This window comes from Vulpes vulpes, chromosome 2 (assembly GCF_048418805.1).
Source record: "Vulpes vulpes isolate BD-2025 chromosome 2, VulVul3, whole genome shotgun sequence".
NCBI classification, from domain to species: domain Eukaryota; kingdom Metazoa; phylum Chordata; class Mammalia; order Carnivora; family Canidae; genus Vulpes; species Vulpes vulpes.
In genome coordinates this window covers 25893738-25962213 of record NC_132781.1, presented here as the reverse complement: position 1 = coordinate 25962213, position 68476 = coordinate 25893738, and the positions used below count along the sequence as shown (strand labels likewise).

The 68476-nt window shown below is 54.0% G+C and overlaps 3 protein-coding genes across 21 annotated transcripts in view; 1 reads left to right on the top strand and 2 right to left on the bottom strand.

The window, feature by feature from the left end:
- The window catches only part of SAMD14 (sterile alpha motif domain containing 14), a 15951-nt gene extending 9554 nt beyond the window's left edge, over positions 1-6397 (top strand). Inside the window, exons 3-10 of one of the 2 annotated variants that reach the window (XM_025995865.2) lie at positions 172-333; positions 840-1128; positions 1827-1914; positions 2013-2087; positions 2194-2353; positions 3465-3584; positions 3669-3824; positions 4675-6397. In XM_025995865.2, coding sequence (XP_025851650.2) covers positions 172-333; positions 840-1128; positions 1827-1914; positions 2013-2087; positions 2194-2353; positions 3465-3584; positions 3669-3824; positions 4675-4830 — 1206 coding nt within the window. In that variant the 3' untranslated portion in view covers positions 4831-6397. Of the gene's footprint in view, positions 1-171; positions 339-839; positions 1129-1826; positions 1915-2012; positions 2088-2193; positions 2354-3464; positions 3585-3668; positions 3825-4674 lie in introns of both variants that reach the window. The other variant, XM_025995864.2, reaches the window with a different exon arrangement.
- A 266-nt stretch (positions 6398-6663) lies between these two features.
- PDK2 (pyruvate dehydrogenase kinase 2) lies at positions 6664-23475 on the bottom strand. 15 transcript variants are annotated; one of them, XM_072747457.1, is made up of 12 exons: positions 21894-22005; positions 20909-20964; positions 20198-20339; positions 13215-13286; positions 12654-12838; positions 12052-12141; positions 11786-11863; positions 9378-9457; positions 9195-9293; positions 8956-9063; positions 8276-8389; positions 6664-7715 (listed from the first exon to the last, which is right to left on the bottom strand). In XM_072747457.1, exons 3-12 carry the CDS (start codon positions 20263-20265, stop codon positions 7575-7577), a joined length of 1035 nt encoding a protein of 344 aa, XP_072603558.1. In that variant the 5' UTR covers positions 20266-20339; positions 20909-20964; positions 21894-22005; the 3' UTR covers positions 6664-7574. The 15 variants fall into 15 exon arrangements, with proteins under 15 accessions (XP_072603558.1, XP_072603557.1, XP_072603553.1 ...); XM_072747456.1 differs by having other exon boundaries at positions 21914-21985; XM_072747452.1 differs by having other exon boundaries at positions 12052-12162; positions 21894-21972.
- Positions 23476-27109: 3634 nt separating this feature from the next.
- On the bottom strand, positions 27110-57910 carry ITGA3 (integrin subunit alpha 3). 4 transcript variants are annotated; one of them, XM_025995863.2, is made up of 27 exons: positions 57057-57228; positions 56416-56672; positions 48739-48866; positions 48335-48414; positions 45891-46140; positions 44261-44347; positions 43732-43939; positions 43059-43255; positions 41319-41407; positions 41055-41191; positions 40816-40902; positions 39709-39776; positions 39500-39636; positions 38739-38888; positions 38531-38628; positions 38084-38231; positions 37813-37881; positions 36889-36968; positions 36701-36778; positions 35857-35959; positions 35530-35712; positions 35226-35348; positions 34549-34662; positions 33463-33561; positions 29707-29832; positions 29205-29348; positions 27110-28484 (listed from the first exon to the last, which is right to left on the bottom strand). In XM_025995863.2, the coding sequence occupies exons 2-26, from the start codon at positions 56619-56621 to the stop codon at positions 29238-29240; spliced, it is 3156 nt and encodes a 1051-aa protein (XP_025851648.2). In that variant the 5' UTR covers positions 56622-56672; positions 57057-57228; the 3' UTR covers positions 27110-28484; positions 29205-29237. The 4 variants fall into 4 exon arrangements, with proteins under 4 accessions (XP_025851648.2, XP_072603547.1, XP_072603546.1 ...); XM_072747446.1 differs by lacking the exons at positions 56416-56672; positions 57057-57228 and adding an exon at positions 57635-57910; XM_072747445.1 differs by lacking the exons at positions 29205-29348; positions 56416-56672; positions 57057-57228 and adding an exon at positions 57635-57905.
- Positions 57911-68476: the final 10566 nt, after the last annotated feature.

The following is a 68476-nucleotide window of genomic DNA, read 5'->3' as shown; positions in this document are numbered from 1 at the left end:
TCTGGGGGACTGTGAGCGGCCTCGTTCTCCATTTCACTTGTACCCCTGGCCCCCAGCACTCAGAAACATCTGTCGAATGTCTGGGGTGTGAGTGCTGGCGGCTGCCTGAGCTCGGCCTCTGCACTTGCTGTACTCACGGTCTGATCTCTGCCCCCTTCACCTGGTTCCCAGACCTGGACTTGGCTGTGCCAGAGACCGTCAGACTGGACAGCAGTTTACACAAGGCCCGAGCCCAACTCCTGGCCAAGGGCCGGAGACACCGGCCCTCCCGCTCCAGGCTTCGGGACAGTGCCAGCTCTGCAGAGGACGGCGAAGGCTCCGATGGGCCCGGAGGCAAGGTGGGGGCAACCCACGCAATCACACCTACCCTACTCACCCTCTTGCCCCCAGACAATCCCTCCAAACCCTTTTCCAGGGAAACCACACTCCCAGGCTTCTGACATAGTAATGCCAACAAGGACCACCTGCATTCACTTCTGGCTCGTGTCAAACTTTTAAGGAAGGTATTATCATTCCCATCTTACATGTGGGGAAACTGAGGATGCGAGAGGTTCAGTAACAAGTCCACACAGTTAGGAAATGAGGGAAGTGGGATTAAAGCCCAGCCTCCGTGACTGAAGGCCCTCCGCCCCGTCTCCCGCCTCTCACTGCCCAGCCACCCTTGGGCCCCGGGCAGGAGGGCAGGAGGAGAACCCTCCCTTCCAGGTCCCCGAAGGACCCGAGCCCTGGTGGCTCCTCGCGCCGGAGGCTCCCTCGCAGTTTGCGGGGTGAAACCAGCTCCCAGCCCCTCGGGGAAGCGGGAAGGAGGGTTGGCAGTGAGCGGCCGCCCCCTCCGCCAGGTGACCGACGGCTGCGGGAGCCCCCTGCACCGGCTGCGCTCGCCTCTGCACTCGGGCCCCGGGTCTCCGGCCGGGGGCTCCTTCTGCCTGGAGCCTCCGGGCTTGCGGCGCAGCCTGGGCGAGGACGAGCCCCCGCCGTCGCCGCTCACACGCTACCGGCCCCTGCACAACGCCGCCTCGCACGAGGGCCTGGCCGCCGCCTCCTGCTCGCCCCCGCGCTCCGCGCCCTCCTCCGACAGCTCGCCCAGCTTCGTGCGCCGCCACCCGCGAGCGGAGCCGCACAGCGAAGGTGAGCGGCGGGCGGCGTGGCGCCCCCTGCTGGCGAGCGCCGGGACTGCAGCGACCCCTGCAGGACCCAGTGGGGCGGGGCGCGAGGGGCGACGGGCGGGGAGGGGGACCCACAGCGGGATGAAAGGACCTAGTTGGGAGCATCCTGTAAGGCTTCTCTGAGGAAGTGACGTGTGAGCCAAGATCGGAAGCCAAGATCGGAAGGCTGGTTAAAATGGTCAGGATAAGATGAACAGTGAATTGTAGCGGTCCCTACTTTTTCATGGTTTGTGTAAGGCTTTCATAACTATTCGTGAAATAGGCAGGTGTTGGGACGCCTGGGTGGCTCAGTGGTGGAGTGCCTGCCTTTGGCTCAGGTCGTGACCCCGGGGTCCTGGGGTTGAGTGCTACAATGGGCTCCCCACGGGGAGCCTGCTTCTCCCTCTGCCTATGTCTCTGCCTCTCTCTGTGTGTCTCTCGTGAATAAATAAATAAAATCTTAAAAAAAAAAGAAAAGAATAGAAAAAGGAGGTGTTACTGTAGGTCAGGTGTTATCCCTATATGTGAGACAAAGGAAAGCTCAGAGAGGTAGAGTGATTGGTCCAACAGCCAGTTAAGGGCACCAGAGCCAACTTGCATGATTCTAAGTCAGAAGTTTCTACCACCTAACACGGCAGCTGAAAGAGGCAGGGCCATTTCCTTCCCTCTCTTCTCCAAAAGATGACAGCCGGGATGCCAGCCCACCAGAGCCTGCCAGCCCCACCATCGGCCTGGATAAGAAGACTCGCCGAAAGTTCCTGGACCTGGGGTGAGTAGAGGAGGTGCAGAAGCAAAGGCTCGGAGCTTTGGGGTGCAGGGTAGCCCAGTGAGCAGCACTGCCCCACTCCCCCCTGCCCTCCCTTACAGGGTCACCTTACGCCGAGCATCCACTAGCAAGAGCCGGAAGGACAAGGGCAGCAACCGTTTATCCATGGGCAGCAGGTGAGTGGTCCCCACCACGCCTCACCCACAGCTTCTGCGCATAGTTCCCTGTGAGCCCGGGCCTCCCCCTCGGTGCCCACACCCATGCAGGGTGCTCTCTCTACAGGGAGTCAGTGGAGGGGTCCGGCAGGTCAGGGGGCTCCCCGTTCCTGCCCTTTTCCTGGTTCACAGACAGCGGCAAGGGCTCGGCATCCTCTGGCAGCACCACCTCCCCCACGTGCTCCCCAAAACACGAGGGCTTCAGCCCTAAGAAGTCAGCTTCTCAGGTGAGTCCATGGCCTTCCTGCCCCTGTACTGGCCCCAGACTCAGGTGATGTGAGGGCACACTTCCCCCTGGCTCGGGCTGGGATCCAGGCCTCTATCCATGGAGTCATTCAGTGATTCGTTAGTTCATCCATTCTCTGAGCTCATTCATTCACTGCTCACTCACTCGTACTCTGAGTAGCTCCATGGACTCCTTCATTCCATTCAACTCACATCACTGATCATGAGGTATTACCCACCCAGCCCAAGGCCACCTCCATTCCTGCTGGCTCTTCTGCCTGGCTCCCGATGTCCTGTCATAGGAGTGGGGCTACCTTGTGGTGGGGTGGGGCTTGGAGGAAATTGGGATGAAGGGGACCCATACTAGGGTGCTCAGCTAGTGCTCAGGAAGCTTGCAGCCCTGTGAGAGAAGTGAGACGGGGATCAGAGGCAGTCCTGAGGGTCTGCTCCTGCTCCTGCTGCACTCTACCGTGGACAAGGCTCCTACTGCGTGCTTCTGCTTTACACACAAAGCGCAGGCGCACGTACCCCAGTTGTAGAGATGAATGAATGAAGGCCGGAGAGAAGGAACTTGCTGTGTGGGTTAGTTGCCAGGCTCCATGCCTGTTCTGTGGTTGCTCCTTATGTGCTGCTGGGGCTGAGGAGATCAGAAAGCTGGGAATTCAGGGGAGAAAGAATTCTTGACTTGAGACTTCCTTATTTCCTCTCTTCCTCTCTCTTGCTTCCCTTGTGCTGGACCCTGGGATAATATGGTGGATAGGCTAGGGCTCATAGAGCTTCTGATCTCTACCCAGGCACTTATAAGCCAGGGTGCTACAGGCTATAATGGGGAGACACAAAGGGGGGACCCCTGACCTAGCATGGGGGAATCCTGGCCAGTTGCCTGCAGGAAGTGACACCTAGTCCATCCCTGCCAACTCCCTGCCTCTGTTCTAGCCCCATGTCCTCCTAGGAGCCTTACATCCTGATACCTCCCATGAGTCACTGAGCAACTGCTGGTACCCAGTCCCCAACTTCAGCCCCATTCAAAGGGGAGTGGTGGGTTGGGTGGGGGGGACTCCCTTGGGCTTAGAGGGTGAGCTCTCTTCAGCGGCACGTACCCCTCCTTTCTAGGAATCCACCCTGAGCGATGACTCCACACCCCCTAGCAGCAGCCCCAAGATCCCAAGTGGTCCCCGGCAGGAGACCAAGTGTTCCTACCCCTACCACACACTGTCCCAGTCTTCAGATGAGGTAAGTAAGCCCTGACCTCTGGGTGTTGGGTGTGCAGGCTGCAGGCCATGTCCTCCCCCTCACTGTCCTTGGTCTGTACCCCAGTTCCTGGATGAACCTCTCCCCACTGTCCACCACTGGACCAGCCAGCAGGTGGGCCAGTGGCTGCACAGCCTCAACCTGGAGCAGTATGCCGCAGAGTTTGCTGCGCGGCAGGTGGACGGGCCCCAGCTCCTGCAGCTGGATGGGAGCAAACTGAAGGTGGGTCAGAGGGGGAGAGCCGTGAGCCAGCCTGAGCCTGAACCACCTTCCAGGACTGTGGTCCCCCCACCCTGATCTCTTCACTTCCTTTAAGGCCGCTGCCCTGACCTCTGACCTCTGGGCAAGGTCCTTGGCCTAACTTTTCTACTCTAGCATGGGTCCCCATCTGACTTGAAAGTTGAGCCTGGTTCTTCAGTTTGACCTTCAAGCCCCAGCCCGGGTTAACATTGACCTCTAGGATGGTTCTATCACCTGACTCTTAATTCTGAGTCTCCTGCTGTTACAAGAAACCAGGTCCCTCCCTGATCACCTTGCCTGATTCTCAGGTTTAGAGGCTGCTGGTAGTCAGGGGAGACCAGGAGTAGGGGCCCTGGATCTCTGTGCTGGGAGGCTCCTGGCCCGATCCCCACCCTCCACTACATTGCTTAGGCAAGAGGTGGTGAGGAGAGTCCCCCAGGAAGTCTCTGGAGCGGGGAGGGGCCTCAGCCACTGACTAGCAGTGTGACCTTGGGCAAGTCACTGTCTATCTGTGGGACCTCAGGGGATGGGCAGGATGGTGCCAAGGCTGAAATCTTGAGTAAAGAACAGGGGCTGAGGATAACCAGGGTGGGGCCAGGGGGCATAAGGTCTGGTACCCTTCGTCAGCATCTTTCCCAAATGCTCCCATTCAGAATTCTTGCCCTGAGGGTTCTGATCCACAGGCCAATCTGGGAGGTGGAGGCCACATTTCCGGGAGGACTTGGCAGAGCGCCAGGCAGCATCCACCTGGGCACAGAGAACCCAGGGCTTGGGTTGGCCAGGGCCTGAGTGATTCTGGGGCTCTTGCCCTCACCCTGGAATTCCTCCCCAGAGCCTGGGGCTCAGCAACTCGCATGACCGGGCGCTAGTGAAGCGGAAGGTGAAGGAGCTGGCGGCCGCCGCTGAGAAGGAGCGCAAGGCCCAGGAGAAGGCTGCACGGCAGCGTGAGAAGCTCCGGCGCAGGGAGCAGGAGGCCAAGAAGAGCTAGGGGAGGGCGGGGGGCAGGCACTAGCACCCAGGCGCTGGTGGCCGCCGGGCTCGGTGGGCAAAGGCCTCAGCGGGGAGGCAGGGCCTGGGCACCAAGCTTGGGCTAGCCGGGCCCCACTCAGGGGGGACATGCCCTCTCTCACCCTGTCGCTCTGTCTGGGCCCAGATCCCCCAGAAAGGGAGACCCCAGGAGAGGCCCAGTAATAAATCCAGTTTTAAGGACTTGTTTGGCACAGAGTTCCTAGGGGAACTGGCAGGTGATGGGCAGAGGATGGAGAGGCCAGGGCTGAAGCAAGTCCGGGAACCCTGAGGCACCTGGGTCAGTCTGACCCTCTACCCTCAGGCCACCGCGGCGCTGGCCGGCAAGGAGTAGGACACCTGCCTGCCTGCCTTCCAGAGGTCCTGAGATGGGGCAGGGTCCCAGGGCCTAGAGAGATAGGAAGCCTCTCAGCAAGGGTGGGTGGATGGAGTGGATTCTCTCTGGCTCTCCAAGGTGGCTGCGTGCTGAGAGAGCACTCTTGTGCTCCCAAGGGAAGCTGGCAGGCACCACGGCAACTTGCACTCAGGGTAGACTCTGGCCTGCACTCAGCAGGAGAGCAGAGAGGGCGGCATGGTCATCCCATGAAATCTTTGCCAGGACTTGAGGAGCAGGAAGGGCGGATTAAAACCACCTCCTTCCCCTTCCCTGTCCTGTGGGTCCCAATGGTGAGATGACATCCATACAGGTCCGCCCCTCCTGGGATCCACCCAAGGCCTGGTCTTTGACCTGCATTCTAACACAGGACCCACTTCTGTTCACCCTCAGAGGACAGTTGAGAGCCCTCTCTGGGGACAGAGCAAACTCGGTAGCTGGGGGTGACAGAGGACACCCCCGCCAATACCTAGGTGGCACTGAATGGGTGAATTCTCACCCCCTGCCTGGTAGAGGGGCAAAATCTGGGAATTCCCCTGGAATTTCCTGGAAGGAAATTCCCCCATCGGCTCTGGTCCCTGTTGGGGCCTCAGTGGGTTCCAGAACTGACAGACAGTGCAGGTGTGGTTCCCTGGGCCACAAGGAAGGGTGAGGGCCCCTGGGTGGGGACGCATCTATCCCAGGAGCCCAGGGATGACATCTATCCTTATGAGGAGGGAGTGTTCAGGTGCAGACTGGCCAGCCAGCTGGCCTAGCTTCTGGAGGATGGGCCAGTTATCAGTGTGGCTGGGGGCCCTCTACTTAGAAGTCCCCCTCCCCCTCCACCTGTCTGGAGTGGTGGACAGGACCCAATGCATGCCAACCTCCCTCATTCCCACTCAGGGGCTGTGGCTTCAAGGCCATCCCTGCTGTGATCAGGGCCCTGTCCCTGGGACTTGGTCCTTTACTCCCCTCTGCTGTGTGGGGAGAAGAGAGCTTCAGAGGAAACTGAGATAATGGGGCACCAGCACCATCTGGGCCTGCTGGAGGAGCTGGTGAGGAGGCTAGAAGGCACCCGGGCCTTTGAAACTATCAGGAGCTATATGGGTGCCCACCTGCATGTGAAGGGGGGGCAGTACTCAACTTATTTCAATAAACACTTATGATGTGCCAGTGACCTCTGTCTGCCCCAGCCGGGGGTGGGGGTGGGGTGGGGAGGCTGTGCTGTGCCCTAAGTACAGAGAGGTGACATGTCTGTCACCAGGGGCTGTACTGTCAGGTGTTCTGAATGGACAGCTCTGCCCAATGGAGTGCGTGTGGTGCACTGAGTCATGCCTGGGGCTGGGCGTCCCAAGTGAGTCACACGGTAGTCACAGGGATTGTGGTCTGCGTGTGCCTGGCCTCTGGATCTCCCTGCCCACCAGGAAAGCAGCCAGGCCACAGTCTCATTCAATCTCCTCTTTACTGTGGATGTCATGGTCATCATCACAGCCACGTGGAGGGGCACACAACTTTAACCCCTGTGTACCGAGGGGAAGGGTGGGGGCCTTTGGGGCTATAAAACTAGCTATGTACACAGAGCATTCCAGGAGAAAGCCACCCCAAGCACGTGCATGTGCAGGCACGGTGGGGGTGGGGGTCTGGAGCCCAGGTGGGACTGTGTTGGTGTGGGGCGGGCAGGTGGGCATTGTGCATGTGAGGACGTGCCAGGGAACGGCTTGGGAGACAGCTGGTCTCTGGGTCCTCCCAGGTTCCTCCACTTTAAGAGATTGGGGTGAGAATGGGCTCCTCCTAACCTTGACCTTCAAGCTTTGGGTGGAGGGAGAAGCTGCAGGACCAGGTACGCACCCAGGGGCCCAAGGGTGCAGCCCCTTTCTCTACCCAGGAATAGCCAGCCCCTTCCTAACGCTGATGCTGGACCAGGTCTGGGGTGCCTGCACGGGCTGGGGCAGGGGGTAAGGCCAGCAGGGTGTCCACTTGGAAGGCCCAGGCTGTGGAGGGCCGGGAAGGAGACCCAGGACCCCTGGCAGAAAAGTGGCAGCTCTGGTCTCAGGAGGAGGACTGCCATGGAAACACAGGTCTGGGATACCCCATCGGGTTGGAGACGTCCCCCCATCTGTAGGCCTCGCCCACAGAGACTGAACACCAGGGAGACCACCTAGGGGTCTCCATGGAGACAGAGATTGGCACTTAGGGGCCGCCACAGACTGGTTACCGCAGCGCTTTCCACAGAGACAGAAGCTGGTCATCAAGGAGAGCCCTCCCCCCACCTGGGGGGGCGGGGAGGGTCACCATGGTGGCCGGTTCCAGAGGCAACAGTCCATCCTCTCCAGTGCAGGGGGCTGGGGCGGCCCCTAGCTGATGCGGTACGTGGACGTGTTCTTCGGCTCTGTGCTGGGCACACACCAGTCACCGGCCTCCTGGATGGTCTGGTAGTGGCGCCAGGCTGACTTGTTGTAGACGGGCAGGCGTTCCACTGAATCCGTGGACAGGGCCTAGAGAGCACCAGGGTCAGCCTGTCCTGCTGCCCAGGGCCTTACCCACTTCTTGGTCAAACCTTTGCCCAGGGTGAGTTGTGGTGGTATCTGACCAGTCAGCCCAGCTTGGTGCCAGCCACTGGCTGAGACAACCAGCCCCGGCCCAGAAGGACCCATGGGGGGACCCGTCCTTTCCGTGTCTTGCTCCTGCACCTTCAGGAAAGCTACCCACTCACGAGGTCAGGGAGTTAGATGGAAGGTGGGCCGTGACCTTGAACAGGGTCACCAAGTTGGGGCCTCAGTCTCGCCCTGAGCTGAATGATAGGTTCTCTATGGCATCCCCCCTCCTTCTGGGTCTAAGGAGTCCAAGGCCCCCAGAACAGGGGGCTCAGCCATGGGCCACAGACTTCCTTAAACTGCCTGCCAAGTTGGGAAATGTCTACAGGTTGGGGAACAGTAGCTTTGCTCTGATTCTCCGTCTGGAGTCAGGAGAGGAGTGGAGGGCTGGAGAAGAAACCTAACAGCAGACTAACCTGCCAGCACCTCCTGCAAGCCAGGCCCTGCACCAGGACACTCACCTTGAGATAGATGACGGCGTCGGTCCCAAAGCCCTCCATGGAGAAGAGCTGCAGGTCTCCCTGGAAGTACTTGGCATAGAGGCGGGAAATGGGGAGCCCATACCCAAAGCCAGCCTACAGGGTGCGGGAGGGGGCAGGAAGGGAGCGTCATGAGGAGGCTGGTGCTGAGCCTTCTAAAGCAAAGGGACCAGTGTGCTGAGCTGGGGTCCGACCAGGGGAGTTCTAGAATCTTCCAGGGGTGAGGGAAACCAGTCAGATGGAGCCAGAAAGGCTGAACAGTCTCAGCTGGGGGGTGGCAGGAAGCGGGGATGGCATAGGAGCTCAGCCCTGGGAGCCAGTGGGTCTGGAAGGGTCCTGGGGCTTATGGGTCTCAAGTTCCCAAGCCCGGCCCCACCTGCTCTGCTGGGAATGAGAGAGGTGCTCATGAGTGGCATCTGTAGGCACTAGGGGGAGAGAGAGAGCTGAGGAAAGGTGACAGACCCACAGGTGTGTGTGTGGGGGTGGCAGATGCAAGGGGCCTGGACCAGAATAGGTGATTGGACACCACATACGGTCACACAAGAACGAAGACCATGGAAGGTGAGGAGGTGAGAGGGGAGGGCGGTGACGGTTTGATATGAAGAGCTGAGAAGACATGCATCCTATAGGAGGTGGGGGGCACTGGAGGAAAGCCATCTCACCAGTGGGGTCCCTCCAGTGCCTGGCTGGGGGGTGGGTGCTGTGGAGTACATGTAGCTGAAGAGTCGCTCAATCTTCCTCAGGGGGACTCCCCCACCTCGGTCACTCATCTGTGAGAGACAGACATGGCCTCAGTGCTCATGCCCCCTACCCTCTGACACCCCAGGGTCTTCTCTGAGCCCATCTCCTGGCAAGTCCCCACCCCACTGCTCTCTGGCTCCTGAATCAAAGGGTGACATACTTTGATGGACAGATCTTCCTCACCCAAGGCCACCATGACCTTGATAGGTGGGAGGACAAGGCTGGACTCGTGGCTTTCCACAGTTGCGCGCATGGCATTCTGTGGAGGGAAAGGCAGAAGAGACGAGTGAGGGTAGCCTGGCCCTAACCACCCCCCAACACCGCCGAGAACCATTCCCCTTACCTTGAAGAGTTCAAAAAGCATGTGGTAGAGGTGAGAGGGGACATAGACCATGTGAATTGGCTGTTTGGAGTTGGATGCTGCTGTGGAAGTCAAGACCAAGGATTAGGAAGTTGTCAAGAGGTCACCATTCAGCATTCATTGACTCAGCACCTAGCACCTAGCACTCAACCACCCATTTATCCTCCAACCATCTGCTGGGCCATTCATCTGGCATTTGTTCATCTAGCTATCCATGCATTCAGTGTCCGTTCAACCATCTATCCATACAGTATCCATCCATTATACAATGTCCGTCCATCCATCCGTTCATCCATCCATCCAACCACTATATCCATTCAACATCCACTAAGTCTTCTATCTACCCATCCAGGGTCCATTCAACCATCCAACTGTCCCTCAACTATGTATCTGTTCAAACATCTATCCTTCCCATCGACCCATTGATTCACAGAGTACAGATCCAGCCTTCCATCCATCCACTGTTTACCTAGCCCCTTCATCCATTCAAAAGGCACCTATCCAGCCTATATGCAGCCTACTAGCATTCACCTGGACACCAGAATCCCCTGGAGAGCTTTTTAAGACAGTGGGGAGAGGGGAGGGGTGCTGCACATGATCCCGACACCAGCACTCTGCCTCTCAAGGATCACTCTAGCCTGGAGAGCTTCTTGGTGTTAGGGCCTGCATGTCATTTCCTGTTGCCTAGCACAGGGCTTTGTAGCGGGAGCTCAATAACTGCAACGGATTAATGAGTGAAGGAATCTCAGGGCCTATACTGGGAGTGGTGCATGAAGAGGACTAAAATTCCGCCCTACCCTCTCAGAAATTAGTGTCTAGACAAATGCACAACTGACTTTTATGTTGCGTGTTGTACCCAGAGCGCATGCCAGGCTCCACGCTTGACCCTAGGGATACTGAGGTAAAGTGGCCTGTCTCTGCCCCCAAGTAATTTAGACAGTGCATTACAGAGGCACACCCCAGGAAGCTGGGTGCTCAACTGTGTTTTCTGGGAAATCTGGGAAGGCTTTTTGGAGGACATGGACTTGAACTGGGCCTTAAGGACGTGGGCATTGTGACTTCCAGGCATGAATCACCTCAGGTTTCTGGCGCACAGGCTGGGGATAGCAGAGCAGCAGGTAGGGGGAAGGGAAGGGTAAAGAAACTTTCAGATTCCTGATCCTCCTCTCCCCTATGCCCCTGGCTTATCAGTAGGTCCTGACCTCTCTACCTCCAAGATATTTATCAAATCTACCCCCTTCTTTCCATCACTGCTGACTGCCCCTCCCCTGGATTCCTCCAGTAATCTCCTAACTGGCCTTCCTGAGGTCTCGCCCACCCCCTCCAACCTCTAAATATTTTTATTTTTTATTTTTTTATTTTCTTTTTTTTCCTCTAAATATTTTTAGAACGTAAGTCAGACCCTGGCATCACTGGGCTTAGAATCCTTCAATGGGCTTCCTGCTGCACACAAAATCCCAGCTCCTGTCTGTGGCCCATGGGCCCTGCATGCCTCGGCCCCTGTCTCCAACCCCTCCCCACCCATCTCCCAGACCCCTCACCAGGTCCTGCTGGTCCCTGACCACCCAGCCCACCCAAAGTAGGACCGCCGCAGCCATCCTCTCCTATCCATTCTTCCCCTCCTCTTTTGTAATAGATACCCCCTTCCCCAAACTTCCAACAGGCACGTGGCCGCCCAGCTAGAGACTGAATGCCCAGCCTCCCTGGCAGCTAGGCATGGCCAGGTGACAGGGGAGTGACTGTCCCACCCCTGGGCCCTGCCTTCTACATCTTCTTCCCCTTCTCCAGCTGTATCTGAGACAGGAGGGTGGGTAGCCAGCTTTGACTATTCCACCCTAGGGGCTGGAAAGAGGGAGGCTTCTCTTTTCATTAAGCCACTGTTATCTGGATTCTGAAAAGGCAGCCAAACAAATATAAATAATAATATATAATAATCAATAAATATTATAATAATTATAATCATTAATATTAATAAATAATTAATAATATATATAATAATATAATAAACCCTATCGAATACATGCCCCATCCCTGTCATGTGACCTTGTCTTGTTTCCTCCCTGTCACTTGTCACCTTCTGAAATCAATTTGTTTATTATTTGTTCACTGGCTAACTGAAGCATTCCCCAACCTCCCTGGCATCAGGAATGTAACCTCCATGAGAATAGGAACCTTCCCTTGTGTGTTTACTGCTTAATAAATACTTAGCAAATAAGTTAGTAATAATACTGCTAATAATAAGTCAATAATAGCTCTGCTTCTGTCCCATCCAATCCTTTTCCTGACTCCTCATCTCACCTTCCTCTCTGAAGCCCCTTAGACAGACAGACAGACACACACACACACACACACACACACACACACACACACACACAGCCTTGCTCACTTACTATTGATCTCCTGGATCTCCAAGTCAGGAGAGGCCATGTAATACTTGTCACACAGGAGCTTGGCCATATCATAAGCATCTGAGAAAAGAGAAGGACATTTAGGGAATGGGGCTGTCCACCCAGCAGCAGTCCTCTTGGTACTGGCACGGGGCATCACCAATATTAAACCCAAGTGGACGAGTGGGGAATGGCTCATCCTCTGGCCAGGCAGCTTGGAGGAAGTCTCTGGAGCTCATCCGTGGGCCAGCATGGTGGGGACGGCTTACCTTTCACCACCTCAGAGACATTGCAATTGGGGTCAATGCTGCCGATGTGTTTGGGGTGGGCTGGGTTGGTGCTGCCGTCAAAAATCAGGGCTGTGGGGGGAAGGAAGGGTGCTGTTGGTGGGGCTCATCCCCTGCCCTCAGAGCTCTCCAACTCCACCTCTCTTCCCACCACTAGGGCCCCTCCATCCCAGACTCGGGCCATGTCTGGGCTGTTTGCAGACCTGAAGTGTTCCTCTCAGAGGGCCTCGTCCCCCACACAGCCCACATTCCATTTCTACTTCCTTTTGCTCCACCATTTAAAAATAATTTTACCATCCTGCCTCTGAAATTATGTGAGCATGAGGAACTTGTATAATTTTCAATTGGTTGTAATTTCTCAACAATCACAGTGAATACTCCGGATGAGGAAACTCAAAACAACAAACTATTTCTGAATACAACAGAGTTCTGACGAATACCACATTGAACACTTGGTAAGAGGCGACAGAATGTCGCATTCTGTAAGCGTTTACACCAATACACCTCAACCCTGCTGCCTGCTTCCTCCCCCCGTGGAACCAGGGATGCCCTTTCAGGTCCGGAGCCCCCTCAGCCCCGCTCACTGTGCTGGTTGATGAGCATGCGGATGGAAATGCGGCTGAGGTAGAAGCGGTCCAGAAAGTACTGGATGTTCTGATTGGAGACTGGGTCGTCGCCATAGGTGTCCTTGTACTCCAGCACGCCCTGTGCCATGGTGGGCACCACGTCATTGTGGCGGTTCCGGATGGTGACCAGGGCATCAGTGAACCTGCAGGACATGGCAGCTGTTGGGCCCAGGTGGGGCGCCCTCAGATGCATCCCCACTTCTGACCTCCTCCACGGGTATTCATTCACTCCACCCTTCCCAATCTGACGGACACAAGTGCGCTCCCCACTGTTTCCAGAGCCCACCCTGAGTCTCCCACTGCCAACCCAACAGCTGGGAGCTCTGCAGGAGCAGGAGCTTGGAACTCTCAATCAGACTCAGGGACATCAAGGCCAAGGGCTAACTTCCTCCTCAGACTAGATATCCTTGAGGCTAGGGACCATTTCTTTCATCTTCCTGGCATTTCTGCCTCTGGGCTGTGACCCAGTGCCCCTTGTCTGCACCTGCCCTTCTGCCCCCAACTGGGGCCCTCACTCACTGGCTCAGGGTACGATGGTCCTCGGGGTCCTTGTCCAGGAACTCCATGATGTCCAGGAGACTCTGGACATACCTGTGCGCAGGGGAGAAGGGGACATCACCTCAGCTCCAGGCCAAGCTCGGCCCTCTTCCCACCTGACTCAGCCACCCCCGCACCTGCCCTGCCCCTACCCTGGGCAGCAGCACACAGAGCTGCCCTGCTTGACAGGCTACGCCACACTTTTTCTCAATTCATTTCATCTGTATGCAAGTCTCCCTGACAACACAGTGAGTTATGTAAGAACATCGCTCATTTGCTGGTCCCCCTCATGGCACCTTTGCTTTGGAATCTAAAAATAGCAGCCTTAGGAGGGCACTGGAGATTATCCCATCCCCAGGGGCTCGTGGATTACTGACCAAGAGTTCACAGTAGGAGAAGCTGGGGCAAGTCACTTAACCTCCATGAACCCCTTCATGGAAACAGATCCTAATATTTGTCCTGTAAGGTTACTGTTGCATCCCATGGGGCACGGCTGGCAGAGTGGCTGGCCTAGGGCCTGTCACAGATGAGGGGCTCAGTAGCCTGACACTCTGGGCTGGGTACCAGGGGCTGTGCAATCTGCCCAGGGAACTGGATTTTAAATGGCAGGTGGGAAGGACACAGGACTGGGGCAGACATGCCCATCTCTCCACGGGTGGGGCTGGAGCCCACGGAGAACCAGGACAGCTCCTGCCACTCCAAGGCCCAGCAGGAGTGTGTGGCCCTCCTCTGCATGCCCCACCTGCAGGCCTGGTTGGCAGGCTGATTTCCCCAGAACCTGGGTAACCAGTGGAGTGGTGCTGGGAAACTCTAAACTTGGGGCAGCAGGGGGGCCAGCCTGTCCAAGGGGGTCAGGCTCACCTGTGGCAGCAAGACAGTACCAACTTAGAGCCACTGTCCCCCTGTCCCTATAAGCCAGGACCCCCACGGTTTCCCTGCTAACATGCCCAGGTCCACAGGTTGTTCTCCTGGGGAAGGCCAAAAAGCTGAGCCTGTCTCTGGTAGAAACACTTCAAGCCAGCAGGAAGGAGGGGGTGCCAAGAGCCCTGGGGCAGAGGGCTCTGTGGCCTAACAGTCTCTTTAGAAAAGGCCCCTCCAGGGCAGGAGCATCCCTGTGTCAAGGTGCTTTGACCTTGACAGGTAAGAAGGACAGCGATTAGCCCCATATTACAGGCCCCTCAAGGGAAGCCCAGAGCAGTCCTACATGTGGCTGGGAGGGGGAGTACTGAAGACTCAATCCTCCAGCACTCCTGCTGCCACGAAGCACTGGGTCTGCTCAGAATGCTCATCTCCATGTCCCTCAGGGTCCCTCTGCCCAAAATACCTCCCCCACGAACCGCTGCTCTTCCCTCTCTCGCTTCGGACATTAGAGGAGAGGGTGGGAGTGCTGGCTGGGGTGCTGGTTCTGCTGAGTCCCACTCAGGGGCTGTGTGGCCTGGGTAGGTCATGGAGCCTCTCTGGGCCTGAGTTTCCTCCTCAGGAAAGTAGAGGGTTTCGTACCTACCACTATCACTGCCCTTCAGTGAGGGTCAAAGGTGATAATTAGCACATTGCCCAGCATGCAGTGCGCACTCTCTAGACGTATGTCCTTGTTATGAATGGTGGTTTGAACATCGGTCCCAGTTGAGCGCATCCTCTGAGCCCCCATGAGACATCTGACACCCTCCCTCCTCTGGTCGTACTGAGCATTGGTTCTGAGTCTCGTTTTAATCAAGCTCTGGACAGCCACCATGCTCTGGATGGCAGGAATGGGGTGTCCCAGGCCTGGTGCTCCCTGCCAGCCCTCCCCACTTAGCCGAAGAGACCAGCTTCCCACCCCCCCCCCCCACCCCATCCCTGTAGCCCCAGCAGATAATCAGAGAAGCACTCCAAAGGCCTTGACTCAGGATCCCTGGAGAGGAATAACAGTCAGGCTTAAGTCACTCTTAGGGAGTGACTGCTAGTGCCTGCCTGTGCCCAGGGTCTACACAGGGTCTCCCATCCCCCAGCAGGCTTGAGGAGCCTGCAGTATTTCCCTTTTGTGTAGACAAGGAAACCAGCCCAGAGAAAGCAGGTGACATGGCCCAGGCCACACAGTAAAGGGCTGCGCCGGTATTCAAACCCATGTCTATCTGACTCCCAGTCCACATCACATGGCCAACTGCTCACTCACCATCTACACTGGTCCTAACGGTGCTGCGCCCAATGTGATGGCTGTCGCCAGCCTTGGACAGGGCTCAGCTCTGTGCTTGCCTGCTCCCCTAATACCCAGTGAGGTGGGTGTTCCTGCTGGCCCATTCTACAGATAAGGCAGTTACTGTACAGAGCTGGGCTTCTCGCCCACAGGCCGTGCGCCTCCAAATCCCTGCCCACCACACCCACGCCCAGGATTAAGCTTTAGGCCCATGATTCTGGGAAGGAGAGGGGGTTTGGGGAGAAAACCTGCAAGTGTGTAAGGCTGGGGAAGATAGAGCAAGGGGAAGAAGCCAAATGGAGAGTGGGGCCCAGAACCCCTTCCAAAGATGGGGGGTGGGGGTGGAGGGGGAGGCAGGGAAGGAAGGGGTAGGAGCTAGGAGGCCCTGCCTGCTGGGCCAGGAGGTGAAGGGGTGGGCAGAGTTCCAACGCAGGGGTAAGGCCAGTGCTGTAGCTATGGCACCACCACTCCAAGGCTGCCTAATGGACCCTAGGGAACAGCAGTGGGGCCTGGTCACACGGCCAGTGAAGTAGAGTAGGGTGCCAAGATGGACTGGCAACAGGTCCATGGGTATGGGGAGAGCAGCCAGCCTCAGGCCCTGGTCTCCTGGACTATGAAGCAGGGTTAGTTTAGAACCCCTGCCTGTGTCCCTCAGGCCATTCCTTCTGGAGAGTGGTCCCAGCTCTGCTCTTGGGAGGGAGAGAAGACAGGAAGGATCTTCCCAGAGGACGCTGACCCTGGCCTGAAGCCTGCGGAGGCTTGGCACCCCTGATGTTATCTGCAGGCAAAATCTGGTCCTAAAGGGAGAGATACTGGGGAAGGAGTGACATTGGCTCGTCGGCTGCCCACTGCAGCAAGGGACAGAAAAAGAACTGGGCTTGGACTTGGGAGGCCTGAAATGGCAGTGCAGTGAGAGATGTGGGGTTTACTTCCCCCCTCGGCCGGACAGAGCAGGCCCAGCAGGCAGTGGGGGCCCAACTGCCCCCGGCATAGGCTGCCCTCGGGAATGCCTGGGCCTGCTGACCTCAGCAGCAAATCAGACCACACAGGACTCCTGCCTTCTAGGGCTTTCTAGTCTGCCCAGAGCCCTGGATTTGGGAGGCAGGGGGTGGAAAGTGTAGAGAGGTGAAGGGGGTGTGTGCTTGGTAGTGTGTGTGTGTCTGTGTGTGTGTGTACCTTGCACTACTGTCCACAGCTATTGGGAATAAAGAGTATGAACAAGGCAATGGCCATCTGAGGGGAGGTGACAGATCTGTCCTGCACCTGGAAGCTGCTCTTTGGAGGGGTGCTGAGTGCAGGCTCTGAGCCAGGCAGACTTGGGTCCTGTGGCCAAGAGGCCACTGAACTGCTCAGGTCTCTGGCTCTAAAATGGGGTTCAAAGCACATCCTCAGTGTCAACGCTGATTATGGAAGGAGAGGCCAAGGGGTTTGGTGAAGATTTGACTCCAGCCCTGGTCCTGTGCCTGGTGTGGCTCGAGCCCTGGGTGCCTAGAGCCTCTACCATGGTGGTGGTTCTCTTCAAAGTCTATGGTTCCCACAGGGTGGGGATGTGGGTCCCCCACAGGCTGCATTTGGGGTCCACACTCCTCACCAACAGGAAGTGCTAGCTATACTGCCTCCTGCCCCTTTCCCTACAACCCCTGAAAGGCTCTTAGTGAGAGGAGTGACTCACTGTCATCTGATTCTACTCTGCAGCTCTCACTTAACACCTCCCCACACACGCTTTCTGGAAACACGCTCCTACCGGCTCCAGGCCCTCCTCAGGCTGGCTGTTTACCCTGCTCTATGCTCCAGCATCCCTAGCCGGCAAGCACGTTCCAGTAAGGTGAACCCTACTGTCTTGAGCACTTGCTGGGGGAGCCTGGCAACCTCTGATCCAGGTCACTGCCCCAGAACACAGCACTACTCCTCTCCCCTCACAAACGCAGCCATCAGATCACACAGCCTAGGCTGGAGTCCCAGCTTGCCCACCTGCTGCCTGAGTGATCTCAGACACATATTCTAACTTCTCTGAACCTCAGTCTGTTCATCTATGAAATGGAGGTAATGACAAGGCTTACGTCAGAAGGCTGTCGGGACAGCAATTGATTTAATACAGGGACATGGCAAGAAGAGTTCCTGGAGGATGGCAGGCCCTCCAGGTCTGTTTGCTTTCTCCATTGCCATCGCTGTGATGACCACATTGTCTAAGAGAACCTTGGCCACAGTCACAGATCTGTGGCCTGGAGGCACTGCCATCCGCTTGTATTGACAGTTCCATGCACTAACTGTGGTGTTTGCCCTTAGAAACAGAATGGAGCCCCATTTTACAGGTGAGGAAGCCAAGGCTCAGGGAGGCCAGAGGGTTTGCTAAGGATTAAGTGTCCAGCAAGCAGCAAAGTTGAGCCTCAAAGTCAAGCGTGTGGACACTGCCACCAATGGCCAGGGCTTCCTACTATCTTCCAGTCACTTCCAAAACAGGCTCCCTCCACACCAGGTCTGTCTGGTTGAAAAAATTTATCAGGCTTACTTAAAACCAGGAATGCTCAACTTGTCCACAGTGAGTCTTGCCTAGAGCCTCTCTGCAGCTGAGGAAAAACTCCATTAGCCATCAGCACATCTTATCGCTACTACTGCAAATAGCATTTGTACCAGACTTTTCCATTTTCCAAAGGGGAGCATTTGCTACTTACTCATCAGACTCTGAGGGTAGTGGCCCTCTTGCCGGGCTCCTTGGTGCGGTGTCCCCCCTCCTCTCGTGCAAACCCTACCCACCTGTACCACCTCTACATCCAAGCTGGCAATGGGCTCTCCTGGAAGAGGTCTGCACTCTCTCACAGGCGGCCACCTTGTCCCCATCAGAAAGTCCCTCCTCCTCTCAGACCTCACTCTCTTGCTGCAGCCCACGATGCCCATTCTCTGGAAACAACTTCAGCAGGCTTTGGTCAGTGCATCAGGACACTCCAGCAATTCCACGGCCTGTTCTCCACTAAGCTGAATCCACTGGGAAGTGTTTTCTCTTGTGTAACTTCACTCCATCCTGCTGTTGCTGGACATTTCCTCCCTCGAAGCTTGGAAATAATGACCAGCACAATCCCACACACATATAACTGATTTCCAGGAATGGCCTCTGCAGGGGCCTGGGGGTTCATGGGCAGTTAGGCAGCTCCCTGATCCCCCACACCCCAACACACATCCCCTGGCTCTCCTAGGAACACAGCGTCCAGGGAGGGGCCTGAGAGGGCCTGTCCTGGAGTCAGGGGCCTGCTGGAGAGGCAGCCAGGCCAGTCAGCCAAGCAGAGCTGGAGGAGGAGTGGGCAAACAGATGGCACCTTCTGTCTCCTCCCCGTGACTTCCCTACCACCCTGCAGTGGGAAATGCTGGTTGGCTCAGATGTCCTGGACCTCTGAGGGCCAGGGCCCAGCGGGGGGTGACCTGGTTGAGCTACAGGAATGCCAGGCCCTGCCCGTTCACAGCTCGCACCGAAATCGCTACAGGCACAGAGTGATGTTGTGGAGGCCCTCACTGGGCCCTGACCTGCCTCCACACCCTGGCACAAGCAGTTCCAAGGCCTGGAATGCCCATCCCTTCCTTCTAGGTCTAGGCTCACTCAGGCACCCTGTAAGGCCCAGAGACATACCACCTCCTGCATGCATCCATTTCAACTTCCCTACAACTCTCAGATTCAACTAACATTCACTGTGTGCCTACTATGTACCTGGCCTCCCGCACAAAACACTTTTCTTACCGTGTCTCATTAAGTCCGAGTAAGTCCTGCATATGCATATTCATGCATAGAAACAACACTGGAAGGGCACCAATAAAATCTTACCAAACTCTAAGTGTTTGGTTATGGGGTGGAAGGCAGTGGTTGGCATTCTCTTCTGTTTTTCTATGTTTTCCAAGTATCAAAGAGGACATGTTACACTTCCACAATGAGGAGGAAAAGAACCCCAATTTTGTTACTTTTAAATACTAGTTTGACTCTTAAGTAAAAGTAGCTCTTTAGCAGCTGACTGCTCCTACCACAATCCACCATCCTGGGCTCTCCGTTTACCCACCCTTCTGCTCCCCACAAGATCACAGGCTCCCCGAGGGTAGCCACTGCTACTGCTTTACTGTTCCCAGCGTGGAGCTGGGCTCATGGCAGGTGTAGGCCCCTGCTCCTGAATCCATAGGGAACCATAGCTATACCACACCATTGCCAGAAGAACTAGCAAAGGGTTTCTGCACAGGTGCCACCAAAGGCCAACCAGATTAACCATTTGCATGCCAGTCACACAGCAAACTCCTCTTTGTTCTTCATGTGACCAGCCGTTGGTTAATGTCATCTAGTTACCTAACCTGGGACAGAGTTCTAGAGTGACCTTTACAGAGGATTTTCTGCTGCTACTGCTGTGATTTTTGGTCTTTGCCCCTCCAAAGTTCTCGGGGGCAGGTACTGTGCCATCTTTGTGTCTGTTTTCCAACATGACTGGTAGCTTGGATCATATAATTTGAAAATTCATTTCTCCCTGTTTCTGTTTGTCTACAATGTTGCCTTGTTTTGGTTGGGATCCTGGGTTTCTGGAGAAAGAAGACTGGTAAGTATAGGGCTAGCCCACAGGCATGGAGGCTAGGAACTTTATCTCAGTCCCTGCTCTGGTTTAGCATTCCACTTGACCTTGGGCAACTCTTCAGCCTTTTAGAGCCCCTGTGCCTCCCCTCTGTGCCCATCTCCCTCAAGGCTGCCAGGAGCACAGAGATTCTGGGAGCCTAGCGGCATCTAGCAGTGGAATGAAAGGAAGTGCAGGGACCTGGCCAGGGGTCTCACCAGCTTTGGACCAGCTGCACCGAGGGTGTGCTCAGCACTCGGTCGGGAAGCAGGTTGATCTCCTTCATGATGTTGGCCAGGCGCACAGGCAGCTCCTGCCTGAGGAAGGTGAATGAGGTTTTCTCACAGGCATTGCTGGACCCTGGAGGGAGAGAGAGAAGTGAGCCAACAGAGCTGCAAACCACTGGAGCCAGAGGTCATCTCAGGGATCAGGACAATTAAATCTTTCATTTCCTAAGGGTTCAGAGAAGTGATCAGGGCACAGAGCCAGGCAGCTCTCCTAATCCCCTGCAGTGCTCCCACCTCCACACCACCCTGCCTAACCAGGCCTGGCCTTGTGTCCCCTCCCCTACCCCCTGCTGGCCTTCAACTGCAGGGGACAGGGCCACTTCCAGGCCTACCTGGAACCACCTCTGGCCTCAGTTACCTCACTTCTTCACTTTCTGTCTCTCTTAGCAAATACTTGCTTTGTGGAGTGGAAGGGGAGAGGTGGATCCGGGTGGTCAGAGGAGCCTGGGAAAACCATCCTTTCCCAGGTCTGGGCCTGGCTAAGGGATGCTATGTCTCGACCACAGCAGCTACAGGGGCCCAGTGCCATTTCTGGCCCAGTCCATCTTCACCCAGGCTGGTCTTGATGACCACTGTAGAGTTGTCCTTACGTTAATGCTCATGTGTGAGTCACACAGGGCCCAAGAATGAGAACCCAAGTACCTTGGTCCTTGGTCTGGCTTCAAGATGAAGATGGGGTGGTAGACTGAGGCCATGGCCTACAGTCAGAAGACCTAGATGCTAGTCTAAGTTCTGCTTCTGAGCCTGCCACCTAGGGCATGTGACTACCCTTCTGAAGATCTCTTTCCCCCAAGGCACTACAAGTGGACCAAACTCTACCGTGAACCCCACCTGGCCCATTTATATAAGCAGGGTCCAGTTTAAACCGGACAGCTACTGGTGGCTAGGAATGGGCCCTGGGGGCTTTCCTACTCTGGAATAGCTCAAGTAGGGCAGGGGGACAGGCAGACAAGTCCTGGGGAACAGGGGCCCTCTGTCCTACTGTCACTTCCCCACCCCCTCCCATCAGTGACGCAGCTGTAACTTGAGCCAGGCACTGTCTCTTCAACTCCTAAGAGACCTGGGCACCCCCTCCTAATCCCCAGCTGGCACCGTGGAAATACCGCGTAGACAGACAGGGCCCACACAATGCCTGTTTCAGTGGCTACATTGGCACAGCCTTGCTTCTGCTCCAGAGGCACCCCCAGAGCGTTGCTGGTGGGTGATCCTGGCCCAGGAAGCTAGGGGCAGCCAAGGCTGCCAGCCTCCTGACTCCACCTCATGGTGCTCCAGGCCTGCGCCCAGTTGGGGACAGGAAGCCAGGCCCAAACAGATTTGCTCTTCAAGTGTCCTTGCCTACTGGGCCAGCTGGGGCCAGCTCCTTCAGTGGGTCGAGGTATACTGATCATCGACCTCCTTCCTGCTGACATTTTCTGAAAGAGCGGGGTCCCCACCTGACCCCGGGGTGCCCAGCCCAGCCCATATCTCCTTCCAGATGTCTGCATCTACTAATCTTGCCTTGTTACTCCCACCAGCATCCCCACCCCATTTCCTCTCCATCTCCAGACTCTTTGAGTCACTAGGACAACCACCATTAACCATTTTTGTCTGGATATACCCCACTCCCTTCTGGCCCTAACATCACCACCTTGCCTGGGTGTCCCTTACTCTGCAAGACCTCTGCACAGTCCAGCAAGACACTGGGACCCCTCCTTCTCAGTGCCCCCACTTCCCACTGACAGCCGGGTAGAGAGTTCTCCCCCAGGGTACCTTAACCCTTTCAGGGCCGGCCCCTGCCCCACCCCACGCCTTAACCCTTCCCTGCCTGGACCCCTCCCAGCAACCCTTCCCAGTCACGCAGGGCCTCTCTTCTCCGCGTTGATCCTTCAAGACCAGGGTCTCCCTCACTCACCGCCCCCCTGCGCCCCGCTGGCCCCCAAGTCCAGCCGCCACCCCACCCCACCCCCCGCCCACTCCCTACCGAAGTCCAGAAACTGCTTTATGGACAGCGGGGACGGGGAGAACTTGCTGAAGTGCTCGATGTACTTGGGCGCCCCTGCGAGGGACGCATTCTTCAGCAGCGCGCGGACCCAGCGCATGGCGGCGGCGGCGGCGGCGGCGGCCGCGGCTCGGGCTCCGGCTCGGGCTCCGGCTCGGGGTCCGGTCCCCCCCGCGAGCGGCGCGGCCGCTTGGCTCGGCTCGGCTCGGCCCAGCCCGGCCCGGCCCGCACACGGGACCCGCCGCCTCCTCCCCGCCCCGGCCCGGGCGGTCCTCCCCGCCCCGGCCAATCGGCTTGCCGCGGCGCCCCGGCGGCGCCAATGGGCGCTCACAAACAACCCGGGCCGAGCCAATCGCCTCTCGCCCCGGCACGTGGCTTCCCCTGGGCCCGCCCCCTTAACCCCGTCCTCGCCCGGGGCGGCCTGTTGTTTTCGGGAGGCCGCGCCGAGAGTCCGCCTCCCGCGCGCTCGCTCCGCCCTTCCCCCCTCCCGGCCGAGCCCCGCTCCACCCCAGGCTCCTCAGACGTCGGTCGCTCTCCCTGTCCACGTCCTCTCCCGCGCCCCCCGCCCCCAGATCTCCGGGACTCGCCTTCCCTGAGATCGCCTGGGTAGCTTTCGACGAATCCCTTCCCTCCCGAAGGGACCTGTTCCAGCTGTTCTTGCCCGCTTGCGCTCCCTGGGGGGACGGGTCACTGTCATCCAGACTGGGAAAGTTTGCAAACTTCGGGGTCAGGATGCACGCCCGTGCTAACCCTCCGTGTAGACATGCCCCCAGCACTTCCACAAAGATCCAAGCGGCTCCGGAAAACGCGGCGCCCAGAGTCGAAACCCCAACGCAGGCCTGGCGCGGTGGGGGCAGTCTAACATCGGTGCTGGGAGTGCAGTTCTCCACACTTTAATTATTCTCTAATCATTTGACCTTAGAAAGCGACCATCTTCGCACTGGGGTTCCTTAGAGAAAGGTCCTGGCCGGTGATCTGCGCTGGGGACCTAGGAGCCATTCCTGCGCCGGCGTCCTGCGCTCTCTCGCAGGAAAGGAGCGCGGGTTCTTGCGGTGGAACGTGGTACGTCCTGACCCCCGACTTTCCCTTTGATGTCCCCCCTTCTTCACTGTTCACTCCCTGGGCCGCACTGACCAAGTGCCCGGTATGTGCTGGGCTTTGCGCTGAGAACAGGAAAACCACAAAGGATAAGGAAGTAGTTTTTTCCCTCAGCCATTTGTTTTCCCAGTTTGGGAGGTAGCTGCCTAAGTAAATAAGTCGTTACTGTGTAACAGAATGTGATTACGGTCAACACCGAGCTGTGCCCAAGGCTTTGCCACGGAAGGGACTCTTAACTGAAAAACAGCCTATGTACCAGGCACTGTTTGCATACATTATCTCCTTTAATTCTCCAGGTGTCTCTCTTGTGCTTTATTATCCCCATTATATAGATAAGGAAACTGAGGCTCAGGGATCATTCTCAAAAGCAAATCTGAACTTGTTTACAGACTTTTTCAGGGGCTCTCTTACTGGAGGCTTTCCAGCTCTTGCACGATCTGCTTTGGCTTAAGTCTCCAGCCTCCTCTCTCCACGTTGCCCTGCTTGACTCCCAGCCATACTTATCTACTGCCTTGAGCAACCTCCAGGCTCCAAACTGTTGCAAATGCTGTCTCTTCTGTCTGGATAATTCTTCCTCCTCACTGCCTATCCATTCTTCAAGGCTCTGACCCTACCAGGCTGGGTTATGGGCTCCCTCTAAAGGCTTCTTAGACCTCCCCAAACTTTTCTTTAAATATTTTATTTATTTATTCATGAGACACAGAAGGAGAGAGAGAGAGATCAGGCAGAGGGAGAAGGAGGCTCCATGCAAGGAGCCCAATGTGGGGCTCAATCCCGGATCCCAGGATCACTCCTTGAGCCAAAGGCAGACGCTCAACCAGACGCTGAGCCACCCAGGTGTCCCAGACCTCCCCAAACACCATTTGGCTCTTAACAAATCTGGAAATCGTTTGCTGACTCATCTGTCTCCTCCACTAGAGTTTAAACTCCAGGAGGGCAGGGCTGTCTGTGTCTGTGTAATTCACTGCTCTATCTCCAGCACCAGGCACATAGAAGGGAAAAGAGCATGAATAAAGAATTGGGACCACCAGGGAGGCATGCCACAGAGTCATCAGGGAGGACCACCGAATATCCTTCCAGCAAGCAATTAAATCATCGACTATGTTGGTGAGTCAGTCTTCAAGTTGCCCAGAGGAGCATACAGGATGCTTGTGTGTAAAAAGCCCAGTCCTGTGCCTGGCACATAGTAAATAATTAATCAATAACAGCTATTACTGTTGTCCAAATTTAAGCAAGGAGGGGCACCTGAGTGGCTCAGTCGGTTGAGCATTGGACTCCTGGTTTTAGCTCAGGTCGTGTTCTCAGGGTCATGAGATTGAGCCCCATGTTGAGCTCATAAAGGTATCTGCTTGAGGATTTTCTCCCTCTGCCCCTCTCCGTGTGCATGCTCTCTCTCCCTCTCTGTCTCTCTCTCAAATAAATAAAAAGATAAATATGGGATGCCTGGGTGGCTCAGCGGTTGAGCATCTGTCTTTGGATCAGGTCATGATCCTGGGATCGAGTCTCACATTGAGCTCCCTGCATGGAGCCTGCTTCTCCCTCTGCCTGTGTCTCTCCCTCTCTCTGTGTATCTCATGAATAAATAAATTTTAAAAATTAATCTTAAAATTTTTTAAGTAACGAGGAAAAGGCAGCAAATTCTGAGGCAAGGTAGAGGAGAGAGAGAGATTTCTTCTGATCCTCTCCTTAGTGCTGGACTTTTATATTGTGGCCTCTGCTTGGATCAAAATTCCTTCTGCAGAGATTGCTGCAGGGTGATAATGAGAGTGGTATGGGGTGGTCAAGCTAGGTTAGATGATGCTGAGGTTAAACTCCCACCAAACTCCCATCCCACACCCCACCATGCCCTAATTTCCCACTACGTGTACAAGGAATGTTGGGGGTTGCTCTCAAGGACTCAGATTGGGGGAAAAAAAGGACTCAGACTGGCAGATGTTTTATCTCAAGGCAGGGTTCTACAACAGCAGAAGGGAGAAAACAGAACTGGGAGACTCCCACCCAGCAGTTAACAGTATCAGCCCAGAATTAAGCCACTTCTCTCCTGCTCACAACTCATTGGCTAGAATTTAGTCACATGACCTTACCCAACTAGGAGGGCCCAGGAAGTGCATTCCAGCTCTGTGTCTAGAGGGGGAGAATCACCTTATGGGTCCTTTTAGTGACACAAAAGCCAAGACCTTCTTTGGGAACAGTTTGGAGGTCCTACAGCTCCAAGGAGCTCTAGAAGCTTGACATTATTGAGGACCCTTTTTTTTTTTTTTTTTTTTTTTTTTGAGGACCCTTTTATATAAGTGGGTATTGCTGGATCTCTGCCATTATGTTTCTTTCATAAAAGTGTAACACCAGTCCTGGAAACAACTACTTATACCGGGGGGGGTGGGGGGTGGGGAGAGACTGTTCTTATCCAAGCATAAACTGTCACACACCCATACACTCACACACACACAAAAGACTAGGGGCTGTGGGGCACCTGGGTGGCTCAGTGGTTGAGCATCTGCCTTTGGCTCAGGTTATGATCCTGGGGTCTGGGATCCTGGGGTCCCTGCTTCAGGGTCCCCACAGGGAGCCTGGTTCTCCCTCTGCCTATGTCTCTGCTTCTCATGAATAAATAAATTAATATAATCTTTAAAAAAATGACTAGGGGCTGAGCCTGTGAAGCTGGCCAGAGGGATGTGCAGATCCCTTAGATCCCATCTTTCTTAGGCAGGAATTGGGGGTTTCCATTACTGGTTCTGAGAGCTCCAGGTAGAGGCTGGGGTTTTCCTGGAGGAATGGGACCTTCCACCGTTAATCGACCCTGGAAAGGACAGTCCCAGCATAGAAAGTGAGGGGCAGCAGAGGGCAGACACTGCCACTAAGAGGCAGGTTGGAGGACACCCAGGCAAACATCAGGAGGGGCTCCTGGGAGAAGAGCCTGGGTCCATGGACTTTCAGAGGAGCTGAATCGAGGATCTGAGCCTTGGCTTCTCTCTGAGTAGTAATTTTCAGCCTTCAGTGAAGTCTTCCAAAGGTCATAGCTTTGAGGACAACTAACAGAAGGACCTATGTCACAATTAGGACAAAGAAGTCATGGGGACAGCAGCCTTGCTCCATCCTCCCAGGCCTGTGTGGAAGGGTGACCTTAGGAAGTGGAGGGTTTGGTGCAGTGCAGTGGGCTATGGAGGCTAGGTACTGAAGCACTCCCAGAGGAAAGGCCACAAGACTAGGACTCCAGGTACTCCTTCCCAGACACTGAGGGATACCATGATGTTTCAATCTTTCCAGTCTTAGGTCACTGGTTTACCCTTGGATCCACTCACTGTGGTGTCCAGGGATGGGGGTGGAATTGAGCCATTGAAAAACAGGCTCTTATCTGACTGGAGCCACTGGATAAGGGCTCTTGGCTCTCCACCCTTGCACCCAGCCTCCCTCCACCACTATCCAGGACTACCCACTTCTATAGCGAAGTAGTTTCCTGCCTCTTCTGGATCCTGCATATCACCTCCTTGTCCACCAAGGAGGCCTTTTGGATTCTATCCAATCTACTTAGGTCTTGTCCCTGACTTTATGTTCTGGATCTCAGGTATATGTCCACAACCACCCTGTAGATCAGGACATCCCTGAAAGCAGGGATGGGTATGTCCTGTATACATCATTACTTTCCCCATCTCTAAGATCCCTGCACCCGGCTTTGTCCACCTAGGGTCAGGTGGATGGCATCACTATCCAACAGACTGAAGTGGGGTTGGGACAAAGTGGGGGCAGTGAGTGAAGGCCGATGCAGAGTATACAAACTGGGAGCTGTTTATTGGTTGCTGTGAGAAGCCTATATACAAAGAAGGCACAAGGAGGGGGAGGGAGCTCCCTGCTACAGTACCATGGAAGGACTGGAAAGGGGGACTGCCAAAAGGCAGGGGTCAGGAGAGGTTTCCTGGAACCAGCCTCAAGTTCTAGAATGGGCCTTAGAACTTAGCCAGTGGGGGAGGAGGCAGAGCTAAGTTGGCTCTGAAAGCCAAGGACAGCCAAGAACTCCACTTCTAGGTCCCCTACCCATGGTCAGTGAGGGCGGAATAGATTCCAGCCGATGGCGCAGGGACAGGGCTCCCTCCCCGTTCTACATTCAAGCGTCGCTCCCTCCACGATCTTGTCTGGGTGGGGGTGAGGGTGGTCCCTCCGGGCCTTCAGGGGCCTGGATGGTTGTGTCAGTGAGAAGTGGTATCTCCTCTAGCCTTCCAACAGCTCCTTGGTCCAGGACTGGTCCTCTCCTCTGTTGAGCATCCCACTGTGCTCCCAGGGAAGTCCCGCTGCAGTCTGCCAGGCTGTCCGGTGGCTTGTCTGTATTTCTTCCTTCAGACTGCGTTCCTTGCCAGAATGCAATCTCCTCCAAGGAGAAGCTTCACAGAGAAGGAAAGCCATCCCAGGATCTTCCTTCTAGTTCACTCTGCTCGTGGGTCTGAGCATGCCAGGTCCTGCAAACGCCACGGTGGGCAAACCTGAGGCGGGCCCCCACTCCGGCACAACTACCGGGAGCTTCGACTGGGGGCCTGGTGCCCTGTTCCCTGTCAGTAGTTTTAGTCTTAATAGCAGAGTCAATCCAGTGACTATGGCTCAAGATGGGTCCAGTGTGAATCAGGGGAGGGTGTCACCACAGTGCAGGCCTTTTCCTCCTGGCTCTGGTGGAGGCCTCTGGCTTGATTTTGGCACAGGCAGAGGCAGGGACACACGTCCGTGCACCATCCACAGTGCACAGCATAGGCCACAAGTGATGGGACCCCCATGTGTCCAGGGCACAGGGCTTCGGTATGCTCGGCACTGTGGGGCCATGGCCCTAGCCCTCCTGTGGGGAGAAGCCTGTGGCCAAACAGGCTTCAAACGTGCTTGAAGAGCTGTGTGTGCCCACACCTGATGGTGCCAGCCAAAGGCAGTGGCCCCTGTGGACTGTCAGGGGCATAACTTATGATAAATAGAAGGGGCATGGGGGGAGCAGGGGTGAAATCAGGAAGGACGTCAGTAGTATCGGTCCCGAGTCTGCCAGCTCGTCACCCAGTGCTTCTTGGTAGGCAGGGTGCTCCTTGGAGGTGGGTAGCGCTCCTCCTCCCGGATCCGCACTGCGTGGTACTTGGGCATGATCTGGTAATAGCGGGTCCGTTTAAAGAAGTCACACTGGAGTGGGGGTAGGGGGAGACGAGGAAGGGGCATCAGTATCCAGCTCTGGAGGTTGTGAGAAGATGTGCCTAGCCCCTTCCTCTCCCACCCAGAGGCCAGAGCCAGGACCCCTGACCCAAGCATGTGCCATCTCCCTGCACTGTGACAGGGAGGGCCAGGTTGCCCACCCCCGGCCCCAGAGGAAGGAGTAGCTGAGGAAGGCAGAGAAAGGGAAGTAGCTGGACACAGAGGGGCGGTCACTGAGGTTGTGGACAGGATGGCTAGGGAGCGTGGTGGCTGACCCGACCACACTGTGGGGGTCAGGGGGGTCAGCGCGTCACCCTGGTGGGGCTCCGAGGAGCAAAGGTGCTAGTTCCAGGAGAAGGCCTCCATCTCTGGAGGTGGAAATGGAAGCACAGAATCACTGGAAATTTGCTGTGTGGCCTAGAGATGGGGCCTAGCTTGGGCTTTGCTTCTTTTCCGATCCCCAAAAAGCAAGGGGGGCATGGGGAGCATTTTATGGCTCCCTCTTGGCTCCAGATCTCTCCAGGGGAGGCAGTTTTGAGACATCTTGAACTCTGCTAGGGCGTAGAAGGAGACTGTGGCCTGCTCTTTGGGGAGGTGGCAGGGTAGAGTGAGGTGCAGAGAGGGCCCACAAGGAAGAAGAGCAGATAGGACAGAGTCAGAGGCCCCAGCCAGCTGCGCGGCTCAGGGGAGAGGGCCCGGAGGCCGCGTTACCCGGGTGGGCTGGGGGCAGGGGGCTGCCCCCCGTCAGTAGTCGTCGGTCAGCCTCTCTGTCTCTGACGGCTGGCTCTTCATCTCCGCCTTCTGCCTCTTAGCTTCATACAGGGCGCGAGTGCGGGCTCGCTTGAAGAAGCCGCACTACGGAGGGGAGGAGGTGGGGATGGGCCATCAGGGGGGCGCTGGGGCTGAGGGCTGGGGAGCCTGGATGCCTGGGTCCCAGCCCTGCTTGGTGGTGTGGCCAGCAGCCAGAGCTCCTGGATTCCCTTTCAGCTTTGCAGGTCCCCCCATTAACCAAGCAGGAATGTCCTAGTGGGTGAGGTGAGGATGGAAGGTGGGGGGGCAGGACACTGGAAGCTGGGGAGAAGGTACGGTCAACATGGGAGATGGGTGGGGGTGGGGTGGAAGTGAGGAATGGGATGAAGGGAGAGCTGGTGAGGGTCCACTGGCAAGAGGTCCTAGAGTGGAAGTCTCAGTGGTGGTCTGGGGGGGTCCTAACCTTCCACAGCAGGAGGATGATCAGCCCCAGGAGCAGCAGTCCGGCACCCACAGCCACAAGCACCAGCCACAGCTCGATCTCCGCTGGCAGCTCCTCCACCAGGTCAGAGTCAATGTCCACGGAGAACTGGCAGGAGTAAGGAGAGGCTCAGCCCTGTATCCACCCCTAGACCCCAAGCTCATCCATCCTGTCCCAGCAGGGCCCAGGACCCTGCTGCTGTTTGACCTATGACCAGCAGAGGGCACTCAGGGACCAGAAAAAGCCCCTGCCTGCCACCAGACAGCAGCAGATTCCTCCAACCTCTGCTTTTCCCTAGATGCAGACCTGACTCCAAAGGACCAGCTTCAGATCTGGGATGCAGCCTTGAAACCCACACACCTGGGCTTGAGTACCAGCTCCATCCTTGATGAGCTGTGTGGCCCTGAACAAGTAAGGTCACCTCTCTGAATCTCCATTTCATGCTCTCTGATAAGGAGATTATAATGCCTACCTCATGGTATAGCAAAGTGGTCAAGAGCATGGGTTCTGGAGCTAGACTACCTGGGTTCAAGCCTCCACTGTGCTATTCACAGCTGTGTGACCTTGGGCAAGTCACTTAACCTCTCTGTTATTCACCTGTAAAATGGGGAATATCAGAATGATACCTAGGTTCATAGGTTGCTGGTAAAGATTAAATGTGTTTAATGTCAGTAAACTCCTTTGAGCAATACCTGGTACATAAGCAGCACTCCATAAATATTTACATAAAAACAAAGAATGCAGAGCATATACTACCATTATTTTTCTTCCCTACAATGGATACACACACACATACACATTATAAAATTATAATACATACACTACAACATATATAATCATACATTATAATATATACAATGTAAATACATATATATTATTAATATAATTATGATATATATTATACAATATTGTCTATTATATACTATTATAATATAATGTGTAACATACATAGTATGTTATATATATGTAGTTTTTTAATCATGTGTATTATAACAAGATTATATTACATATAGTGTATTTTATATATACTGAGAGAAAAAATTTTTTATGATTATATGTGATTATTTCTTTAAACATTTTTAAGGTTTTATTTATTCATGAGAGACAGAGAGAGAGAGAGAGAGAGAGGTAGAAACATAGGCAGAGGGAGGAGAAGCAGGCTTCATGCAGGAAGCTCAATGTGGGACTCTGGGATCACACCGAGCTGAAGGCAGATGCTCAACCACTGAGCCACCCAGGCATCCCTCTTTAAATATTTCGACTATTATTTTTGTTTAAATAAGATGATATGGGGGATCCCTGGGTGACTCAGCGGTTTAGTGCCTGCCTTCAGCCCAGGGCGTGATCCTAGAGTCTGGGGATCGAGTCCCACGTCGGGCTCCCCGCATGGAGCCTGCTTCTCCATCTGCCTGTGTCTCTGCCTCTCTCTGTGTCTCTCATGAATAAATAAAAAAATCTAAATAAATATATAAATAAATAAGATCAAGAAAATGAAAGGTTCCAGTAATTTTACTCCCTAGATATAACTCTTCAGCATTTCAGTGAATCTCACTACATATTTTTTAATGCATATGTAACACATCCTTTCTTCTTCCACATAAACAGGGTCCCTGTGTGCTACACAAACCCTCCTGCAACCTGCTTCTTCTTTCATCTATAATCGTCATCTCTTGATGTCAATTAAGGAAGATCAACCTAATGTCCTCTGATGACTGCATAGTCATTCTAGAAAATGTACCACAATTTATTGAACCTATCTCCTACTGAAAGACACGTGGAGTGTTTCCAATTTCATGCCATTATAAACCACACTTTAAAATATCTCTATATATTTATATTCACATTATTTGTCCTATTAGCTCCTTAAGATATATTATCATGGGCTGGATCAAAGGAAGTGTGCATTTTAAACCCTAATAGATATTGATAAATTCATTTCCGAAAAGAATCCATCCATTTATACTCTAGCCAATAGCATTTCCTTCTGCCTCATCAGCACCAGGTGGCATTATTGTTTTTAATATTTTCCAATCTAATAGAAAAAAAAAATCTTGTGGCTGTTATTTTTGTCCTTACTATTGAGGTGACTGTTTCTAGTTTGTCTTGTAACTGCCTGTTTATGTTTATGTTGTCATTTACCTTGACATACTAAAAATATATATCAATCCTTCATCATATAAGCTAGAAACATTTTTGTTTTTATTTTTTATTTATTTTTTTAAAGCAAAGACAGATCTTTTTATTTATTTATTTATTTATTTATTTATTTATTTATTTAAGATTTTATTTATTTATTCATAGAAACAGAGAGAGAAAGAGAGAGGGGCAGAGGCACAGGCAGAGGGAGAAGCAGGCTCCATGCAGGGAGCCTGACGTGGGACTCGATCCAGGGTCTCCAGGATCACACCCCAGGCTGCAGGCGGCGCTAAACCGCTGCGCCACCGGGGCTGCCCGATCTTTCTTTTTTTTTTTTTTTTTTTTTTTATGATAGTCACACAGAGAGAAGAGAGAGAGGCAGAGACACAGGCAGAGGGAGAAGCAGGCTCCATGCACCGGGAGCCCGAGGTGGGACTCGATCCCGGGTCTCCAGGATCACGCCCTGGGCCAAAGGCAGGCGCCAAACCGCTGCGCTGCGCCACCCAGGGATCCCTCTTTTTTTTTTTTTTTTTTTTAAAGATTTTTAAATTTATTCATGAGAGACACAGAGGGAGGCAGTGACACAGTCAGAGGGAGAAGCAGGCTCCATACAGGGATAGTAAAATAACTCCCTCTTCCCATAATTAAAGACTATTAAGTTATTTTCTGAATTTTCTTCTGGTATATTAAGTTTTATTTCCTCTATTTAAATATTTAATCCAACTCCACTGTAGTTTTGGTTATCATGGGAGGTAAAGGTCTGTCTTTACTTTTCAAATGGGTTCTCCCAATACCACTTCATAATCTAATTTTCCCCTTTGCTTAAAAATGCCATCTGTAGGGACGCCTGGGTGGCTCAGTGGTTGAGTGTCTGCCTTTGGCTCAGGTCGTGATCCCCAGGTCCTGGGATCAAGTCCCACATTGGGCTCCCTGCAGGGAGTCTGCTACTCCCTCTGCCTGTGTCTCTGCTTCTCTGTGTCTCTCATGAATAAATAAATAATTTTTTAAAAATGTCATCCATATAATAAATTTCTATTCTGTTCCCTTGGTCTTTCTGGCCCTTCCTCCACTACCTTCATTTATTTTAGGAGCTGTGCCACAATATATTTAAGCAACCCTCCCTTTGTCTCCTGTATTATGTCCTCCATATCTCCACTACCTTTTCACAAAAAATGATGAACAGTTTTATCATTTTTTTTCCTCTCTGATGTAACTCAGAATCAATTTTGAGAACTTTGTTTTCAAGTTTCCATGGAGATGGAACAACTTCACAGAGAAGTTGTGGGGATCAAATAAGCTCAAGCAAAAAACAAAAAAAAACAAAAACAAAAAAAGCTCAAGCAGAGGCTCTCAGTCCTGGTTACACCTTAGAATCACCAGGGGGACTTGTAAAAATACCCAACCTGGTTGGGTCCCACCCTCCACAGACTCAGATCGAATCGCTTAGGGGTATGGTCCAGACACTGGAAGTCCTCCAGAGGATTCCCATGTGCTGCCAAGATTGAGAACCATATTGCTAAAGCCTATGAGAGTGTTCTGAAAACATGCCCCGCGCTCCCATGCCCTGGCCAGGCGCTGCTGCTCCTTAATACACTTACTCACCCACACGGTCTTGTTCTCCATGTTGATGGTGGGAATGCTGGTTCGGAGGAACAAGGTAGCCCAGCTGGCTACACTGACTCTGTCCAAGTCTCTGTAATCCTGGATTACAGTAAGCGGTGGAAAAGGGGGGAAAGGGTCAAAAGAAGCAGGTGAACCCCTTTGAGCCTCCCTCTTGACCCTGAGCATCCCTGCCCAGGGCACCCTCCCACCACATAGCATCTTTAAGCAGCACCCCAAGGGATCCAAGAGCCAGGCATCTCCACACACAAACGCACATCATTCATGCATCAGGTTCTAGGCCGGATGTTGGGGACAGCAGAGACAAGGAAGGTCACGGTCTAGGGTCAGGTCTCTGGGCTAAATCTGGCCTGTCCCATGCTTTTGTAAATAAGATATTTTTGGCACACAGCCACGCCCATTTGTTTCTATACTGTTTATGGTAGCTTGTGCTTAATCGCAGGACTGGGGATTTGGCAGCATATGCCCCACAAAAGCTGAGAAGATTTATTATCTAGTCATTTACAGAAAAATTTGGTCTAGGTGGCATGAGAAGGCTGGCACGTGAGTTAAGTGCAGCCTAGAGCAGAGCATGATAGGTGGTATGCGCAGCTTCTGAGAAAGTTCCGTGTCTGGAGAGGGTGCTTGCAGCTGGAAATCTCAGAAAAGACCTCACTGGAGGTGAAGCGGCTGGGGAGAGCTTGAAGGCTGATTAGGAGTTTACATGCAGAGATAACAGGAGGGGAGCTGGCATTCCGGGGGAAGAAACAGCACTGCAAAGACATGGAGGTGGGAAAGAAACAGATGATGAAGAAATAATGGACACAGGAGAGAAGGTCGTTTGGCTGGAGATGAGCATTACGTCACGTCGGCACCCAGGCACACAAGCTAATGCGGACGGGCATACTGTGACAGGTATACAATACTTCCCGTGTAAAACACGATGCTGTCCCCGACACCCGCATGCGCACAGAGGCACACGTACACATGTGAGGCCTTGATGTGACCCAGGCTCCACCCTCTCCCTGTTGGTCTCCCCACCCTGGCGGGAAGGTGGGGCAATGGAGGCCTCTAGACCCAGGCACTGACCTCAATGAAGGTGCTATTCCAGACTCGCGCCTGCACTGTCACATTGGTGACGACAGGACTATCAGGAATGGGACACTCCAGCCACACGCAGCGCGTGTGGTCACTGCCACAGGTCTGAGGGGGCAGGGAATATAGGATGTGAGACAGTCTGGTATAAATGGAGCCCAGCACCTCACCCCCCCCACACTGAGCCTTTGCTCATGCCAGCTCCTGCCATCTGGGACACCACCTCCTACCTCTCCACCCAGCTAGGCCTCAACTTGCTTCCCGGGCCTGTTCCTTTCTCATTCCCCACAGGGGCTTCCTACACCTCCCACGTCTCCCTGCCTCCCCTTCATCCTGCCTCTCCCGTTTTCCAGCCCTAATGTCCAAGACTTTGAGCAGCTATATCACCCCCAACAGGATGGGGCTCTCAGGAATAAGCCAGCATCTCTTCCTTTGGCCCAATGTGTTGACTGCTCCCCAAGGGCAAGAGCAGTGGGGATGCCCACCAAGGTAGGAGATGAGTCTTCCTCCCTCTGACTAGGGGCTCCTAAAGGCACAGAGGTCACATCATCTCATCAAACCAGGGTCTCCTGGTGACTAGAACACAATCTCCCTTCCTTCAGTGCCCCCTGGTGCCCACACACCCTATGCTGGTAGTGACAATCCCTTCCAACCTTGCCCTGGCCACTCACCAGCTTTTGCTCAGACTGGGCTTTTTTGGCAGCAGCCAGAGTGACTGGTGGGGGGCCCTGGTCTCCCCCTGGGTCCAGCTGTCTCCGCCTCCGCTGTGGAGATGGGGGTCTGTCCTCAGGGACCTGAGAAAGGAAGATGTTGGCTGGGAGGAATGAGTGGGAGCAGAGTCAGGGGAGAGGCAGGCTCCAAAAGGTATATGAGGAGAGGGAGGGCAAGACACTGGCTGGTCTGCCCTGCAGCATGCAAATGAGATATATTGCAAATGAGATGTAAATGTATTTCAACCCGAAATGGTGTCCTTACAGAGAGAGTCAGATTCAAAGGGTTGACAAGGTCTCCAGGTGGTCGGCAGGGCCAGGACCCATTGCCGTGGATGGTGATCTCTGTGGGGTACAGCAGCCACTTGCCATTGATGACTTCGTAGGGCCACTCCAGCCCTAGGACCAGGGTCCCCAGGGCTGCCAGCCCTTCTCCTACTGGGCCCACCTGTGGGCACAAGGGGGTGTCATGGCCACAGCCTCCTGGAAAACGCCCTCCATCTCACTCATCCCCAACCCTCACACCCTCAGACCCCAGACCCATCCCCACCTTCCCAGGAGTCTCCACCCAGGGTCCCCATAGCCCCCTTACCTGGAACTCATACTTGAGGGGGCTTCCCACATCCTCCACAGTTTTCATGCCAGATTCACCCATCACTGTCCCCCCAAAGAAACTTTGTAGCCGGTGATTCATTCTAAGGGTAAGAAAGATGCTGAAGTTTAAGGAGGTGGGAGGGGCCGGGCCAGAAGGGGTGGACATCAAGGCAGGCCAACTCCAGCTCTTCTTACATCAGGAAGATCTGAGATAAATCCTTGCTTTGCATTTACTATCGGTGTGCTAGTTATTGCTCAAGCAAATTATTTATCCCCCCAGACCCTCAGTTTTTCTATCTATAAAATGGAGTTCATAGCAGTTGCCATACATAGCATGGGGCTGCTGTGGGAAGTCAGTGGACTGCTGTATATAAAATTCCTAGTGGGGCACCTGGGTGGCTCAGTTGGTAGAGCATCTGCCTTCAGCTCAGGTCATGATCTTGGGTCCCATGTTGGGCTCCTTGCCCAGCAAGGGGGTCTGCTTCTACCTCTTCCCTCTGTTCCTCCCTATGCTTTTGTTCTCTTTCAAATAAATAGAAAAATATTTTTTTTTAATAATTTTAAAATAAATTTTTTTAAATTCCATGAGCTCTCAAGAAATGTAGGGCCACACCAACATCTTGGCCCCAGGGTGGCTAATTCCTCCACTGCTACCTCCCTTGCAAGGGGAATAATAGTAACAATAATAATGATAGTGCTTGTTGTTAAGGGAAAGTGTAACCCAGGGGAAGCAGAGGCCTGAGGATACCAGGCCTAGAGAGAGGTGTCCGAGGAGCTTGGGAGCCACGGGGACAGAGAGGCCATAGCACAGACACGCAGGCTGGGGTAGGGGTGGTACCCACATGCTGAGTGAGGCCTGGAGTGTGTAGTCCACCAGCAGAGTCAGGGTCATGGGCCACAGGTTGTCCTGGTGACTTGACCTGGGGAGGGAGCACAGGAGGTAGGGGAGAGGTATCAGCTGAGGCCTGGGCTGGAGGAGGTCCCAGGGCGCCTCCCTCCTGCCGCAGACTGGCTTCTTGAGGTCACTCACGTAGAGAGCTGCAGCTGCGCCTGGAGCTCCCTTGTGTGCAGGGTCACTCCGATGACCTCGAAGGCAATGAGCAGCTCCATCTGCCATGAGGGCCAGGGAGGCAGAGAGGTGCATTTGGGGCCAGGCAGAGGTGATGCCATGGGGGAGAGAGGGGCTGAACATTATGCTGGGAGTTGGTTCTCCAGCTTCCTCCTCCCATCCCATTCTGGGCAAAGAGTCTCCACCTGCCCACCTGTGTCCTCTCTTTCACCTTGTTAGCCTCTTCTTGCTTCCCTGTCCCCTTCTTCTCTGTCCATGCCCTCTCTGCTTTCAACTACATGGCATTGAGCAAGTTACTACACTTTTCTTTTTTTAAAAAAAATATTTATTTATTAATATGTGAGTGAGAGTGTGTAAGAGGCTAGGGGGAGGGACAAAAGGGGAGGGAGAGGCAGAGAATCTCGAGCAGTGTCCCTGCTGAATGCAGAGCCCCAAGCAGAGCTTGATCTCACCACCCTGAGATCATGACCTGGTCTGAAATCAACAGTGAAGCACTTAACTGACTGAGCCATCCAGGTGTCCTGGTTACTCCAACTTTTTAAATCTATATTTTCTTTCTATGAAAATCATCTACTTCCTCATAAGGTTGTGAGAATAACAGCATAAAAAAAAAGCGTGAGCATTGGACTCAGGGCCTGGCACATAGTAGGTGCTCAGCAAAATCCAGTTCTTCACCTCCTCCTGCTCTAGCTTTGTGCTCCCTAGTGGCCCCATTTTTCTTAGTCTCCGGGTCTCTCCCCATGTCCTCCTGTATCTCCCTGTCCCCCACCCTGGCTCTTTGCTTCAAGGAAGCCTGGGAAGCAGGCAGGCAGACCCAAGGTTAAGGGGCTCATCTGAGTAGGAGCCTGGGATCCACAGGGCTGGGAAGGTGTGGCCAGCACTCACCCTCTGGTTCCGTTTGAAGGGGTTCCCCAGTTCACAGACAATGGTCTCATTGGCCTGGCACATCCCAGCCTGAGGAAAGAAGAATCAGGTCTGAGTGGTCAGAGTAGGGCATCTCCCACCCCTTTCCTGTGGCACTGGATCTGATGCCCTAGAGGCTCGAGCACTAGGTGCTCGTAGCATTAGAGATACTGCAGACGCCTAAGGAAGCCCAGCCGAGAGGAAGTGGGTGGGGTGGACACAGGACAAATGGGGTGCGGGGGCAAGTACTCACGGGGCGCACTGAGGACAGCAGCAGGGCGGGAGGCACCGCCAGGGTGAGCAGCGCCTCGTGGGCATCTTCCCCAGCACGCTCCCTGCTCGGGGTGTTGGTCACTTCGATGCTCAGGAACAGTTTCCGGCCGTCTCTGCTGTACTGCAGCCTGAGGGGAAGGACCCCAGGCCTGAGCCCAGAGCCCCGCCCCGGGTCAGTTAGGCCCCGCCCCTCAGGTCTACTGAGTGAAGAAAGTCCGTTCTTGGGACAGCCAGGCCCGGCCCTCTAGCCTCCCCTGGAGAAGAAAGCCCCTTTCCTGGCCAGCACAGGCCGCGGGAGCATCCACCCCGCCAGTCAATGTCCCTGCCCCAACTCGCCTCGCCCTGCGGCCCCGCCCCTCACCTCCTGTTGGCCAATGAAGGCCCGCCCCGCCCTGCCCTTGGCCAATCAGCGCGGCCCAGAGCGCACCTGCTCAGCGGCTGTCCCAGCTCGGACACGAAGGCCGCCTGCATCTGCAAGTTACTGTCGCATTTGTTGTCCTGGCCGCACTCTTTCTGGAAGTGGACCTGGGGGTGGCCAGAGGCGTGAGGACCCCCCCCACACACACACAGCGCCCTCTCGCCCACAGCCTTCCCGGCCCCCCCCCACCCGCCCTCCCGGCTCCGGCCCCACCCACCTCGGTGTGGTTCTCCAGAGCCTGCGCCTGGTTCAGGACAGGATAGGGGTCCAGGGACTTCAGCCCCAGCCGGGGGCGCTCAGGCATCCTCAAAGGTAGAGAGTAGTTCATGGAGATGACGATGGGACGGAGTTTGTCGCGGAGGTTGTCCTGGGAAATGAGGGGGAGCTGAAACCAGCACTGCGTTCCCATCCCCCGCCACACAGGTTAACTCTTCACACTGCCCTGACCCTCAAAGAGATGAGGTCCTCCCACCCTGAAAAACCCCAGTAAGACTGAACCCCCTCTGGTCCTGTCATCAAATTGACCCCCTTCCTACAACTTTGATCCACAAGAGAGGTGATGGGACTCCTCCCCAGATATGGGGGTGGGGGTGAAAAGGGGGATTGTTGAGCCTCCCTTTATCCCTGTGGCCCCCAGGATCAGCTCTTTCAACCACGATATCCTAGAGAGGGGCTGAGCTGGTCCCCCACTCACGAACCTCTTCCCCCCCCAGACATCAACTAAATCAAGAGTCTCACACCCCTCACTTTTCTCAGAGGTGATGAGCCCTATGGCGCCCATCCCCACTCCGAGGCTCTCTATCTCTTCCTACCACATACTGTGCCCTATACTTCCTGCAACCCTATGGTCTTCCAGGCCAACTTCCCCCACATCTGTCTTTGGGGAAACTCCAGTCCCTCACCCCTGCCCTGCACAGACTCTGGATACCTCCTCCAGAGAACTTGGAGCAGGTGTCCTTCCCCTTGCCCCTCTCTCACCATCAGGAGCAGTTCCAGCTTCTGGCAGTGCATGTCTGGCATGGAGAAGAAGCCGTGGAAGATAGCCGACTGGCTGCGTGCAAAGCGAAGCCTAGGGGGGCGGCGGTCCCGGTCGGCCTCCAGTGTGTAGGCCAGAGCTAGAAATGGATGGGGTGTTATCCAGTGGTCAGGTAAGCATGCCCCTCCCTGCTCCATACCCCCACACTCACTGATGTTTCGCCTGTAGTTGGGGTTCCCAGCACTCTGGTTGTAAGCAAAGCACAGCTCCACCTGCACACTGTTGGGAATCAGAAGACACATAGGAGGTCACAGGGAAACCCAGTCATCCAGGCCCTGGCCTTCACCCCTGCACTGGGCAAGGGAAAACCAGGGCCCTTAGGCAGAAAGGCAGGGGCAAACCTGGGGAGTCCACACAGCTGGTTTGGGGGTGTCCTGGGCCTCTTCCCTCCCCACTCCCACAAAAGCCATAGAAAACAGGTTAGAGGAGCTCCTGGGTAGTTCAGTTGGTTAAGTGCTGGACTCTTGGTTTTGGCTTGGGTCATAAGCTCAGGATCATGAAATCTAGCCCCTCACTGGGCTCCGCGCTCAGCGGGGTGAGAGGTTACCAATGGGGAAACTGAAGCTCCCTCCTTCAGAAGGAGTTGCCTCAAGTCATCAGTTGTTTGGTGCCCTGCACAGTCTTGTACAGGATGCACTGTCTAGATCTCCTTCTCCCACTCACCCCTCTTTCTGCTCTGGGTCCCTTTGCTTTCTGATCAGGCCTCATTCACACAAAGGCCTCAGGGTCATCACCCTCATTACTGACACTATCTTAGCAACTAATATATTCTGAGCACTTTGGGTGTATACGGTGCCACGTGAAGGTCTTTTTGTACATTATCTCATTAAATTATTACAACAATCCTATAAATTCATTATTATTATTAACTTTGTCTTATAGGCAAGAATCTGAGACTCAGATTAACAATTTGCTCAAGGTGGCTCTTTCTCCCACCCACCTATCTCCCTCTTCCCTCCTCCTCCAGGACCTCACTCCTGTCCACCACTACCACTGCAATGGGAATTGCTGGGATTGAACACGGTGGTCTAGAATCCCTACTCCTAACCACCATGCTCTAATATACCTCCAGTTTGCCCATGACCTCCTGCAAGGAAGTTGGCTTTTTTAATAAGGTTGGGTAGGAGGGGCAATGCTTACCCCAGCATTCATCTCATATCAGGAGCAGCCAAGGGAGGGGGCTGGGAGCCAAGGTCCTTCCTGGCATGCCCATACATAAGGAGGGGTGCGTGGACAGAACAGGGGCTGAGAGTCTCACCAGGAGGTGGCTGTGCAGAGTGCAGGATCCAGCACGGATGGCCTGGCCACCAGTGTCTTGTGGAGGATGTTGATGACAGGCCGTGCCCTACATAGAAAACACACATATACCAGTGCCCCCTGCCTGCCCCCTGCCAGGACAGGACTGTGGCTCAGGGTTGCATGGGCCTGGTGTTGAAGGTGGGCAGAGATGGGACTGCATGCAGACAGGGCTGGAAGAGAGAAAGGTCCCTGGCTTACCGCAGCAGGACAATGCGGTCTGACAGGCTCCCCACTAGCAGGTCTGGGTACAAGTTCTCATCCACATCCATTTGCCCACTCAGTGAGTAGCCAAAGGTGGCCAAGCCAGGCAGTCCCAGCTCCTCCCCATGGATTACCTGGGAAAAGGGGGAAATGGTGAGGACAGGCTCAGGGTGAGCCCTGGGGAGTGGGGCCTAGTGGTAATAGGGAGAGGGCGGGTGAGGGGAAGGAGGCAAAGCTCCCTTTGTTCCTGTCCATTCATACCTGCTGCGGCTCTCTGAGGAGCCCCCTGGAGCTGCTGTGGTAGATGTACACTTTGCCCAAGCCCTCGAACGGGGCTCCCACAGCAATGTCTGGGGAAGAGAGGCAGGACAGGTCACCCTGAGTACGATGGGCCCCAAGTCCCCCGGACCTTGCACTCCAGGTCATGGGGTCCAGCAGGAAATTGAACTCACACTGCCAGACAGTGCTCAGAACATCAGGGAACAGAGCTCTGCGGCTCAATATTAAAACTGGGACCACTGTGAGCCCAGTTGCCTCCTTTTCTATGTGGGAAGGTAGGTCTAGGAGAGGCAAGTGATTTACCTAAAGTCACACAGCCAGTTAATATCACAAGCAGGCCTAAACTCCAGATGCCTGCCCACTGGCCTAGTGTTTGTTTTCCCTTACTATGGTACCTTCCATCCCCACCACCAACCTCCCCTTCAGACACCCAGTTCTTCTAATGACATTTACCAGAAGAGCCACAAAAAGGAAGTGTTCCCCACTGGTGACTTTGCCAGGCAGTTATCAAGCACTCATCTCACTTAATCCTGACAAGATTGCTGGGGGTAGGTACTGCCGTCCCATTTTAAAGGTGAGGAAGCAGAGTCAGAAACCAAAGTCACACAGCTAATGAGTAGAAAAGAGGATAGTTGAGTCCATATCTAACACCAGGGGCTGGAATTTTAATCACACTATAACTTCCCATGTTAAAACTCTTTAGACTTTAGACTTCTAAAAATTCTAACCATCATTGCTACAGATAAACCCCAAATGTTTTATTATCTTCTTAAACTTTACTAAACTCTTGCTAGTTCACTGCTTTTGATCTGATAGGGCCTAGGTAACCAGAAAGCCAAGCTTGTCAGAAAAGTATGTAAAGGAAAGAGTAAGCAGGTCCTGAGTAGAAACCGGATGCCTCTTCTATCAGTAAATGCTTAGGCTTTGCTAACTGAACTTTGAACTTTCTAGCACCTACTTTGGCTCTTTAGAGACTCCTCTGCCTTCTTTTTGGTTCTCAGGTATGTTCTGGGAAATTGAGGTGGTGAAAAAAGTGGTTTCCAGATAAGTCAGGTGCTCCCATGGCAACCAGGCTCTTCCTAAATCTCTTTCCTTGATACCCCAGGTCTGACTGGTCCCCAAGTCCTTCAGAGCACTGGACATCCTCTATATCTGGGGTTCCCACTTTATCCCAGCCCTTAAATCTCATACTTGATATAATACATTCTTGATATTAACACCTCCAGCCTTGCTGTCCCCAGCCATCCCATGTCACCCTCCAGGATCAGTTTTCAAGGTACCAAGCTATGATATCACATGCCTGCGCAAAACCTTTTCTGGATGCCCCTCCACCATTTTCCAAATGTAAAGCCTCAGTTCCTCTGCCTGGCTTTCAAAGCATCCACTCCATCTCCACACTGCCCCTCTAGCCTCATGCATCTCTAATGTGAACACCCTACATCTACTAAATTTGGGTAGATCAGACAAGTATCCCACACTCATGTTGTGCCCCTCATTGTGCACACTCAGCCCAGCCTGATGCCGGGAGGAGTGGTATATCCAGTCCTCCGGGAGGCCCACTGAGCTCGCCACTCGTGGCTCCCTTGCACAGCCTCTCTCTATTACTGCTGTGAGCTCCTTGGACCCGGGCCCCATCCCATCTCCTTTTCGGGCCCTGTCAAGCCTGGTATGCAGCTGGCACTCCATTAGTGGGTATGCTGGGGCAGGAGTGCTGGCTCGTACCCTGGAATCCATCCTGGTTGATGTCACCAATGCTGGCCACGGAGAAGCCAAAGGCGGAGCGACTCGGGCCATGAAGAAGGAGGGAGGGGTGGGCAGGGAAGGAGGTGCCTGCCTGGTTCATGAAGACATAGATGGCACCCCCTACCTCTTCTTTCCGCTCAAAGTAGTATGGGGCTCCCACCAGGATGTCCTGCCACCTGCAAAGGAGAGAAGGAGGGAGAAATAGGAGTGTGGGCTCAGCCTCCAATATACAACATAACTCTTGTTTAGCAGACACAGTTGTGCCAGGGCACAAGGCTATACAAATGGCATCTCTGGCCATGGTTCACGGGAAGGACATGGAAATGCTAACATGACCCATCTAATAGGAAACACAGGTCATGGAGAAGCCATGGAGGGCAGATCACACCCAAACAACCCATATCCCCTAGAACCATAAAATGACAAAAGGAGATGCAGGTGTCATGCAATTGACATGTAAATACCCAGAACCGCATCAAGTCTCATTGCAAATCAATATGCAAATTAGACTTGCAAATCCCTGTAAACAGCATGCAAACAAATGAACAATCACAACCTTGCATTTCTCTGGGAAAAAAATGCATTTCTCTTGGGCAAGCCTGCCCCCCTCACCCATTCTCCCTGGTCCCAGAGAGTGTCCCTGGAGTCTCACCCATCATTGTTCAGGTCTGCCAGGGCAATGGCGCTGCCAAAATAGGCGCCCACCTGCGTACCCTCCAGCACCTGCCTCCTCCGCAGGTCTCGGCCTGCCTCCTGGCTCAACAAGAAGACAGCACCCATATGTCGGTGCCGGGGAGCACCTGTCACAATGGTGATGTCCGTGGGATGCAGGATGGCGCTGCCCACCTGCACCGTGTATCCTGGGATGGGGGAAAGGTGGTCAATCAAGGCCCAGTGAACTTTGCCCCTTCCACTCTGGATCCAGCCCCTCAGACTCCCCAAATATCTTCTATTCCAAGTTGGACAAGAAAGTGGACTCTGGATGCGTTTTGGGTGCTCAGAACAGGCCTGGCATACAGGTGGTGCTCAAAAAGTGTGTGCTAGTTGAACTAAATGCCACTAGTCACACATACGCCATGGTGTCACTCTTCCACCAGGCACTGAAGGTGAGAGGCCAGTGTGCTGGGAATGGAGTCCCCTTCTTCCTCCACCACCCAATGAGCCACCACAGCTGGACTCACCAATATAGAGGTTTCCTTGGTCCTCTGGGTCCTTATAACTAAATTCGGATAAATCCCAGTCCTTCCGCTGAATCATGTAGCTGTTTCCTTCACAAGAATTTCAGGAGGGGAAAGGGAGGAGCTGAAATCACTCCCTTCAACCACCACATCCTGGTCCCCCTGCCACCCCCACCCAAGAAAAATATAATAACACCTTTTATTTGTGAGCACTTTGCCTTTGGCAAATCACATCTGCTTTATCTTAGTCATTCTGTGAAGTTGAATGATAATGCCCATTTTGCAGATGAAGAAAGCAAGGCTCAGGGACAGGGGATAGTTGCTGAGCCAAGGCTGGAATCTGGTCATCCAGGCTCCTGGTTACTAAGTGACACTTCCCTCACTCGAGACACTGAGGCCAGACTCCATGCTGTTATCTCCTGATCCTGCCCCCAAGCTTGGGCTGCGTACCTGCCCCTGTGCTCTGGGGCTGCTGCTGGAGAGTACCTGCTGCCCTGCCCTGCCCTGGCGAGATTCTAAAGGACCAGGAGTAGGGGAGGCAGGATCGGAGGACTGAGCAGAGGCCTCCGCCTCCAGTGAGTCTGGAGCTACAACTATGCCCTGGGCTGCTGGTCAAGAGGAGATGATTCAGGGCTCCCTCTGCCTGTTGATTCTGCAATTAAGAAGGATGCAGGGGATCCCTGGGTGGCTCAGTGGTTTGGCGCCTGCCTTTGGCCCAGGGCGTGATCCTGGAGTCCGGGGATCGAGTCCCGCATCGGGCTCCCTGCATGAAGCCTGCTTCTTTCTCTGCCTGTGTCTCTGTGTCTCTCTCTCTCTGTGTATCTCATGAGTAAATAAATAAAATATTTTTTAAAAATAGAAAAAAAAAAAAGAAGGATGCAGTAAGGAGAGAAGGCTCAAATGTAGCTATAACCTGTGTGGTGGAGAAAGGCAGAGATGGCGGGGTGAGCCCCAGACCCCCCCGAGTGGTAGTGTGGCCATGCAGCTACAAGCACGGCTCTTGATACAAAGAAATACTCCACAGGTCCCCCCAAAGATTGGCCTGTATTGACGAGAACAAATGCCCCAACTTGTTGATAAGTGGGAAGAGAAAGTAGCAGGACAGCATGTTTAATGTGATTCTGTGTATGTGTGTGGTTTTAAAGATATCTATATATTCTAAAATAGAGGCTCCGCAAGACACTTGGCAGTCTGCACAGGGAAACAGGACAAGGGAGGTGGGTGGGAGAAGAGGGGCACTTTTACTCTTTGTTTCTCCAAATCCTACTGTCCCAGTTAGTAGTTGTACCAGGAGCATGTTTTACTTTAATAAGGTTTTAAGTGCTTGAGGTGGAGTCAGATGGACGTGTGTTTCAGTTCAGGTCTGGTAACTTACTGTCAGCCTTGGGCAATTGACTTCACTTCTCGGAGGCTCAGTCTTCTATAAAACGGGTGCAAGGACACTTGCCTCATAAAAGTCTTTTAAGATTAATAGACATAATAAGCACTTGAAGCCATGTGGGCAAAGAGTTCTCTTCTGCCCTCTAGTGTGGAGGGTCTGAGCCAGATGTCCCTGTAGCTAACTGGGAGTGGGTGGTCTCTGCTCCTCCTCCACCCTCCCCATCCTCCTCCCCCCATCCCCCACAGCCCCTACCTTTCCAGTTGTAGGCACCAGGAGCACCGAAGTACACGGTATTCTGGGTGAAGCCACCACTGGTGCCCAGCTGGCACATGCCTGTTTCCAGGTAGTCAGTGTTGCTATTACACATCTCATTGTGGTAGGTCTGCCAATCATCAGTGGGGTCCAGCTCGAGGTCATTGCCCCGCACATAGCACTTGCCCACCATGCGCCGCTGGTCCTCTGATCCTGACCATAGCACCTGGGTGTAGCGGTGGGCGCAGACCTGGGGACACACCCCCCCAACACACACAGCCTGAGCCTGTGGCAAGGACCAAAGGCCAGTTGTCTCCTTGGCCCTTTGCACCTCTGGCTTTGCTGGAGAGGAGCTGGAAAAGGTCTCTGGGCTTTTCTTTCTTCCCACAGTGACACCTGGACCTGTGTCTCCTTTCCAGGATTCAGAAATCTGTGCTGAAGGCTGGGAACACTTTTGGGGAAGGCCAGGAGGTCCTGGATTTGAGAGCCTTACAGATCTTGGCAAAAGGAAAAGGGGAAAGGATGAGGGAATGTGGGTCCGGGCTCTTGGGTCTAAAAGGAGCTAGTTAGGGGCACGCCTGGGTGGCTCAGTGGTTGAGTGTCTGCCTTCAGCTCAGGGTGTGGTCCCGGAGTCCCGAGATCAAGTCCCACATCAGACTCCCCACAGGAAGCCTGCTTCTCCCTCTGCCTATGTTTCTGCCTCTCTCTCTCTCTCTGTGTCTCTCATGAATGAATAAAATATTTTCAATAAATAAATAAATAAATAAACAAACAAACTAACCTAGATACAAAGCAGATTAAGGAACTTACTTCTCTGCTGTGCCCTCTTCATGGATGGGCCATTATTAAAATAATAGCAATGACAGCAGTAATAACAGCTAACACCTACTGAGTCCTTACTGTATGCTGGACAGAAGTCTAAACAACTCTCATATTGCCTCCAGGATGCCTCCCAACTTCCCTGGGGAGTAGAGACAATTTCTACCACCACCACCCCCATTTTAGATAAGAAAACTGAGGCACAGAGAACTAAGTCTCTAAGATCTCACATCTAGAGAGAAGCGGAGAATACTCAAACCAAGGCTGTCAGGCTCCTGAGTCTGAGCTCCTAAGCGCTAGGCTGCTCCGCCTCTCTGGTAGCTTCTCCCCACATACTGGAGGTGTTCAACAAACAGCTGCAGGACAAATCAGGCAGAACAGGGCATTTGTAAAACAGCAGGGGCAGGCGAAACCCAGAACTGGGCCTGGGTCTTGCTTGCTTGCTCTCTGTGTCTCCTGCCAGCTGTGAGCTCCAGCAGCAGCGGGCCTGAGTCACTGCTAAGCTTCCAATGTTAGCAGATGCGCGACCACAGTAGGGGCTCACTGGACATTTGTTTGTTTTGTTTTTTTAGATTTTATTTATTTATTTATGAGAGAGAGAGAGAGAGAGAGGCAGAGACACAGGCAGAGGGAGGAGCAGGCTCCATACAGGGAGCCTGACGTGGGGCTCGATCCCAGGTCTCTAGGATCACGCCCTGGGCCGAACGCGACGTTAAACCATGGAGCCAAACCACGGAGCCACCCAGGCTGCCCTGGACATTTGTTGAACGGGTAAGCAGACAACTGCTGAAGGGCCTGGGACCTACAATTGCCTTAAATGGAATGCTAGACCACCTGCTGTCCATAACATGGTTCTAAAAATGGCATTTCAGTGAACTGATGCAAACCCCTGGAGCTTAAAACAGTGTTCAAAGGTGAAAGAAATTGCAACAGAGATGACCATGGGGGTGGCGATTGATTGGAAGGGGGGCACACTTTCTGGAGTGATGTAAATATTTCTTTAATGAGTGTCAGTTACACAGGTGTTTCATTTGTCAAACCTCATTAAAACTCAATATCTGTACATTTTGCTATCTGTAAATTTCACATCACACTTTTTTTTTAAGTGGGGGAAAAAAAAAACGGAGAATCGCCTATCTGGGATTCAGAAATTGAGATCCCAGGGGCTGACACTGAAGAATGTAGCCAGGAAGTGACAAGTGACAGCAGGGAGTGGCCCCCAAAGCCCAGCGGGTGAGCTGGGGTCAGCAGGGCTGTGCCTCTTCCGCGGGCCAGCCTGTCAGGAAGGAGCGGGCCCAGGCCACGCTGCCCGGGGCTCTCTCTGCCCTTTTCTCCTCACAGTTCCCTCAGCACATTCCCACGAAGGGTGAGCACCCCAGGAGGGGAAAGGAAGTGGGTGATTCAGACAGGACCCAAGCCATGCCAGGCCCTGGAAGCATGCCATAAGTGAAGGATCAAGGGGACACTTGGGCCCATGGAGACATACAGTCATATAAATGGACATTTGCAAGGTCCCAGCTCACTCACTAAAGACCCCTCTCCCACCTTCTGCTTCCCTCCCCAGCTCCTGGGAAATGAAGGAGAGGGCGGGGGCGGGGGGGAGCGGACAGTAAGTGCCCACTTACCAGGACTCTGCCCGCAGGGCCCTGGCTGGCCACAGTCACCCCGAGCCACATGTCCTCAATAATGTGATGGTCAGGGTCACCTGTGGGCATGGGAGGGATCATGAGCCAGGGCACCCATCTTCCTGGTGCTTGGAGCCTCCAGAGGGCAGGAGTTGGTCTTCCTGGCTTTCCACTACTGCAGGCAGCCCTCCCTTGCCCTCCTCCAGCTCACCAGGAATCTCAGCTCTACAAATCCCATGTGGTCCCACTTTCCTCTAGAGCTCCCTCCCCCCAGCTGGACAAGAAGGGACTAGAAACTGCCCAGGTAAGCCTGATAGCTCCTCCAGGTCACCCTCTGTGTTACCTGCCCCCCTCCCCCACCAGGCTCCTGTCCCGGCGCTGATCCTCAGCGCCTTTTCCCTTACTTTTCTCTGAGATATCCATCCGCTCACAGTCGTTCTTGTGGGCAGTGAGTGGGCACAGGTACACGGCACCGGTCCGGTTGGTATAGCCATCAGGCACAGCGAGGTCCTGGGGAGCACCAGCCAGGAGCCTGGGGTGGGGGGTGGGGGGCAATGAGGCTGGTGGGCCTGGGCTCAGACTTCCCAAAGCCTGCTGCAAACAACTTTCTGTTCAATATGTTTGCTGAGCGTCTGCTATGTCCCTGATGCCAGGCTGTGTGCCAGGCTCTGGTGTCAGGAGATGAATGGATCCTGGCCCCTGCCCTCCAGGAGTGGCCAATGCAGGAGAGGCAGGCAAGAAAACAGATATCTGCAGTGAGTGCCTCGGGAGAGGAAAGCAGGGTGCAAACCTGCCCAGACCCAGTGTTGGGGGGGTAGTCTAGGAGGCTCAGGTAAGAGGGGAACCTGGTCAGAGTCTGAGGATGATGACCAGGGCTCACCAGGAGAAAGGGAGGAAGGGCACTTCAGGCAAAGGTATGACATGTGCAAGGGCAGGAAGCATGAGCAAGCAGGGTGACTCAGGATTTGCAAGGCACTTTATACAGCAGGAGCTGGGAACATGGAGGAGCGACCCAGGGGGCAGGGGCACCTGGGGGGGGGGTGGAAGGGGAGCCCAGAAGGGCAGGTTGGGAAGGGATTTTTAAGCAAGGGAGTGACATGATCAGATCTGGGGTTTGAAAGGAATGTTTGGCATCTGAATGACATGGTCAGATCTGGGTTTTGAAAGGAATGCTTTGGCCTCTGAGGTGAAGGTAGACGGGAAGAGAGAATGACCAGGGGAATCCCTGCACAGGGATCAACTTCCAGGACGGCCTGAGAACACGTGAAGGGGGTAGGGGCAATGCTGGAGGCCTGGGTCCCTCCTAGGTCTAGGGGCTAGCACTGAAGAATGGCAGCAGGAGATGACAACTGAATGCAGTGTGTGTCCCCAAAACTGGAGCCGCATGAGCTGCAGCCAGCAGGGCCCCTGAGTGACCTCCGTGAGGTCTACTCTCCCCGGCATGTCACCGCCACTACCCTGAGACAGGCATACAAGGGCTGGGAATGCTGGGTACCTGGCCCTTTGGACAGTGGGGCCACAGGGCCACATTCTTGGCAGGTGGGCACGAGAGTGGGGATTGGCCCCAGCCTGCCCAGCACCCATCTTTGGGGACAATAACTGCAAAGCAAGTTCCTACAAGGATGCTTAGGGCCCTCGCCACCCACCCCATCCCAGACAGTTGGCTAGAGGAGAGGAAGGCAGATCAGCCTGGAAGCAGTATCTCAGAAGACAAGGCCCTTGGCCCACCAGTATGAGAAATCCCCAGCATATTTGTTAAAAAACGGCAAATTCCTCAGCCTACCACAGACCATCTGCATTGCATCTGGGGGTAGGGCCCTAGAACCTGCATATTTAACATGTATCCCAAATACTGTGCACCTCAGTTTGAGAAGACAGCTCTACCACCCTTTGCTCTCGGGGGATATCACCTCCTGGTGGCCTCTGGACATTCTGCTAGGATTGCCAGCCAGATCCTGATGGACACAGCCTCCAGGGTGGCAGGTACCTCCTAGGTACCCCTCGATCAAGCTCCAGCAACACTATCACCCCGAGGCTCTGGGCTTCCTGCCAGAGTCTGGAGGTACACAGCAACAGCCCCGCCTGCAACTCCTGCCTGGGACCTGTGAGTGAGGGCTCCAGGGAGTGGGCAGGGCAGGGCCTGGGCATGCCGGGACCTGGGGTGCCTCCACCCACTGGCTGTGAGGAATGCACTGCCTGGGGTGCTGGGAAGGGGTGGGATCTCTGCCTGCGCCTCACATCTCAGCTCAGAGCTCGCCCTGGGAAGCATCCCTGGGGGCAAGGGTGCAGCTTCTCCAAGCAGAGCAGTGCTAGGAGGGGCTGGGGGAAAGCTGGCAGGGCACCAGGGTGGCAGCCAGGCCCCATTAGTCACCCTCTGCCCGGGCTGGAGAGGGTGCTTGGTGAGTCCGCTGCCTGACCACCCATGGACATCTGCCCCGGCGCCACTGACAGGTGAGAGAGGGAAGCAAGAGCCTGTGGGAAAGGAACCTAAGGGCCTGGTTCTCGGCTTTGTTCTGCCTCCTGGGGCAATTTTTTCCGTCTCTGAGCTGTAAGTGCCTCATCTATGAAATGGGAACAGCAGCTGTCCCATCAACCTCCAGGGCTGTTGAGGGGAACAAACAGGTTCATTCTTCACAAGAGCTTTCTGACTCCGAAGTCATGGCCAACGTGAGCACTGTCTGTCCAGTTTCTGGCGGCATCAGGGACTGGCCCTGGCTCACCCCCAGGTGTTCCTCCAAGCACCCAGGAATCTTTGCCCTATCAGGTTAGTGAGTCTAGAACAGAGGGCAAACAGCAGACTGGTTCAGCTATTTACAAGGAGCAGAGGAGGGGACCTAAACATTCCTTCGTGGCGGTGGAATCACTGAGGCGGGGTGTGTTCTAGCGTCGTTGCCCCGATCTGGCTGGAGGTAGAGGCTGAGTGTTGGCTATCATGAATTTGAAGGGACAGGTCCAGGCCTGGGGGGGCAGGCGGCAAGGAGTCCCTGGGGAGCCCTGGTTGCTTTCCAGGGTGTGAAATGCAGTGCAAGTATGGCTTTGCCCCAGATGCAGCCCTGACCAAGCTGTTGGGGCATGAGACAGTTCAGGAGCAGGGTGGCCATGACCTCTCAGCTTTGCTCATCTCAGGGGGAGTGGGCTGAGGGACCCCTCCTCTTAGCCTCCTGGGGTACCGAGCAGGCAAAGCCAAACACGAATGGCAACTGGGGTTGAAATAAACCCCTTTGGGCAGCCCAGATGGCTCAGCGGTTTAGCGCCACCGTCAGCCCAGGACCTGATCCTGGAGGCCCAGGATCGAGCCCCACGTCGGGCTCCCTGCATAGAGCCTGCTTCTCCTTCTGCCTGTGTCTCTGCCTCCCTCTCTCTCTCTCTGTCTCTCTCATAAATAAATCAATAAATAAAATCTTAAAAAAAAAAAAAAAAGAAAGAAACCCCTTTACCATCTATACCCACTCAGCCCTCACCCTGCACCAGCTTTGTGCCCACTGATGGGTTATGGGGCAGGGCGAGTGCCCTAATTCCAGCCCCACATCCCAGGCCCCTCCCTCCCCAGAGATTCCAAAGGAGCCCCCCTCCTCCAGCCCCCCTGGAGTATTTTTAGCTTCTACTTGGCCTGCTCAGAGGCCCTTTAAGGCCCTCTGGCTCCCAGCCCAGGATCCAATGGGTCTACAGCCAGAGGACCGGGAGTTAGATGGGGAAAGGCATGTGCAGAGGGTCAGGTCCAGCTTCCTTAAGCTGCAGCCAGGTGTGGGAGAGACCTTGCTGGCATGTAAGTGAAATGTAAAACAATATGCAAAGGAGCACCTCTGCTGCCTGCTGTTGGGTCTGGTCCAGATCAGTGAGTCCAGAAGCCGACCCCTCCCAGACCGCCACGGAGTCCAACCTCCAGGCTGCGGTCAGAAGGGAGGCTAGTAGGATGCTTTGCCCAGCTCTTGAAGCACGGAAGAAAGGAGATCTGACCTCCCCTCTCCTGGAGCCGGGTTGGACCCCTCCAGGAGCTAAGGGGATGGATGAAATGACCTCTCAAGGGCTTTCTGACAGCTTCTCAGCCTCTTCTTTGGCTCCAGCCAGACAGCCCATCCTGGCCTCTGGGGAGCCCCTTGAACTCCAAGTTCCATAAAAGCACTTCCTCAACCTGGTTCCATCACTCTTCCTTGGGTGGGGGGCTGGTGTTCAAAGCTAATGCAACAGCCAAGCTGAAAACAGCAGTATGGGAGGAGGCTGGGGAATGGAGCTAAGGAGCATTCAAGACACCAGGTTGGCTCTCCTTGCAGAGAAGAAGGCTCCCTGGGGGACACTGGGGTGGGGTGATGCTCAGAGAAACTGCCTGTAAGATTCAACTTCCCAGGATCCTCATCAGGGAGGTGCCTGGGAAGCTTTTAGTTAACATGGGGGGGCCAGAGGGGCGAGCATTCAGACCACACGCCCCATGCCTTACTCCTCAGGCCGGGCAGGGGTGGGGGGCAGTGGCGCAGGGCACTGCTACAGTTTTGAGTCCAGGGGTGGGGGTGGGGGCAGCTCTCAGATGCTGGATCCCAGCTCTGTGCCCATCCTGCTGCCCGAATTAGCCAACTCCCCAGAGGCTGCTTGCTCCAGTGAGCTGAGCCGCAGCCCTCTCCATCCTCCCCCCACATCGCCCTTACTCTGCCCACCCAGCCCCCTCTCCCCACTGGTGACTCAGCCCTAGAACCAGAGCAACAGGCTGGAGGAAGCAAGAGAATGAGAGAGGACAGGAGAAAGAGGCCATGTCCCCAAACAAGGCTGTTTTTCTCATTTCTTCTCCCTCTTGCTGGCTCCTTAGTATCTTTTCCATATTTGATCCCTTGGGGTGTTCTTCATGTTATCTAGCCTCAATCCCTCATGCTGCAACAGACATCTTCCTCCTTTGTTCAGCTCCAGCCAACCCCCTTTCACTTCTTTTTCTACTAGGTGAGTCTTCCCCTGCCTTCTCCCCAATTTAAAGCTCCCTGGCCTGGGCTGGTCATCGGAGGGAACGGAGAAGGGCACTCGGGGTGCAGGCCTTCTGCCTGCAGCCACAGCTGCTCTGCCTGTTTCCTCCAGCACGAGCCTTGGAGGCTGCCAGGCGCCTGCCCTGCCCAGGGAAACATGTTTTAGGAGAGCACAGCAGGTAAGCCCGGTTCCTACCTACCTTAGATATGACCTCATCTGCCGGGAGCCACAGCCACCCCCGCCCCAGGCTCCGCAGACACCCTCATTTCCAGGCTAGGGCAAAGGGGAGAGAAAGCTCCAGTGGTATCTTCCCTAGCCCACAGCGTCAGACCAAACCAGGACAACTGGATTCTCAGGAGGGAGCTACAGAGCAGGGGCTAGGGGCTGGGGGCAGGGACCATTGCCCAGAGGAACAGTCCCTCTGCTTCCCCAGGGCTCTTCACACCTCTCACAGAAGCCCAAAGCTCTTGGGGCCTTGGGCCTGCTCCTCACTTCTTGCTTCCAGAGCCAGGGAAGCTGGGGCCTGTGTTGGGGTGAACTCCAGCCCAGAGACAAAAGAGATAGGGAACAAAGAGGGTCCACATCTGGGTTTCTAACCATTTCTAGGATAAGGCCATCTTTGAGAATATGATGAAAGCTGTGCTCTTCCCCTCCTCCTGCCCGCAGAACAACGCACAGATGCATGATTTTACACGTACTTTCAGGGGTCCCTGCACCTCCTGCAAACCTTCTATGAACCCCAGGCTAAGAGTTTTTATTCATGACCATGAAACCTCTCCCCTCTTCCAAAAGGACTTGTAGACTAACAGAATATAAGACTTGACTTGTTGGTTGCCCTAAGCTGTGCACTCAGGCAGCTGTTCACATCTGGCTATACAGCTGGCTGCAACTAAGCCCAGATGGCCCAGCTGGCTCTCCCAAAGGGCCAAGGGGCAGAATTCAGCAAGAAGAGGAGATGAACCAAGATATAGAACTACCCTGGGGAAAGACAGGATACCCAAGAGAATGGCCCAGATCTCTGTTTAGAACTTCCTGCCTCTCCAAGGGTCATTAGCTTTAGAACCTCCTGGGCTCTTAGCAGGTCTAATGCCATCTCTAGCCGCCCAGGAAGAAAGGTAGAGCCCCCTCTGCTCAGCTATCTTGGGTGAGGCACATGGGTAGTAAGAGCCTGGCTTCGGCACAAGAGCACTAACTGCTCCCCGGAGACACAGGCATGTACAGAGCCTTTTACACACTCTGTCTCACTAGAGAGCCCCACTGGCACCTCATGAAGAGGGCATGCTGCCCCGCCTCCCTCCGCCAACATGTAGAGACGTTAAGACTCAGGTATTAGTGACAGTTCCGAGACTGGAATGTGGCAGTGGGACTCCGGCGCCTCGCCTCTTCTTTCTTGCCAATCGCAAACTGCCTCTTATAGGCCAACAGAGGCAGGAAGGAGGCTATAGATCCAGGTCCAACCCCTTTTTGGAGAAAACTGGCCCAGAGAAGGGAAATGTATTGCTCAAGGTCACATGGCGGGTAGGGGGGATGGGGAGCGGGGTTTACAGAGCCCATTATCTACTCCAGCTTTTCATTATTTACTCTTGCTTTCCTGATCTTCTTTTTACACTGCATTGCTTTATATCATGCAGAGTCAGTCTGGAAAGTCAGAAAATCTTTTTCTGGGCTGGGGCAGAAAAAGCGCCAATACAGAAACTTGTGCTGATGGTCACTTTTAAGGTCTGCAAAAGATGAAAGGCTGGCCGAGGGCATGGTGCTGCGCTGGGAAGGATGTGGTAGCCTTAGCCTCTGCAGAAGCTAGATGGAGGCCCGGGTAGATAGGTAGACTGGGGAGGGGCTGGGCCGACAGGGCAGAGGCCAAGGCTGGAGTAGAGTTTGGACTTTGGACATTCCAAGCTTCCTCAAGTTTCTGCAGGCTCCAGCCAGAGTTGAGAAAGGTTACAATACACCCTGTATCAGACCATGTCCTCTTGCTCAGTGGAGTGAGACACCAGGTAGGGATAGCTGTCTGGTAGGTCCCCTAGCCCAGAGACTCAGGTGGGGCCTGCCTGACCTTTCCTAACACCTTCCCTCCTGGGGTAGCCTCCCCTCCCCCAGCGGCCTTCTTCCCCTAGCTGTCAACCTCAGCACCTGAGCCTACAGAAGAAAAATCCCTGAAACCTGGACTCTAGGCAGGAGAGTGTTGGTGGCAGCGGGAAGCAGGAAGCAGGGTAGGAAACAAACAGCTGGATGCAATCTCCTCTCCTCTCTCCTGTGGGTAGCTCTCCCCCCCCCTCCTTCTCCTTACAGCTGTGGGGGTGGGGGGAGTCTAACAGAAGAGAAAAACACCATTTCCCTCTTCAAACCAAAACAAACACACTCAGGGTTGAAGATTCAACATGAATCTGTGGAATGTGGGGAAGATGTCTGGTGGGAGGGCGTCCCTGCTGGGGGTGCGGTGGGGGCAGGAGACCAAGCAGGAGTCGGGACAGCTCCCTCTACTTCCCCATCTTCCAGGGGTCAGAGGGAGCTCCCGGACAGCTCCAAATGCCCAGACTCGCCCATCACCTCACCCTGCAACCGCCAAGCGCCAGGTCCCTTAGAAGGCCCTCCAGTCTGGCTCTGCAGAGGGTGTGGCTGGCATGGCCGGCAGACTAAACGCAAGGTGTAAAGGCCGGCGGGCGGGGGTGGGGGGTGGGGTGGGTGTTAAACACATGCCCACGGGTTCTTCCCAGGAAAGGGGATAGAGGGATCCACTGAGTGTTTACCTCGCAGTTTTCCCCAGGTCCCAGCCCTGGAGAGAAGTATTCGTAGATTAGATACTAGGTCGACACAGTGGGAGGGGGCTTGGGAAACGGGGATCCCACTTCCACTTTCAAGAGAGGTTTAAAGGGTTGAGGGGCTGAGTTCAGGCAGGTTCCGGCCGGTCAGCGCTTGCTAATGACTGCTGACCCCATCCCACACCCAATCCCTCCACTTCCCGCCAGGCCTCGGCCGCAGAAGGGCTGCCCAGGTCCCCGCCCCCTTGGTCCCGGTTCACTAGCGCCGGCGGCCCGCGGGCCTGGAAGCCAGGCTGCTGCTGGGCTCGGACCCGCACCCTGCACGCGCACGGCCGCCCCCGCCCCGCCCCGCCCCGCCCCGCCCGCCGCACTTACAGGTAGCGCCGCTGCCGCTCCGTCTGCCGATGGAGGGCGACCGAGTAGCCGAAGAGGCTGCCCGGGTTCCTGGCCTCTTTCACCACCAGGAATCGGGTGTCCAGGTTGAAGGCGGAGGCGATGCGGCCGCCGGCGGCCACCATCAAGGCGAGCGCGCAGAGCACCGGGCGCGGGACGCAGGCGGCGCGGCGGGCGCGCGGGCGCATGGCTGCGGGGCGGGGGCGGGGGCGGGGGCGCCCGGCGCCGGGAGCCAGGACCTGTCCACCTGCCGCGCGCACGGCGGGGGGGCGGGGGGCCGCGGGGGCCGCTCCGGCGGGCGCGTCCCGGAGCCCCGCAGCGCTGCGAAGTTTCTGGCCCTCAGCCCCGTCCGTGTCACGTCCGCCCAGGGTCTGCGCGCCCCGATTCCTCTCCGAGGCTCGCCGTCTCCCGTCCCGCCTGCGCAGCCGCCGGGTCACGGCCCCCCGCCCCGGGCACCCTGCCCCCGGTGCGTCCCGGCCGCGCCCCCTGCGCCCTCGGCTCCGCGGCGGATCTGGGAACGCAGACCCGTGGATCGCGAGGGAGACGGGAGGGAGCGGTCCTCTCCGCGCGCGCCCCGCCCCCCCGCGCCCCGCCCCCCCGCGCCCAGCCCCGCACCTCCCCACCTTGCGCGCCCAGCCGGGGCTCCGCTTTCCTTCCGGGGAAAGAGAAAAGGTCCCGGCTCCGCCACCGCCTCTTAAAGGGGCAGCACCGCCCCTCCCTCCTCATCCTCCCTAACCAGGCTCCGCCCTCTCCCCCAAACACCTGTCGGGAGCCCCCAAAGGCTTGGATTTCCCCTCTCCGCCCCTTGCTTCTCCTAGGAAGCGTCACCTCCCGAGCAAGATGGATTGGACGGGCGGGGCCGGGGGTGGGATTTGTCTGGAGGCTCTGCTCCGGCTGCCACTGCTGCTGGCAAGGCCGTTCCCGGCGCGGCCACCTCTGCGGGCCGGCTGGGGAGCCCCGGCGTTGGCGCAGCGGGGAGCCCACATCTGCGCGCCGCTGGGGGCAATGCCGGCTTCGCCTCCGCAGCGCTGTGAATCCCTGAGAGGCGGTTGGCGGTCTCTGAGCCTTCTTCCTCGCACCCAGGCCCTTCGCTGTCCTTGTCCAGATGTGTTTCTCTTGCCCGCCCGCACCCACCCACCCTGATCCGGGCTGGATATGTTCCCTCTGCAAAGCCGGACAGGTATTTAGCAGTGGTACTAACCAAGCGTTGCTAATTGTAATGAGCAGCAAGACAGCACTTCCCCCACAGGGCTCCGCCTTCTGGTATCCGTCATACACCCTCCGGGGTGTAAATGAGTCCCTTCTCCTTAGAGTGCACTGTGTGGCCAGGGAACTGGGCCCAGACTGCACCCATATCTCATCCGCTCCTGCCGTCAGGGCCCGGCCCAGCAGAATCCCAAATGTCTCCTCCTCCTACCCGGGCTCAGCCTGAGTGTTTGGAGATGGGGCGGGGACGCCAGCCTCTCTGGTGTGTAGTGAGTGGCACCAGGTGGAGGTAGGTGGGCAGGGCCCAAAGGCCCCGTCATCCTCAGAAGAATCTAATTGAAAGGGAACTTCAAGAGGTCACTATGTACTTTCTTGAATCTAACTCAGATTTTTCTGAGATTTTCTTTACAAAGACCCACTTCCCCTGAACATTGTTTTCTCCAGGCTGAAGGAACTTTCTTCTTTTGGCCCAGAAATTCAGCCCTCAGCCCTCATTCTCGCAGTTTGATTTAGAGTCCCTGTTTCTGGAAGTTTATAATAATAAAATGAAAATTACTATGTAGAAAATGCTCAAAAAAAAAAAAAAAAAGGAAAAAGTGCTAATGCAGCAGGAACTATGCTAAGTACTTTACGAGGATTATTAGATCAAACCTCACAATAATCTTTGAGGATTATCTGCTTCATGAGGAACCTGAGACTCAGAAAGGCTAAGCAACTTGGTTAAGACCACACAGCTTGGATTTTCATCCTGTATTATCTGACTTCAGAGTCCTTCTTGACCACTTGTGCTAATCATTAACATTTGTACACTACTCAGGGCAGGTCTAAGTTTGGGGGGGGGGGACCTAAACTTGTACAATTTGGCACCCTCCCTAAGGAAAAGAACAAGGAGTTCTGGAGTACAGAATTTGATTGAGAACCTGGAGGGGGACTTGAACATTATAGTGTATGAATTGTTTCATGTGAAGACTCATTTCATCCTCCTGTCCTCCCTGCAAGGTCAGTATTATCATCTTCATTTGACTTATGAGGAAACCTGGATGTCCAAGGTCAGGCAGCTCGAGGCAGGCAGAGCTAGCACTGGAAGCTACTGACCCCACCTGTGTCTGTAAGAGATGAGTCCCGAGCAGATGTTGGTTAGATAGCCAGATGCATCTGAACAAAAGCAACTGCATAACAGCGCGGTCTATGGTGCTCATCCCTATCTGCCCTTAGGACAGCATACCTTCCTGAGCTGTGACTCCCAGAGCCACCCAACCTCTCCCCGTGGTCTGCCTTGTGGCCCAGGGTGTGCAGGGGTTAGGAGACATCTGGGGGCAAGGCATAGAAAGCTGACCTGAAGTTACCTTATTCTCCTTTGGGCTGGCTGCCAGGTCCTCCACCTTGTTTCTGGAGAAGGGGAGACAGCCGGGGCCAAGGAAAGCAGGGGCCAGGGTGGATGCTCAGTGTGGGCAAGGGGTCCTACCTGAAACAGCTTTGAGAATCCTGTGATGACAGATGGGCTGTATGCCAGCCATTATCTCTTGGGCCATCCCAAACAGGAATGACCAGCATGTCCGATCCCAGGGCTGGGAGCAGGAAAGGGATGAGGGATGGTTTTTCCACTCCAGGGGAGTATCCTGAGGGAATGTGGAGTGGGAGCAGGGCGCCTGGGAGTGGGGGAGGGCTCGAGGCAAGGAATGTGGAGGAGTGTCAGATAGATGGTGGTGGGGCAAGACAGAGCTGGAGGAGGGATGTTGGGAGATGTGGACCCTGGAAGGGTCTCTGAGCTGAAGAGATGCAGGAGAAACCTCAAAGTTCATGACAAGGGTCTGAAGTCCCCTGGTTCCAGTGACAAATCATCCACAGCCTCATCTCATCCATCAGCTGACTTTATTGTGTCAACTCTTCTCCATGGAGAAGAGCCTTACCTAGAAAGGTAGAGAGAAACAAGGGCACATGAACAACATGTGTGAAGGAATCAGAGTCCATTTTTTTTATGTTTGACTGCTGATAGCTGTAAGCCCCACCTCTTCCTCTCCCTCTAGGCCCCACACCTGGATCAGCTGATAACAGAGCCTGGGGCCATGTTCCCTCCTTTGGTGTCCAAGGGGGATTCAAACCCCTTTCCTGCATAAAGGCTCACCTTGCTTAGTCCCTAGCCACAGTGAAGCAATCTCTTCTTGCTCTCTCACACCATTTCAGACCTTGCTCAAAAGGCCAGCCCTGCTCTCCCCAGAGACCTCAATTATGTAAATAGTAAACTTTTTCATACCCTCCTGGCGTGTGTGGCGTCATCAGTCTTGACATCAAGCAAAACCCTGGGTGGGGTCCATCTGCTTCTGCAGGAGACTGTGACAACAAGCCAACTGTGGGTTCTGTTGTGGAGGCAGGGAGGCTTCTTGGAAAAGGAGTATCCAGACAAGGGAGAAGGAAAGGACTAGCAAGATGGAGAGAGAATATCAGAACGGAGGGAGAGAAGAAAGCAGAAGAGTTGGGACCTGGTTTGGGGTGAAGTTTTCTCAGTCACAACAATGGTAACATCAAGATTCTGTAAAGGTGCCTCGGTTTATTCAGGGCTTGCTAGGTTTGCATCAGCCTTCGTCTGAGTAACCGCCACCAACATCTCAGTCTCCAGGAGCCCTGAACTACACTGCTTGCTCCCTCACTTCTCACAGGAAGATCGGAGTGCAGATGGGCTGTGCACAGGCAGCTGGAGAAGAAACATGGAGCAGAATCGGCGTGCCTTGTGGATTGAGTGCAGGCTCTCTTCGGCCCTCTCACCTTCATCAAGTTACTTTCTTCCTCCAAAACTCGATTTCTCCATCTGTGCAATGAAAGGGCTGGATGTGAGTTCTCATTATTCCCTAGCTGGCATCCCGTGTGTCCCAGGGCTCTGAAGATTTGTTGAACTAAGTGGACCAAATCTTTGCTATTGAATTAAGACTCAGGTCTCTATCTCTGATCCGCAAATGCAAATTACTGAGGAGGGAAGGAGGAGCAGTGAAGCATGAATGGGTTTATCAGATTTCCTTTCTCCTGTGACCTAGATACCACAGGGCAGGCGCCCAGTCCCTAGCTCAGAATCCGTCAGCCTCAAACATTCACTGACACCCTACTACATACAGGCACAGAGCTGAGGACCCCCAGGGGTGTCCAAGATGAAGTGGGACATTTTTCAGGGGAGGCCGAGCTCTCATCTTGACCCCACATTCGGAGAGCTCTCACATGTAAACAACCTAAACATGCACCGTGTTGTATCTTAGGGCTGGTGCTTGTGGGGCAACGGGAGGGGGGCGCAGTGGGGGTGACACGCAGTCATTCTCGAATCTTCCAGCCTTTACAATGACTTCTAGTCTGGGCTTGCAGTGTGATTATAGATACCAGACTCACAGGTTTGTGGGAACACAGCACAACTGGGGCCCAGAAGTCCCTCACTGTGTGGTAATTATGCTCACTGTTGAGTACACCTGCATTTCTAGCACTCATGACAGTCCCTCAGACATGGGAGGTCTTCGCCCACCGCATGTCCAGCCAAATCCACTTCGCCACATTCTCTTTATGGCCCTAAAACAGAGAACTCCATAGAGGTGAGTGAGAGGCCAACTCTGTCTCATAAATATCCTCTTGCCCCCCGTCGCCTCCCCAGGCCTGGGATCCTGTTGGGACAAATGTCTTGGCTCAGTGGGTTGAAAAGGAAAGTCAGAATTCTGAGGCATGAATCGCTGTGCCCACTGACTCACTTCCTCCACCCCACCCACTCCGGACCCAGCTGGGCCCTGAGTAACAGGTTGGAGCCTCCTCCCTGCCCTCGTCCCAGCACCCACCTCCCTGCGGCCTCACTGTGGACCTCACCAGTGAGCTGGCCAGAGAAGCAGGGCAGTGAAACCAGCTACCCCAGATTGGAAATTTGCTTGCAACTTTCAGGGAGCTAAGGAGCAGAGGACAGGGCAGCCAGGAAGGGGGGGTTGGGGTGGTGGGTGCAGCAGGGGGAGGGCACTAGACCTGCTCTCAGGTCCCTGAGTCTGATGGATGAGGCAGTGTACCCTCTGGAGTTTGATCTGGGAGGTAGCAGAAATTCCCTTCATCATTAAGGGCCCTCTCCTTTCCTGCCAGGATCACAGAAGTTCTAACCATGAGGCAACCTTCCTGTGGCCTAAGGCCTTGTTCCTGAATGTTCCTATTAAAAGGCAAGGAGCTCTACCTGGCAGGGTAGCATGTGGGCTCCCTGGCAGGGACGGGGCAGGATGTTACAGCTTCGCCCACAGAAACCAGGGCCCTGGGGGATAAATGATTCAGGCTGCATGAAGGTAGGGGGAGGGAAGGAAAAGGCCAGAGCTGGGACAAAGAATGATTTCATGGGGGTGGGAGGGGCGGGCAGGGGTTCCCGACAGGCCCCTGGACTGCCCTCTCTGGTTAACTGTTAGCATGATGGGGCAATGAGGAAGGGATTTCATTTTCCTGCAAAACGATGCCCAAAGTCTTGGCCTTTGCCCTCTGGAGGTCTCCTTCCCCACTGTGTCCCGGACTCCTCTGAAGGGAAGAGTTGTGTCGAGGCCAAACCCTCAGTGGCAGACCTGCTCTGGGCAGCACTCCTGACAGTGGCTTGGAGGAGGACACAGCCCGCCTTGACTGCTGAGCAAGACAGTGCCCGGGGGTACAGATGGGGGAGGACAAGCAGATGCACACAAGGGCACGGGCCCAGTGGGGTGCCATGGGCAGGGCAGCAGGGCAGCAATCGCAAGCACAGAGGCTGTAAGGGACATGATCAGGAAAGCCTGCTGGCCTTAGAACTGAAGGGAATGGATGGCTTTGCATCTGGCCCTGAGCTAAGAGCCTTTGTGGATTTGAAAGACTGATCAGGGGCTAATGCAGGAAGGGACATGAGAAAGGATGAGGACCTGCCCTATTGCAGCGGTGGACATGGAATTATCTCTCAATTTCATTTGAGAGATATTTGGGTGAAGATGGGGGCAGGATCTGGTGGCCAGCGGGTGCAGGGGACACAAGGAGAGGTCAGTAGTAGGGATTGCTCGTGGGTCTGCAAGACCTCTAGGGTCTCTTAAGTGGATGTGCACGGCCTCCAGGGAATCTGCCAGAGGCCCCAGGATGGAGGTGGAGAGAGACAAAGAGGCCATAGCCCACAAGGAACCCCAAAGGGGTGCACTCCAAACCCGTGTTTGGAGGTCTTTCCCCAGAAGCACTAGCCTCAACCTGACGTCAACCTGGCCATGGCAGCCTAGATCCTTGTGGTCAGGCTGGGCCCATAGCAAGCTCCCCTGAGACAGTCCCCATGATAGTCCCCATAGTCACCCCTATGGGTGATATTCCCATAGGCCACTCACCACGTATACCTGGCACTCCAGGCCCCCCGTTCTGTCCTTTTTGCCATCTACCTCTCTTGTTGTTCTTGCTGTCTTGGGGTCCCCACTTCATTCATTTCACGCCTACCCTCCTCTCTGCTCCCATAGACTTCAGAACACTGTACAGCCACACTTGCTGACAGGGTGCCAGGCAGTGGGATCTGCTACCCCAATGCACGTCAGCCCCAACTCACTTTTGGTCATCTCAGCCTCAGTTTCTTTGCAAAGAGGTGATGATTGTGCCCTGCTCTGGGGACAGCTGGGAGAGTGACCAAGATCATACCTGGGGGGCACCTGGCATGGGGACACACACTGTGCCCTTTCTGCTCTCTTCTCTTAGACAATCATTATCTGGATCATTATCTGGGTGCAGAGGATTTCCTACCCTGACTGTATTCAAATCAATCTTGGGGGTGCCTGGGTGGCTCAGTCAGTTAAGCATCTGCCTTGGGCTCAGGTCATGATCTCAGGGTCCTGGGATTGAGTCCTGTGCTGGACTCCCTGCTCAGGGGGGAGTTTGCTTGTCCCTCTGCCCCTCCACCCCACCCTCCCACCCCCACCCCTGCTCATGCTTGCTCCCTCTCTCTTTCTCAAATAAATAAATAAAATCTTAAAAACAAACAAACAAACAAACAAACAAACAAAAAACATCAACTTTGGACAACTTGCAGAACCAAGCCTAAAATACCCAACTGCTCAGTCTGGGGCTTGAGGTCCTCCATGACTGCCTGCTTACCTTTGGTCCTTGCACTCCACACTCTCATCCTTTCCCCATGGCTCCAAGCTAGGGTGGGGGTGCGGGGGTGGGGGTGGGAGGATCTTCATCCCCCAAATCCTGCTCATCTCTTTCTCAAGACCTTTGCCCAGGGTATTCCCTCCATCTGCAAGCCACACCCTAGCATCTGCCTGCCCATTGACAGCTCCCATCAAGGTCAAGTGAAATCCACCATCTTCCTGGCTCCCTTGGCCTCCACAGATGCTTTTTGCTCCAGGATAACTGTTTTTCCCTAGGACAAGAGCACTTGTCACATTGGGCCACATATCATTTATTAGCTTGGGCAATAAGTGACATATGACTGTGACTCAGTCTCTCCATCTGCACACTGGAGTGAATAACTGCACTCTCACCATAGAGTCGCCGTGGAGAGTAAATGAGAATTTGCACAGTCCCTGCCACATAGTAAATAGGTCAATAAATGTTATTTTTTATTGCGATGGTGGCAGTGGGGGTGACAGTGGCTGTCTGTCTCCCAACAGCCCTGACTCCCAGGAAAAGCATGCTCAGACCCTCTCTCTCCATCCATCCTGCCAATAGCTCCTACTGCAGTGCTCTGCTTGGAGTGGAGGTCAATGATATGCATCAAATTGAATCTTCTCTGGTCCATCAGACAACTCACAGTGTTTTTTGTGGGTTCCCCTTGGCTCCATTCATGTGGGACATGGACATTTCTGTGTCCAGGAAATGGATCCCTAAGAGCTAGTAGAGGTATCAGCACCTGGGGAACCCCATCACAACACCCCCATCACAGAGGATCCTGGTTGGCCTTCCCCAGGGTTCAGAGTGGGACTCTAACACAAGGATGGGGAGACAGCAGAAAGTTAGCATCCTAGAAGACTTCCTGGAGGAGGAAAATGGGGAGAACTGGGCTGAGAAAAGGCACAGTAGTTTTTATTTGGAGTCTCACAGTGCTAAGCCCTTATGTGGATTGCAACCTTTATTCATGACAAACCTGTGATGTCAGTCCTATTGTCCCCTTTTCCAGAAGGAAACAAAGGCCCAGACTGGCAAAGTGACATGCACACGGCCATACCGCTGGTAAAGGGAGCAGGATTCTAACCCCGATCTGCTGGGTTCTGAGGGGAGGGCCCAGCTCAGAGGCAGTCAAAACTGAGAATGGTGGGAGACTTCCAGCTCAGGCCAGCTGCCCACGCATTCAGGGAGGCTGTGGGCGGGGCGGAAACAGCCACCAGAAGCCAGGGGCACGCGGCAAACAAGGGTGCCAGGAAATGAACTGGACCCAGGGTCCTTCCTCCCGGCCCGCCCTGTGCCCCTGGCCAACTGCTGCCTCCCATTCCCGGTGCTCCCTGCAAGAGAATAGAGAAAGCTGGCCGGGAGTCCACAGATGCCCTGGAGGGTCTTGAAGCCTGGGGGAGCCCTAAGAGACCTAAGTCTCCCTGTCCCGGGAAGAGAGACAGAACAGGATCCCAGGAGTCTTGTTCTGTTTGCCTCAGATGGAGCTCCCTCAGACTGGGGCCCGGTGCAGAGAAGGCACCCAATAAACGTGTGTTGAAAGGAGGCATGGCAGGTGTGCTGTCAAAACTGCAAGGCTGGTGGTGAAGAGACCTGGTCCTGACATGGTTTCTGCCCCCACCTTGTGACCCTGGATGAGTCTCAGAACCTCCCTATCAGATCAAGTTGTTATCCTGGAATGTCCATCATGGCTTGGGTCCCTTCCAGCTCTGACAATACAGTTCTATTAATTCTTTTACTCACTCACTAATTTGTTATTTCAGTGAAATGCATCACAGAGCTGAGTAAATATATTTTGGTACTAATGAGGTGGTGGCCAGAGTGGCAGTGATAAGCAAAGGTTGTTGGAAGGTGATTTGTTAAGAGCAGAGGGCTCGAGTCAGATGGCCTGGGTTCAAATTCTCCCTCCATCACCTGCTAACTGAGTAACCTTGGGCAAGTGACTTACTCATGTTGAGCTTCAACTTCTTTATCTGTAAGATGGAGATAATAGGAATATATACTTCAGAAGATTACCGTAAAAATTAAATGAGATCATAGAAACAGATTACTTGGGAAAATGGCATATAGCAAGTGCCCAATAAATGTTGGCTATTATTATTCCTTAAAGATGAGTGAATTTCAGCAGGCAAAGATGGGTGATGTGTGTGCATGCAGGGCTGGGGGTAGAGGGAAGCATCGAAACAGTGTGTCCTCAGATATAGAGGCAGGAAAACCCAGTAGGAGTCTAGGGAGCAGCAAGAGGCCAGACCAGACAAGGTAGAAAGAGAGAAGTTGGATGCGGATGGTGAGGAGCTTTGATCAGGCTAAGAAACTTGGATCCAATCTTGTAGATTGGCATTTCCCAACAAGTACTCACCCAGAGTTCCATGAGCTGCTACTGGACGTTTTATAAATATACGAAGGGAAATGTCAGTGAGGACTGGATATCTACATGCAAAAGAATGAAGTTGGAGGGGAGCCTGGGTGGCTCAGTGGTTGAGTGTCTGCCTTTGGCTCAGGCGTGATCCCGGGGTTCCGGGATCGAGTCCCACATTGGACTCCCTGTACGGAGCCTGCTTCTCTCTCTGCCTGTGTTTCTGCCTCTCTCTCTGTGTCTCTCATGAATAAAAAATTAAAAAAAAAAAAAAAAAGAATGAAGTTGGACCCCTACCTCAGATCATATACATAAATTAACCCAAAATCCATCAAAGATTTAAATGCAAGAACCAAACCTGTTAAACTCTTAGAAGACAACACAGAGGTAAATCTTTGTGATCCTGGATTTTGGCAATGGATTCTCAGATGCAATACCAAAAGCACAAGCAACAAAAGGAAATATAAGTAAAGTGAATGCCAAGATCTGAATGTTTGTGTTCCTGGCCTCAACATTCATATGCTAAAATGCTAATCCCCAAAGTGGAGATATTAGGAGGTGGAGCCTTTGGGAAGTGACTAGATGGAGAGTACAGAGCTTCATAATTGGGATTAGTGCCCTTATAAAAGAGGCTCCACAGAGCTCCTTAGCCTCATGTGAGGATACAGGGAGAAGTCTGCAACCAGAAGAGGGCCCTGACCCCATTGTGCTTATGCCCTGACTTTGACTTCCAGCCTCCAGAAATGTGAGCCACAAACGTCTATTGTTTATAATCTACCCAGTTGGTGGTATTTTGTCAAAACAACCCAAGTGGACTAAGACACTGCACTTCACAATTTAAAACCTCTGTGCTTCAAAGGACACCTTCCTGAAAACAAAATATGACTCACAGAATGGAATAAAATATTTCTAAATCATATATCTGATAAGAGATTGGTATCTAGAATATATAAGGTACGCTTACAACTCCATAATAAAAAGACGAGTAATTCAGCTTAAAAACAGGCAAAGGATCTAAATGGATATTTCGCCAAACAGAGACCTGGGAACAGCCAACAAGCCTGTAAGAAGGTGCTCAACATCACTAGTCATTAGAGAAATCCAAGTCAAAGCCACAGTGAGATACCACTCAGCACTCACAAGGATGACTAGAACCAAAAAGTCAGATAAGTTTTGGTAAGGACGCAGAGAAATTGGAACCCTCGTGCAAGGTTTGTGGGAATGTTAAATGTTGGGATTGCTTCAAAAAATAGTCTGGCAAAAAAAAAAAATAAATAAATAAATAGTCTGGCATTTCCTCAAAGAGTTAAATATAGAGTGACCATTTGGCTCAACAATTCCACTCCCTGGTTTACACCCAAGAGTAACAAACACGTGTCTACACAAAAGCTTGTAACACAAATGTTCATAGCATCATCATTATTCATAATAGCCCCAAAGTAAAACTCACTTGAAACAAAAAGTATCACATCCAGGGACGCCTGGGCGGCTCAGGGTGGGATCTTGGAGTCCTGGGATCAAGTCCCATATCAGGCTTCCTGCATGGAGCCTGCTTCTCCCTCTGCCTATGTCTCTACCTCTTTCTCTCTCGCTCTCTGTCTCTCTCTCTCTCTGTCTCTCATGAATGAATGAATGAATGAATAAATAAATAAATAAATAAATAAATAAATAAATAAATAAATCTTTAAAAAAAAAAGTATCACATCCACACAATGGACTTGGCCATAAAGAGGAATGAAGCACAGATACACATTACAGTATGGTCAAAACTTAAAGACATTTTGCTGAGTCAAAGAAGCCAGTCATGAGACGCTGTATGTAGTATGATTCCATTTATATGAAATGTCCAGAACAGGCAAATATGGAGACAGAAAGCACATTAGTAGTTGCTTAGGGTACAGAAGGAGAAACGGGCAGGTTGGGGATGATGGCTAAACAACATGTATGGGGTTTCTTTCTGGGGTAATAAAAATGTTCCAAAATTGATTATAGTGGGAGTTACATGACTGAGTATTCTTTTTTTTTTTTTTAAGATTTTATTTATTTATTCATGAGAGACAGAGACAGAGAGAGAGGTAGAGAAAGAAACAGACTCCCTATAGGAAGCCTGATGTGGGACTCGATCCCAGGACTCCGGGATCACACCCTGAGCCAAAGGCAGACGCTCAACCCCTGAGCCACCCAGGCATCCCATGACTGAGTATTCTAAAACCCACTGAATTGTACACTTTGAGCAAGTGGTACGACATGTGAGTTGTATTTCAATAAAGCTGTTAAAAAGAAAATACAAGGCAGCATGTGTGTCTATCGTTATGTTCATTTGGGAAATTCTGGGTCTGGGAAGGGGGTTTTTGCTTTGGGAATGCTCTGAGCCAATACGCGTTGACA

Coding starts and splice junctions, on each gene's coding strand:
- PDK2 (XM_072747448.1), bottom strand. CDS start 22,344: ATGCGCTGGGTCCGCGCGCTGCTGAAGAATGCGTCCCTCGCAGGGGCG. Junction 12,163..12,653: donor CATGCTCATCAACCAGCACA/GTGAGCGGGGCT, acceptor CCCCACCAACAG/CACCCTTCCTTCCCCCCACA. Junction 9,064..9,194: donor AGGAAGATCTGTCCATCAAA/GTATGTCACCCT, acceptor TGTCTCTCACAG/ATGAGTGACCGAGGTGGGGG.
- ITGA3 (XM_072747444.1), bottom strand. CDS start 56,621: ATGCGCCCGCGCGCCCGCCGCGCCGCCTGCGTCCCGCGCCCGGTGCTC. Junction 44,348..45,890: donor TGGTGCCTACAACTGGAAAG/GTAGGGGCTGTG, acceptor ATTCTTGTGAAG/GAAACAGCTACATGATTCAG. Junction 36,779..36,888: donor GCGCAGCTGCAGCTCTCTAC/GTGAGTGACCTC, acceptor CTCCCTCCCCAG/GTCAAGTCACCAGGACAACC.